The following is a 72,089-nucleotide window of genomic DNA, read 5'->3' as shown; positions in this document are numbered from 1 at the left end:
AAAATTAGTTTTTGAATGCAGGTAAAACTAAGTATATGTTGTTCTCTAGAGTGCATAAAAATAACTCTGATTTCAGCATATGTCCTTCGGATGGTGTCCATAATGATCATGTCCCTGCTAACAAATGTCTGGGCATCTGGAACGATGAGAGGCTTAGTGAAGACGCTGAGAATAAAAATGGGCTTCTTTTAACAGAAATAGGTCCAGCCTCTTGCTAAATAGTAGAACGTAGATTATTCGCCGACGTTCCTGTCGGTCCTAGACTATGGCCAATCAAAATGACATAAATACTTGTCAGTTTCAGCAGTTGTCCGGGTGGCTGGTCTCAGACGATCCCGCAGGTGAAGAAGCTGGATGTGGAGGTCCTGAGCTCATAGTGCACTGTGCTTTATTACGGGTGACAGGTTTAGTACTGCGTTCCCTGCGTTCTCTACCAGAACGTTGGTTAGACGTCTTTGTCACGTAGGTTGATACATTGCTATGTTTTAATGTATAAAGTTCTTTTTACAAAAAGTCCCACTGAGTACCTAACATCATTACTACACTTCAGACATACGAGTCATCACACTCTGGAAATGCCTCTACTGAGTTCGATAAATCAGATTTTCTTTCACCTTATTTGTAGAAATATCTTTAAAAGGTTCTGGAATGTGATGTTTTGGTGCCTCTTGGTGAATTCAGAAAGATGATCGAGGTCCTTATTACTGATGAATGTGATGTTCTGCTGCCTCTTGGTGAATTCAGAAAGATGATCGAGGTCCTTATTACTGATGAATGTGATGTTCTGCTGCCTCTTGGTGAATTCAGAAAGATGATCGAGGTCCTTATTACTGATGAATGTGATGTTCTGGCGCCTCTTGGTGAATTCAGAAAGATGATCGAGGTCCTTATTCCTGATGAATGTGATGTTCTGGCGCCTCTTGGTGAATTCAGAAAGATGATCGAGGTCCTTATTACTGATGAATGTGATGTTCTGGCGCCTCTTGGTGAATTCAGAAAGATGATCGAGGTCCTTATTACTGATGAATGTGATGTTCTGGCGCCTCTTGGTAAATTCAGAAACATGATCGAGGTCCTTATGTTCTTTATACTTGCATTTTGTATTTACATTGATGTGTGTATTCTCTGTCCCTCAGGACTCATTTGTAAAAGAGACCTTGGTCTCAGTATGAAACCCTGATAAAATCTTTTTTTTTTTTTGAATGAATGAATAAATTATATTTCTATGGCTGGGCCTATGTCATGATATTTCTATGGCTAGGCCTATGTCATGATATTTCTATGGCTGGGCCTATGTCATGATATTTCTATGGCTCGGTCTGTGTCATGATATTTCCATGACTGGGCCTATGTCATGATATTTCTATGGCTGGGCCTATGTCATGATATTTCTATGGCTGGGCCTATGTCATGATATTTCTATTGCTAAATAGTCCGATAAAACTTCATTCGCAATGCATCTTAATAAACCAATATCCCACAAGTCAAAGAAGGGGTGGAACAGTTGTTTTTTTACGGTGGTCTCCAGAGCTCATCCTCACGATTTGGGATGATAGAAAAACTCTGGAGGGAGTCTGAATATATTGACACCACGGCATCATCACCGCCAGCTCTGAGGAAACAGACAGGTGCATATTTATAGCACCGGCTGCAGACAGACGGGTGATAGAGCTTCTCTGGAGGGGAGAGCGTTCTATTCTAAAGACCAATCATGTCTGGTCTCTCGGAACATATTCTGCATGGAAAAATGGCTCAATGTAATGAGCATAAACCTGAATAGCTGAATCACAACTGGTAATGAGAGCACTTATCCAACAGTAGCCTAAAGGATGGACATTTATTTCTGGAAGATACACACACACAGTATTGAAACAAAACATCTCTGTCTGTCTGTCTGTCTGTCTGTCTGTCTGTCTGTCTGTCTGTCTGTCTGTCTGTCTGTCTGTCTGTCTGTCTGTCTGTCTGTCTGTCTGTCTGTCTGTCTGTCTGTCTGTCTGTCTGTCTGTCTGTCTGTCTGTCTGTCTGTCTGTCTGTCTGTCTGTCTGTCTGTCTGTCTGTCTGTCTGTCTGTCTGTCTGTCTGTCTGTCTGTCTGTCTGTCTGTCTGTCTGTCTCTCTCTCTCTCTCTCTCTCTCTCTCTCTCTCTCTCTCTCTCTCTCTCTCTCTCTCTCTCTCTCTCTCTATCTCTCTCTCTCTCTCTCTCTCTCTCTCTCTCAGCACATGACATCTTTATGAATTGATATATTTTAATCATGGGTCTGCACTGCAATTTAGGATTTAACAACAGTAGAAATTCCACCATTCCGTACAAGGTTCCATCCTAGAACCAAACAATGAAAAATGCATGCAAAGATGGGGTATATAGTGGAACAGATCTGCATTACAATATATATACAGGCACAGTCACAACATGTTGTTGGGTTATTGGACAGACTAAATGAGTGCTCCACCTGGTGGTTGATATAGGGAATTACACATTGGTGTCTAAACACATTATAAAAACCTATTAATATCTAACAGCATCTCTCTCTGTCAGCACTCACTAACAGACAGCATCTCTCTCTGTCAGCACTCACTAACAGACAGCATCTCTCTCTATCAGCACTCACTAACAAACAGCATCACTCTCTGTCAGCAGTCACTAAAAGACAGCATCTCTCTCTGTCAGCACTCACTAACAGACAGCATCACTCTCTGTCAGCAGTCACTAAAAGACAGCATCTCTCTCTGTCAGCAGTCACTAAAAGACAGCATCTCTCTCTGTCAGCAGTCACTAAAAGACAGCATCTCTCTCTGTCAGCAGTCACTAACAGACAGCATCTCTCTCTGTCAGCAGTCACTAAAAGACAGCATCTCTCTCTGTCAGCACTCACTAACAGACAGCATCACTCTCTGTCAGCAGTCACTAAAAGACAGCATCTCTCTCTGTCAGCACTCACTAACAGACAGCATCTCTCTGTCAGCAGTAACTAACAGACAGCATCTCTCTGTCAGCAGTCACTAACAGACTGAAATAACAACATGGCAATCCGAGTGATTTGGTGGAGAGGAGACAGTCTTCCTGAGCACAGTCGCGTGGAGAGAGGATGTGTGTGTGTGTGTGTGTGTGTGTGTGTGTGTGTGTGTGTGTGTGTGTGTGTGTGTGTGTGTGTGTGTGTGTGTGTGTGTGTGTGTGTGTGTGTGTGTGTGTGTGTGTGTGTGTGTGTGTGTGTGTGTGTGTGTATGTGTGTGTGTGTGTGTTTAAGAGCGAGAGGGAGCAAGAGAGAGCGGTGTGTTGAGTAAATGCCATGGTATGTGAGGAGGCTGGGATGAGTAGAGGTGGAAGAGGAAATTGAGGAGGGGAGGAAGAGAAGGGGGGAGAAGGAGGAGGGGAGGGGAGGGAGAGAAGGAGGAGGGGGAGGAAAAGGAGGAGGGGAGGAAGAGAAGGAGGAGGGGAGGGAGAGAAGGAGGGGGGGGAGAAGGAGGAGGGGGAGGGGGAGAGAAGGGGGAGGGGGGGGAGGGGAGGGGAGGGGAGGGGAGGGGAGGGAGAGAAGGAGGAGAGAAGGGGGAGGGGAGGAAGAGAAGGGGGGAGAAGGAGGAGGGGAGGGGAGGGAGAGAAGGAGGAGGGGGAGGAAAAGGAGGGGAGGGGAGGAAGAGAAGGAGGAGGGGAGGGAGAGAAGGAGGAGGGGGAGAAGGAGGAGGGGGAGGGGGAGAGAAGGGGGAGGGGAGGGGAGGGAGGGAGGGAGGGGAGGGGAGGGGAGGGGAGGGGAGGGGAGGGGAGGGGAGGGGAGGGAGGGAGAGAAGGAGGAGAGAAGGGGGAGGGGGAGAGAAGGAGGAGGGGGAGAAGGAGGGGAGGGAGGGAGAGAAGGAGGAGGGGAGGGGAGGGAGAGAAGGAGGAGGGGGAGAAGGAGGAGGGGAAAAAGGAGGAGGGGAGGAAGAGAAGGAGGAGGGGGTAGAGGAGGAGGAGAAGGAGGATGGGAGGAAGAGAAGGAGGAGGGGAGGGTAGAGAAGGGGGAGGGGAGGGAGAGAAGGAGGAGGGGAGGGGAGGGAGAGAAGGAGGAGGGGAGGAAGAGAAGGAGGAGGGGGTAGAGGAGGAGGAGGGGAGGGAGAGAAGGAGGGGGGAGAAGGAGGGGGAGAAGGAGGAGCGGAGGGAGGGAGAGAAGGAGGGTAACACAGGGCCTCAGTCAGTCACACAGTGGATTTAGTGGAGAACCAGAATTACCTCAGGAGACACACAGATGTACTCCAAGTGAGGAGAGGAAAATGAGGAGGAGTAGGGAGGGTGAGGGGAAGATGAGGGTGGCTGTTTAGCCCTAATGGCACCACCAATATGCCCCTGTCTTAGAGCCAGGTGTGTGTGTGTGTGTATCAGGTGAGGTGAACTGTGGCTGTGGGTCTCACACTCTGGATAAATGAGGGCCCTGCCTTTCCAGCATATGTATACATGTAACACCATTTCTTCTGTATTAAGTGATTGTGCATGCTTAAATAAATAACGGTTAAATTATTAAAAGGTTGAATGAAAAGGTTCAAGAAAGGTTTAATAAATAAAAGGTTAAATAAAGATTGAATAAATAAAGGTTGAATAAAGGTTGAATAAATAAAGGTTGAATAAATAAAGGTTGAATAAATAAAAGTTAAATAAATAAAGGTTAAATAAATAAAGGTTGAATAAATAAAGGTTAAATAAAGAAAGGTTGAATAAATAAAGGTTGAATAAAGGTTGAATAAATAAAGGTTGAATAAAGGTTAAATAAATAAAGGTTGAATAAATAAAGGTTGAATAAATAAAGGTTGAATAAATAAAGGTTAAATAAATAAAGGTTGAATAAATAAAGGTTAAATAAATAAAGGTTAAATAAATAAAGGTTGAATAAAGGTTAAATAAATAAAGGTTGAATAAAGGTTTAATAAATAAAGGTTGAATAAATAAAGGTTAATAAAGAAACGTTAAATAAAGGTTGGATAAATAAAGGTTAAATAAAGGTTAAATAAATAAAGGTTGAATAAATAAAGTTTAAATAAATAAAGGTTGAATAAATAAAGGTTAAATAAATAAAGGTTGAATAAATAAAGGTTGAATAAATAAAGGTTAAATAAAGGTTTAATAAATAAAGGTTGAATAAAGGTTGAATAAATAAAGGTTGAATAAATAAAGGTTGAATAAATAAAGGTTGAATAAATAACGGTTGAATAAATAAAGGTTGAATAAAGGTTGAATAAATAAAGGTTGAATAAAGGTTGAATAAATAAAGGTTGAATAAATAAAGGTTGAATAAATAAAGATTTAATAAAGGTTGAATAAATAAAGGTTGAATAAAGGTTGAATAAATAAAGGTTTAATAAAGGTTGAATAAATAAAGGTTGAATAAATAAAGGTTGAATAAATAAAGGTTGCATAAATAAAGGTTGAATAAATAAAGGTTGAATAAATAAAGGTTGAATAAATAAAGGTTTAATAAATAAAGGTTGAATAAATAAAGGTTGAATAAATAAAGGTTAAATAAAGGTTTAATAAATAAAGGTTGAATAAATAAAGGTTAATAAAGAAAGGTTAAATAAAGGTTTAATAAATAAAGGTTGGATAAATAAAGGTTAAATAAAGGTTGAATAAATAAAGGTTGAATAAATAAAGGTTGAATAAATAAAGTTTAAATAAATAAAGGTTGAATAAATAAAGGTTAAATAAATAAAGGTTGAATAAATAAAGGTTGAATAAAGGTTGAATAAATAAAGGTTGAATAAATAAAGGTTGAATAAATAAAGGTTGAATAAATAAAGGTTGAATAAATAAAGGTTGAATAAAGGTTGAATAAATAAAGGTTGAATAAATAAAGGTTGAATAAATAAAGGTTGAATAAAGGTTGAATAAATAAAGGTTGAATAAATAAAGATTGAATAAATAAAGGTTGATTAAAGGTTAAATAAATAAAGGTTGAATAAATAAAGGTTGAATAAATAAAGGTTGAATAAATAAAGTTTAAATAAATAAAGGTTGAATAAATAAAGGTTGAATAAATAAAGTTTGAATAAATAAAGGTTGAATAAATAAAGGTTAAATAAATAAAGGTTGAATAAATAAAGGTTGAATAAATAAAGGTTAAATAAATAAAGGTTAAATAAATAAAGTTTGAATAAATAAAGGTTGAATAAATAAAGGTTGAATAAATAAAGGTTAAATAAATAAAGGTTAAATAAATAAAGGTTGAATAAATAAAGGTTGAATAAATAAAGGTTGAATAAATAAAGGTTAAATAAATGCTTCTGTGAGATAACAGGGAAGACTGATCCGGGGATGTACCTGCTGAATTTCTTATTGATCCACACTGAATCATTCTATAGCTAGAGGGCTCCTGATATCTCCAGAAGTGATGTCTTTATCTGTTGTGGTCCAGTACTGTCTTTTTGATAGCTAGGTCCATCTACTTTAATAAGTGCTGCCTGTCTTCCCAGTGGTCAACTTGGTGTGTGAACAGCTGACTGATCATAACTTGCAGACTGTTGTTGACACATCAACCAGGATCAAGGGGCGGGGCAATTTGTGACATGTGTTGGTAATTAGTGAGTGTATCGGAGGGGGAGTGGTTTCACCTCTCCTAGGCAATCAGCAATTAGTGCAGGGAGGTGTGGTCTTCACCTCTGTTAGGTCATTCGTTCTTCAGTGTCCCCTGGTTTCTCAGCAGCAGCTGTAAGCGGTGGAGGAAGTCTAGGTCTCTGGCAGAGTTTAACTGCCGATCTGCGGTCGAGAACACAGAGTTCATCTCAGCCTTTTGGCCCTGACGGAGACATGGATCCCCCTCAGAGAACACTGATACTCCAGCTGCTCTCTCTTCATCTGACTACGTTTTCTCTCCTAGTCCGAGAACATCTGGTTGTCGAGATGGTAGCACAGGGCTACTAATTTCTCCTCTGTGGTAACTTCAAGTGGGCTTTTTACTGAGGAGTGGCTTCTGTCTGGCCACTATCATAAAGGCCTGATTGGTTGAGTGCTGCAGAGAAGGTTGGCCTTCTGGAAGGTTCTCCCATCTCCACAGAGGAGCTCTGTCAGAGTGACCATTGGGTTCTTGGGTCACCTCCCTGACCAAGGCCCTTCTCCCCTGATTGCTCAGTTTGACCAGGCAGCCAGCTCTAGGGAGAGTCTTTGTGGTTCCAAACTTCTTCCATTTAGGAATGATTGAGGCCACTGTGTTCTTGGGGACCTTCAATGCTACAGACATGTTTTGGTACCCTTCCCCAGATCTGTGCCTTGACACAATCCTGTCTCTGATCTCTACAGACAATTCCTTCAACCTCATGGCTTGGTTTTTACTCTGACATTCACTGTCAACTGTGGGACCTTTATATAGACAGGTGTGTTATATAGACAGGTGTGTTATATAGACAGGTGTGTTATATAGACAGGTGTGTTATATAGACAGGTGTGTTATATAGACAGGTGTGTTGCCTTTCCAAATCATGTCCAATCAATTTAATTTACCACAGAAAGACTACAATCAAGTTGTAGAAACATCTCAAGGATGATCAATGGAAACAGGAACAACCCAACCAAGCTGCACTGCTTCTTAACACAGCGCACATCCAACCAGGAAGCCAGCCGCATCCATGTGTCGGAGGAAACACCGTGCCCCTAGTGACCTGGTCAGTGTGCACTACGCCCGGCCCGCCACAGGAGTCGCTGGTGCGCGATGAGACAAGGACATCCCTACCGACCAAACCCTCCCTAACCCTCCCGGTCGCGGCCGGCTGAGACAGAGCCTGGGCTCAAACCCAGAGTCTCTGGTGGCACAGCTGGCGCTGCGATGGTCTGAATACTTTCTGAATGCACTATAACCATGTAAATGTAAGAAAATGATAAACAACACAATCTATAGCAGGGGTTCACAAACGTTGTCACTCAGGCCCCACCTTCCAGTACTGGGGAACATTCTGCGTGCACCAAGTCCAGCTCTATGGAGGGAGGAGAGGTCCAATGACCTGTGGACCACGTCCATCTCTATGGACCTGGGGAGGGTCCAATGACCTGTGGACCACGTCCATCTCTATGGAGGGATGGGAGAGGTCCAATGACCTGTGGACCACGTCCATCTCTATGGAGGGAGGAGATCTAATGACCTGTGCACCACGTCCATCTCTATGGAGGGAGAGGTCCAATGACCTGTGGACCACGTCCATCTCTATGGAGGGAGGGGAGAGGTCCAATGACCTGTGGACCACGTCCATCTCTATGGAGGGAGGGGAGAGGTCTAATGACCTGTGCACCACGTCCATCTCTATGGAGGGAGAGGTCCAATGACCTGTGGACCACGTCCATCTCTATGGAGGGAGGGGAGGGGTCCAATGACCTGTGGACCACGTCCATCTCTATGGAGGGAGGGGAGAGGTCTAATAACCTGTGCACCACATCCATCTCTATGGAGGGAGAGGTCCAATGACCTGTGGACCACGTCCATCTCTATGGAGGGAGAGGTCCAATGACCTGTGGACCACGTCCATCTCTATGTAGGGAGGGGAGAGGTCTAATGACCTGTGCACCACGTCCATCTCTATGGAGGGAGGGGAGGGGTCTAATGACCTGTGGACCACGTCCATCTCTATGGAGGGAGAGGTCTAATGACCTGTGGACCACGTCCATCTCTATGGAGGGAGGGGTCCAATGACCTGTGGACCACGTCCATCTCTATGGAGGGAGGGGAGAGGTCTAATGACCTGTGCACCACGTCCATCTCTATGGAGGGAGAGGTCCAATGACCTGTGGACCACGTCCATCTCTATGGAGGAGAGGTCCAATGACCTGTGCACCACGTCCATCTCTATGGAGGGATGGGAGGGTCTAATGACCTGTGCACCACGTCCATCTCTATGGAGGGAGGGGAGAGGTCCAATGACCTGTGCACCACGTCCATCTCTATGGAGGGAGAGGTCTAATGACCTGTGCACCACGTCCATCTCTACAGAGGGAGGGGAGAGGTCTAATGACCTGTGGACCACGTCCATCTCTATGAAGGGAGGGGAGAGGTCCAATGACCTGTGCACCACGTCCATCTCTATGGAGGGAGAGGTCTAATGACCTGTGCACCACGTCCATCTCTACAGAGGGAGGGGAGAGGTCTAATGACCTGTGGACCACGTCCATCTCTATGGAGGGAGGGGAGAGGTCTAATGACCTGTGGAACACGTCCATCTCTATGGAGGGAGGGGAGGGGTCTAATGACCTGTGGACCACGTCCATCTCTATGGAGGGAGAGGTCCAATGACCTGTGGACCACGTCCATCTCTATGGAGGGAGAGGTCCAATGACCTGTGGACCACGTCCATCTCTATGTAGGGAGGGGAGAGGTCTAATGACCTGTGCACCACGTCCATCTCTATGGAGGGAGGGGAGGGGTCTAATGACCTGTGGACCACGTCCATCTCTATGGAGGGAGAGGTCTAATGACCTGTGCACCACGTCCATCTCTATGGAGGGAGGGGTCCAATGACCTGTGGACCACGTCCATCTCTATGGAGGGAGGGGAGAGGTCTAATGACCTGTGCACCACGTCCATCTCTATGGAGGGAGAGGTCCAATGACCTGTGGACCACGTCCATCTCTATGGAGGGAGAGGTCCAATGACCTGTGCACCACGTCCATCTCTATGGAGGGATGGGAGGGGTCTAATGACCTGTGCACCACGTCCATCTCTATGGAGGGAGGGGAGAGGTCCAATGACCTGTGCACCACGTCCATCTCTATGGAGGGAGAGGTCTAATGACCTGTGCACCACGTCCATCTCTACAGAGGGAGGGGAGAGGTCTAATGACCTGTGGACCACGTCCATCTCTATGAAGGGAGGGGAGAGGTCCAATGACCTGTGCACCACGTCCATCTCTATGGAGGGAGAGGTCTAATGACCTGTGCACCACGTCCATCTCTACAGAGGGAGGGAGAGGTCTAATGACCTGTGGACCACGTCCATCTCTATGGAGGGAGGGGAGAGGTCTAATGACCTGTGGAACACGTCCATCTCTATGGAGGGAGGGAGGGGTCCAATGACCTGTGGACCACGTCCATCTCTATGGAGGGAGAGGTCCAATGACCTGTGGACCACGTCCATCTCTATGGAGGGAGGGAGGGGTCTAATGACCTGTGGACCACGTCCATCTCTATGGAGGGAGGGGTCCAATGACCTGTGCACCACGTCCATCTCTATGGAGGGAGGGGAGGGGTCCAATGACCTGTGGACCACGTCCATCTCTATGGGAGGGAGAGGTCTAATGACCTGTGCACCACGTCCATCTCTATGGAGGGAGAGGTCTAATGACCTGTGCACCACGTCCATCTCTATGGAGGGAGGGGTCCAATGACCTGTGGACCACGTCCATCTCTATGGAGGGAGGGGAGAGGTCCAATGACCTGTGGACCACGTCCATCTCTATGGAGGGAGGGGAGGGGTCTAATGACCTGTGGACCACGTCCATCTCTATGGAGGGAGGGGAGAGGTCTAATGACCTGTGCACCACGTCCATCTCTATGGAGGGAGGGGAGAGGTCCAATGACCTGTGCACCACGTCCATCTCTATGGAGGGAGGGGAGGGGTCTAATGACCTGTGGACAACGTCCATCTCTATGGAGGGAGGGGTCCAATGACCTGTGCACCACGTCCATCTCTATGGAGGGAGGGGAGAGGTCCAATGACCTGTGGACCACGTCCATCTCTATGGAGGGAGGGAGAGGTCTAATGACCTGTGGACCACGTCCATCTCTATGGAGGGAGGGGAGGGGTCCAATGACCTGTGGACCATGTCCATCTCTATGGAGGGAGGGGAGGGGTCCAATGACCTGTGGAAGGGCTGCCAGTCTAATTATGTCATCGTTGACTTGAATGGGGAGGCCACCTCTATGTATTTGCTCTGACTGCTGTGTTCTCTAAGGTTCCAGTTCTTTGCTCTGACTGCTGTGTTCTAAGGTTCCAGTTCTTTGCTCTGAGTGCTGTGTTCTCTAAGGTTCTAGTTCTTTGCTCTGACTGCTGTGTTCTAAGGTTCCAGTTATTTGCTCTGAGTGCTGTGTTCTAAGGTTCTAGTTCTTTGCTCTGACTGCTGTGTTCTAAGGTTCCAGTTCTTTGCTCTGAGTGCTGTGTTCTCTAAGGTTCCAGTTCTTTGCTCTGACTGCTGTGTTCTAAGGTTCCAGTTCTTTGCTCTGAGTGCTGTGTTCTCTAAGGTTCTAGTTCTTTGCTCTGAGTGCTGTGTTCTCTAAGGTTCCAGTTCTTTGCTCTGACTGCTGTGTTCTAAGGTTCCAGTTCTTTGCTCTGAGTGCTGTGTTCTCTAAGGTTCCAGTTCTTTGCTCTGAGTGCTGTGTTCTAAGGTTCCAGTTCTTTGCTCTGACTGCTGTGTTCTAAGGTTCCAGTTCTTTGCTCTGAGTGCTGTGTTCTCTAAGGTTCTAGTTCTTTGCTCTGAGTGCTGTGTTCTCTAAGGTTCCAGTTCTTTGCTCTGACTGCTGTGTTCTAAGGTTCCAGTTCTTTGCTCTGAGTGCTGTGTTCTCTAAGGTTCCAGTTCTTTGCTCTGACTGCTGTGTTCTTTAAGGTTCCAGTTCTTTGCTCTGAGTGCTGTGTTCTCTAAGGTTCCAGTTCTTTGCTCTGACTGCTGTGTTCTCTAAGGTTCCAGTTCTTTGCTCTGACTGCTGTGTTCTCTAAGGTTCCAGTTCTTTGCTCTGACTGCTGTGTTCTCTAAGGTTCCAGTTCTTTGCTCTGAGTGCTGTGTTCTCTAAGGTTCTAGTTCTTTGCTCTGAGTGCTGTGTTCTCTAAGGTTCCAGTTCTTTGCTCTGACTGCTGTGTTCTAAGGTTCCAGTTCTTTGCTCTGAGTGCTGTGTTCTCTAAGGTTCCAGTTCTTTGCTCTGAGTGCTGTGTTCTAAGGTTCCAGTTCTTTGCTCTGACTGCTGTGTTCTAAGGTTCCAGTTCTTTGCTCTGAGTGCTGTGTTCTCTAAGGTTCTAGTTCTTTGCTCTGAGTGCTGTGTTCTCTAAGGTTCCAGTTCTTTGCTCTGACTGCTGTGTTCTAAGGTTCCAGTTCTTTGCTCTGAGTGCTGTGTTCTCTAAGGTTCCAGTTCTTTGCTCTGACTGCTGTGTTCTTTAAGGTTCCAGTTCTTTGCTCTGAGTGCTGTGTTCTCTAAGGTTCCAGTTCTTTGCTCTGACTGCTGTGTTCTCTAAGGTTCCAGTTCTTTGCTCTGACTGCTGTGTTCTCTAAGGTTCCAGTTCTTTGCTCTGACTGCTGTGTTCTCTAAGGTTCTAGTTCTTTGCTCTGACTGCTGTGTTCTAAGGTTCCAGTTCTTTGCTCTGACTGCTGTGTTCTAAGGTTCCAGTTCTTTGCTCTGAGTGCTGTGTTCTTTAAGGTTCAGAAGACAAATAAGGAAACCAGTCAGGTAGCATCATGGATGACTTTATTATATTTGCAGCTGGTGGCAGAATGCAGTTTGATCAATCAGGTTCATTAGGACACCTGTGCTATGTTCAGAAAAATCAATGGATGGATAATATAATGTATTTCAGAGAGGGGGAGAGAAGAGGGAAGAGGATAGAGAAGAGGATAGAGAGGGGAAGAGGAGGGTAGAGAGGGGGAGAGAAGAGGGAAGAGGATAGAGAAGAGGATAGAGAGGGGAAGAGGAGGGTAGAGAGGGGAAGAGGAGGGTAGAGAGGGGGAGAGAAGAGGGTAGAGAAGAGAAGAGGATAGAGAGGGGAAGAGGAGGGTAGAGGAGGGTAGAGAGGGGAAGAGGAGGGTAGAGGAGGGTAGAGAGGGGGAGAGGAGGGTAGAGAGGGGAAGAGAAGAGGGTAGAGAGGGGAAGAGAAGAGGGTAGAGAGGGGAAGAGAAGGGTAGAGAGGGGAAGAGGAGGGTAGAGAGGGGAAGAGGAGGGTAGAGAGGGGAAGAGGAGGGTAGAGAGGGGAAGAGGAGGGTAGAGAGGGGAAGAGGAGGGTAGAGAGAGGAAGAGGAGGGTAGAGAGGGGAAGAGGAGGGTAGAGAGGGGAAGAGGAGGGTGAGGAGGGTAGAGAGGGGAAGAGGAGGGTAGAGAGGGGAAGAGGAGGGTAGAGAGGGGAAGAGGAGGGTAGAGAGGGGAAGAGGAGGGTAGAGAGGGGAAGAGGAGGGTAGAGAGGGGAAGAGGAGGGTAGAGAGAGGAAGAGGAGGGTAGAGAGAGGAAGAGGAGGGGTAGAGAGAAAGAGGAGGGTAGAGAGGGGAAAAAGATGGTAGAGAGGGGAAGAGGAGGGTAGAGAGGGGAAGAAGAGGGTAGAGAGGAAGAAGAGGGTAGAGAGGAAGAAGAGGGTAGAGAGGAAGAAGAGGGTAGAGAGAGGAAGAAGAAGGTAGAGAGAGGAAGAAAGAGTGCAGTAGTCCATAGCTCATTCCCATCACAGTAACAGTACTACAGGAATCTAGCATTCACCCCTCAGGACAGAAGAAAGGTCTCCACTGTCTTTAAGCTCCTGTAAAAACACAGAACACATGTCAATAAAGGTCTGATCTTCATACCAGCTGATACATGAGAAAATAACAGCCTACTGGACCTGTCATGTAACCTACCAACAGCATCAGAAATAAATACTCTATTGATGCACAATAACTATGAATAGAGACACAGAGAACTCCTGTCTCATGAAACTAACTATGTATAGAGACACAGAGAACTCCTGTCTAATGAAACTAACTATGTATAGATACACAGAGAACTCCTGTCTAATGAAACTAACTATGTATAGATACACAGAAAACTCCTGTCTCATTAAACTAACTATGTATAGATACACAGAAAACTCCTGTCTCATTAAACTAACTATGTATAGAGACACAGAGAACTCCTGTCTCATTAAACTAACTATGTAGAGACACAGAGAACTCCTGTCTCATTAAACTAACTATGTAGAGACACAGAGAACTCCTGTCTCATTAAACTAACTATGTAGAGACACAGAGAACTCCTGTCTAATGAAACCCAGTGACATGTTATCACAATGCAGTCCTCATAAAGAACCGTGATTGACAGGTGATCTATTAAAACTGAACTTCAGCTGACATCGACCACTAGCCACTGCTGGGCAATACACTGCTTTAAACCCACCCGGACTACAGGCCTAGTTTATGCAAAGCAAGGCCCTCGGTGAAATAAGTAGGCATATCTAAACAGAGGATTACTGTTAGACGCACACTGGGGACTTTACTATCTCAATGTTGTGTAACCTTCCCTTAGCCTGGTTTAATGTAGTTCACTAAGAAACCTGGGTATTTACATTACACCAATCTTTTCCTCTGTGCTTTTTTACTACCGAGGATGACCCCCCCCCCCCCTCCCCCTCCATGCTGTCTGACTGCACATGGCATGACGACATTAAGCAGGCTAAGAAAACAGAACACTGTGCTTTAGTGACACCTGGTGGAGAGTCTGTGGTACTGCTGTTGCCTCTGTCTATAACACTGTGACATGCCTGGCTGATCCTATAAGGGTTGGTTTCCCCCAGACACAGATTCAGCCTAGTTTAGGACTAAAAAACTATTTTAAATGGACGATCTCCATTGTAAATGGTTTATAGACATATCAAGACTAGTCCAGAACTAAGTGGAGGTAATAAGCGCAATTATGGTCTGAGGTGTAAAACAAAAAATCTCTTCTCACCTTCACAATGTCCAGCCCACCAATGAGTTCCCCATTGACATATAGCTGAGGGTACGTTGGCCAGTTTGAGTATGTCTTCAGACCCTGTCGAACCTGGACATCGGTGATTGGAAGATGCATAAAGAAAACCACGTCAACATGTAGAAAAACATCTTTAGGTTTCACCAACATGGTTTTGCAAATGTCATAGACAGATACAGTCTCTTTTACCTCGTCATCTTCCAGGATATCAAAGGTGCTGTATTCCACCCTGCAAACAGGAAACACAGGCAAGATATTAACCATCATATTAGAAACACAGACAAGATATTAACCATCATATTAGAAACACAGGCAAGATATTAACCATCATATTAGAAACACAGACAAGATATTAACCATCATATTAGAAACACAGACAAGATATTAACCATTATATTAGAAACACAGGCAAGATATTAACCACTATATTATAAACACAGACAAGATATTAACCACTATATTATAAACACAGACAAGATATAATGAACTGTTCATGATATATAGTGGTGTTAAACCCTGTTCATTATCTCCAGTATCGTGATATAGTGGTGTTACCTCACCCTGTTCATTATCTCCAGTATCGTGATATAGTGGTGTTCTCACCCAGTTCATTATCTCCAGTATGATATAGTGGTGTTACTCACCCTAGCTGTTCATTATCTCCACGTGATATAGTGGTGTTACCTCACCCTGTTCATTATCTCCAGTATCGTGATATAGTGGTGTTACTTCACCCTGTTCATTATCTCCAGTATCGTGATATAGTGGTGTTACCTCACCCTGTTCATTATCTCCAGTATCGTGATATAGTGGTGTTACCTCACCCTGTTCATTATCTCCAGTATCGTGATATAGTGGTGTTACCTCACCCTGTTCATTATCTCCAGAATCGTGATATAGTGGTGTTACCTCACCCTGTTCATTATCTCCAGTATCGTGATATAGTGGTGTTTCACCTGTTCATTATCTCCAGTATCGTGATATAGTGGTGTTCTCACCCTGTTCATTATCTCCAGTATCGTGATATAGTGGTGTTCTCACCCTGTTCATTATCTCCAGTATCGTGATATAGTGGTGTTCTCACCCTGTTCATTATCTCCAGTATCGTGATATAGTGGTGTTACCTCACCCTGTTCATTATCTCCAGTATCGTGATATAGTGGTGTTACCTCACCCTGTTCATTATCTCCAGTATCGTGATATAGTGGTGTTACCTCACCCTGTTCATTATCTCCAGTATCGTGATATAGTGGTGTTCTCACCCTGTTCATTATCTCCAGTATCGTGATATAGTGGTGTTACCTCACCCTGTTCATTATCTCCAGTATCGTGATATAGTGGTGTTACCTCACCCTGTTCATTATCTCCAGTATCGTGATATAGTGGTGTTCTCACCCTGTTCATTATCTCCAGTATCGTGATATAGTGGTGTTCTCACCCTGTTCATTATCTCCAGTATCGTGATATAGTGGTGTTCTCACCCTGTTCATTATCTCCAGTATCGTGATATAGTGGTGTTCTCACCCTGTTCATTATCTCCAGTATCGTGATATAGTGGTGTTACCTCACCCTGTTCATTATCTCCAGTATCGTGATATAGTGGTGTTCTCACCCTGTTCATTATCTCCAGTATCGTGATATAGTGGTGTTACCTCACCCTGTTCATTATCTCCAGTATCGTGATATAGTGGTGTTACCTCACCCTGTTCATTATCTCCAGTATCGTGATATAGTGGTGTTACCTCACCCTGTTCATTATCTCCAGTATCGTGATATAGTGGTGTTCTCACCCTGTTCATTATCTCCAGTATCGTGATATAGTTGCTTTACCTCACCCTGAGCTGTTCATTATCTCCAGTATGTGATATAGTTCTTTACCTCACCCTGAGCTGTTCATTATCTCCAGTATCGTGATATAGTTGCTTTACCTCACCCGGAGCTGTTCATTATCTCCAGTATCGTGATATAGTGGTGTTACCTCACCCTGAGCTGTTCATTATCTCCAGTATCGTGATATAGTGGTGTTCTCACCCTGAGCTGTTCATTATCTCCAGTATCTGAAGACTGAATCCACACTTGGCTTGCTACAGATACAGGAAGAAAAACAGACTTTAGAAACCGAACAGATAACTTAATCATACCCATGTCAGTATCTTAACAAAGAACATACACTTTATAATCAACATATTAACTCAATTCAGATCCTTCAATGGGTGAGTCCACACAAAACCATTTTATTGCAGAACAAAATCACAGGAAGCAATGTTTCTTTTTAAGACAAAGATCTTTTCAAATAGCTAATATAAAAATGGTGCTTTCCGAGTGAGTAGGAGAAATGCTTTCAAGATAACACATGGTTTTAAGTGGCGGCCTAGTGGTTAGAGCGTTGGGCCAGTAACCCGAAAGGTTGCCGGATCGAATCCCCGAGCTAACGAGGTAAAAAAATCTGTCATTCTGAACAAGGCATTGTTCCTAAACCAGTTAACACACTGTTCCTAGACCAGTTAACACACTGTTCCTAGACCAGTTAACCCACTGTTCCTAGACCAGTTAACCCACTGTTCTGTTAACACACTGTTCCTAGACCAGTTAACACACTGTTCCTAGACCAGTTAACCCACTGTTCCTAGACCAGTTAACCCACTGTTCCTAGACCAGTTAACCCCACTGTTCATAGACCAGTTAACCCACTGTTCCTAGACCAGTTAACACACTGTTCCTAGACCAGTTAACACACTGTTCCTAGACCAGTTAACCCATTGTTCCTAGACCAGTTAACCCACTGTTCCTAGACCAGTTAACACACTGTTCCTAGACCAGTTAACCCATTGTTCCTAGACCAGTTAACACACTGTTCCTAGACCAGTTAACACACTGTTCCTAGACCAGTTAACCCCACTGTTCCTAGACCAGTTAACACACTGTTCCTAGACCGTCAACGTAAATAAGAATTTGTTCTTAACCGACTTGCCTAGTTAAGCAGGAGGAGTCAGGACCTCTTCCCTCCAGGAATGAAACCAAACTCAAGCTTTCATTGAGCAAGTTTCAACTTGCTGTTGGTTTCACAGGACCCCACTTAGAAATGGGAAACTAAATAAAGATCTGTATCTACAGATAGAACCAAAGGGAGAGACGGGATTCACAGGGGACTTGGTTTAAACTACTCTGAAGATCTCTCTTCATCTGTGAGCAGCAGCAATCAATATGAAGAGGTAGGAGGGGGGTACTCCTGAACCATTAGTGTCTGTGTGTGTGTGTGTGTCTGGGGGGGTACTCCTGAACCATTAGTGTCTGTGTGTGTGTCTGGGGGGGGGTACTCCTGAACCATTAGTGTCTGTGTGTGTGTGTGTCTGGGGGGATACTCCTGAACCATTAGTGTGTGTGTGTGTGTGTGTGTGTGTGTGTGTGTGTGTGTGTGTGTGTGTGTGTGTGTGTGTGTGTGTGTGTGTGTGTGTGTGTGTGTGTGTGTGTGTGTGTGTGTGTGAGTGTGTGTGTGTGGGGGTCCCACTGCTCTGCTCTGTGCAGAATATTATTGATTTCAGATTAGCCTCAATTCTGTTGAAATGTATGCCATACCAATTGTCCTTATCTACTAGATGGGGCAGAGTATACAGGCCAACTGTACTATATTATATACTATATATTATATTAGAATAGTATTATATAGTAGTATACAGGCCAACTGTACTATATTATATACTATATATTATATTACAATAGTATTATATAGTAGTATATAGGCCAACTGTACTATATTATATACTATATATTATATTACAATAGTAGTATACAGGCCAACTGTACTATATTATATACTATATATTATATTAGAATAGTATTATATAGTAGTATACAGGCCAACTGTACTATATTATATACTATATATTATATTACAATAGTATTATATAGTAGTATATAGGCCAACTGTACTATATTATATACTATATATTATATTAGAATAGTATTATATAGTAGTATATAGGCCAACTGTACTATATTATATACTATATATTATATTAGAATAGTATTATATAGTAGTATACAGGCCAACTGTACTATATTATATACTATATATTATATTACAATAGTATTATATAGTAGTATATAGGCCAACTGTACTATATTATATACTATATATTATATTACAATAGTAGTATACAGGCCAACTGTACTATATTATATACTATATATTATATTAGAATAGTATTATATAGTAGTATACAGGCCAACTGTACTATATTATATACTATATATTATATTACAATAGTATTATATAGTAGTATATAGGCCAACTGTACTATATTATATACTATATATTATATTACAATAGTATTATATAGTAGTATATAGGCCAACTGTACTATATTATATACTATATATTATATTAGAATAGTATTATATAGTAGTATACAGGCCAACTGTACTATATTATATACTATATATTATATTAGAATAGTATTATATAGTATTATATAGGCCAACTGTACTATATTATATACTATATATTATATTAGAGTAGTATTATATAGTATTATATAGGCCAACTGGTACCTCTTGAAGTAATGTACTGGAGTTATATTAGAATAGTATTATATAGGCCAACGGGTACCTCTTGAAGTTATGTACTGGAGTTATATTATATAGTATTATATAGTATTATATAGGCCAACTGGTACCTCTTGAAGTAATGTACTGGAGTTATATTATAATAGTATTATATAGTATTATATAGGCCAACTGGTACCTCTTGAAGTAATGTACTGGAGTTATATTAGAATAGTAGTATATAGGCCAACTGTACTATATTATATACTATATATTATATTACAATAGTAGTATACAGGCCAACTGTACTATATTATATACTATATATTATATTAGAATAGTATTATATAGTAGTATACAGGCCAACTGTACTATATTATATACTATATATTATATTACAATAGTATTATATAGTATTATATAGGCCAACTGTACTATATTATATACTATATATTATATTAGAGTAGTATTATATAGTATTATATAGGCCAACTGGTACCTCTTGAAGTAATGTACTGGAGTTATATTAGAATAGTATTATATAGGCCAACGGGTACCTCTTGAAGTTATGTACTGGAGTTATATTATATAGTATTATATAGTATTATATAGGCCAACTGGTACCTCTTGAAGTAATGTACTGGAGTTATATTATAATAGTATTATATAGTATTATATAGGCCAACTGGTACCTCTTGAAGTAATGTACTGGAGTTATATTAGAATAGTTATATTACTATATTATATACTATATATTATATTACAATAGTAGTATACAGGCCAACTGTACTATATTATATACTATATATTATATTAGAATAGTATTATATAGTAGTATACAGGCCAACTGTACTATATTATATACTATATATTATATTACAATAGTATTATATAGTATTATATAGGCCAACTGTACTATATTATATACTATATATTATATTAGAATAGTATTATATAGTATTATATAGGCCAACTGGTACTTGAAGTAATGTACTGGAGTTATATTAGAATAGTATATATAGGCCAACTGTACTATATATTATATATAGTATATAGTATTATATTAGAATAGTATTATATCGGCCAATCTTGAAGTAATGTACTGGAGTTATATTAGAATAGTAGTATATAGGCCAACTGTACTATATTATATACTATATAGAGTATATACTGGAGTTATATTAGAATAGTATTATATCGGCCAACTGGTACCTCTTGAAGTAATGTACTGGAGTTATATTATATAGTATTATATAGTATTATATAGGCCAGCTGGTGCCTCTTGAAGTAATGTACTGGAGTTATATTATATAGTATTATATAGTATTATATAGGCCAACTGGTACCTCTTGAAGTAATGTACTGGAGTTATATTAGAATAGTATTATATAGGCCAACGGGTACCTCTTGAAGTTATGTACTGGAGTTATATTATATAGTATTATATAGTATTATATAGGCCAACTGGTACCTCTTGAAGTAATGTACTGGAGTTATATTATAATAGTATTATATAGTATTATATAGGCCAACTGGTACCTCTTGAAGTAATGTACTGGAGTTATATTAGAATAGTAGTATATAGGCCAACTGTACTATATTATATACTATATAGAGTATATACTGGAGTTATATTAGAATAGTATTATATCGGCCAACTGGTACCTCTTGAAGTAATGTACTGGAGTTATATTATATAGTATTATATAGTATTATATAGGCCAGCTGGTGACTCTTGAAGTAATGTACTGGAGTTATATTATATAGTATTATATAGTATTATATAGGCCAACTGGTACCTCTTGAAGTATTACACCTTCCGTCTTCAAGAGAGCGAGAGTTGCACCCCTTCTGAAAAAACCTACACTCGATCCCTCCGATGTCAACAATTACAGACCAGTATCCCTTCTTTCTTTTCTCTCCAAAACTCTTGAACGTGCCGTCCTTGGCCAGCTCTCCCGCTATCTCTCTCTGAATGACCTTCTTGATCCAAATCAGTCAGGTTTCAAGACTAGTCATTCAACTGAGACTGCTCTCCTCTGTATCACGGAGGCGCTCCGCACTGCTAAAGCTAACTCTCTCTCCTCTGCTCTCATCCTTCTAGATCTATCGGCTGCCTTCGATACTGTGAACCATCAGATCCTCCTCTCCACCCTCTCCGAGTTGGGCATCTCCGGCGCGGCCCACGCTTGGATTGCGTCCTACCTGACAGGTCGCTCCTACCAGGTGGCGTGGCGAGAATCTGTCTCCTCACCACGCGCTCTCACCACTGGTGTCCCCCAGGGCTCTGTTCTTGGCCCTCTCCTATTCTCGCTATACACCAAGTAACTTGGCTCTGTCATAACCTCACATGGTCTCTCCTATCATTGCTATGCAGACGACACACAATTAATCTTCTCCTTTCCCCCTTCTGATGACCAGGTGGCGAATCGCATCTCTGCATGTCTGGCAGACATATCAGTGTGGATGACGGATCACCACCTCAAGCTGAACCTCGGCAAGACGGAGCTGCTCTTCCTCCCGGGGAAGGACTGCCCGTTCCATGATCTCGCCATCACGGTTGACAACTCCATTGTGTCCTCCTCCCAGAGCGCCAAGAACCTTGGCGTGATCCTGGACAACACCCTGTCGTTCTCAACCAACATCAAGGCGGTGGCCCGTTCCTGTAGGTTCATGCTCTACAACATCCGCAGAGTACGACCCTGCCTCACACAGGAAGCGGCACAGGTCCTAATCCAGGCACTTGTCATCTCCCATCTGGATTACTGCAACTCGCTGTTGGCTGGGCTCCCTGCCTGTGCCATTAAACCCCTTCAACTCATCCAGAACGCCGCAGCCCGTCTGGTGTTCAACCTTCCCAAGTTCTCTCACGTCACCCCGCACCTCCGTTCTCTCCACTGGCTTCCAGTTGAAGCTCGCATCCGCTACAAGACCATGGTGCTTGCCTACGGAGCTGTGAGGGGAACGGCACCTCAGTACCTCCAGGCTCTGATCAGGCCCTACACCCAAACAAGGGCACTGCGTTCATCCACCTCTGGCCTGCTCGCCTCCCTACCACTGAGGAAGTACAGCTCCCGCTCAGCCCAGTCAAAACTGTTCGCTGCTCTGGCCCCCCAATGGTGGAACAAACTCCCTCACGACGCCAGGACAGCGGAGTCAATCACCACCTTCCGGAGACACCTGAAACCCCACCTCTTTAAGGAATACCTAGGATAGGATAAGTAATCCCTCTCACCCCCCTTAAGATTTAGATGCACTATTGTAAAGTGACTGTTCCACTGGATGTCATAGGGTGAATGCACCAATTTGTAAGTCGCTCTGGATAAGAGCGTCTGCTAAATGACTTAAATGTAATGTAAATGTATTATATAGTATTATATAGTATTATATAGTATTATATAGGCCAACTGGTACCTCTTGAAGTAATGTACTGGAGTTATATTAGAATAGTATTATATAGTATTATATAGGCCAACTGGTACCTCTTGAAGTAATGTACTGGAGTTATATTAGAATAGTATTATATAGGCCAAACACAAGCCTCAGTTTATTCAGTTTATTCTAGTCTGTTTCTGCATAGCATTTATTTATATATATATATATTTTTTTAAAATCTTTAGTCAATAAATTCTTACTAACAATGACGGCCTGGGAACAGCTGCCTTGTTCAGGGGCAGAATGACAGATTTTTACCTTGTCAGCTCGGGGGTTCGATCCAGCAACCTTTTGGTTACAGGTCCAACGCTCTAAACACTAGGCTACCTGCTGCCCCCATTCTATTCCATTCCTATTCTACGTACCTCTTTATTGTCCTGTTATATAGTGACACCTTCGTACCTCTTTATTGTCCTGTTATATAGTGACACCTACGTACCTCTTTATTGTCCTGTTATACAGTGACACCTCTTTATTGTCCTGTTATATAGTGACACCTACGTACCTCTTTATTGTCCTGTTATACAGTGACACCTACGTACCTCTTTATTGCCCTGTTATACAGTGACACCTCTTTATTGTCCTGTTATATAGTGACACCTACGTACCTCTTTATTGTCCTGTTATATAATGACACCTACGTACCTCTTTATTTCCCTTCATGAACAGCATGACTGGACTCCTGTTGATGGTCGACTTCAACCTGGAGGTTATAGGGACAGTCCATAAGTCACACAATACAACGTGCCATCTTCCACGTGTGTGTGTGTGTGTGTGTGTGTGTGTGTGTGTGTGTGTATAAAGGTGTGTTTTACCTGTGCTCCAGTGTGACAGCCTTGGGACAGGTATTCTCCAGCTCTCCAGATTCAGCTAGTTCCTACAACAGGTATCAACACTGAGATGGGTCACTGGGTCACACCTACAGTCTGAATCACACTAAAACACACACCTACAGTCTGAATCACACTAAAACACACACCTACAGTCTGAATCACACTAAAACACACACCTACAGTCTGAATGTAAAACACACACCTACAGTCTGAATCACACTAAAACACACACCTACAGTCTGAATCACACTAAAACACACACCTACAGTCTGAATCACACTAAAACACACACCTACAGTCTGAATCACACTGTACAGTCTGAATCACACTAAAACACACACCAGTCTGAATCACACTAAAACACACACCTACAGTCTGAATCACACTAAAACACACACCTACAGTCTGTACAGTCTGAATCACACTAAAACACACACCTACAGTCTGAATCACACTAAAACACACACCTACAGTCTGTGTACAGTCTGAATCACACTAAAACACACACCTACAGTCTGAATCACATAAAACACACACCTACAGTCTGTACAGTCTGAATCACACTAAAACACACACCTACAGTCTGAATCACACTAAAACACACACACCTACAGTCTGAATCACACTAAAACACACACCTACAGTCTGAATCACACTAAAACACACACCTACAGTCTGAATCACACTAAAACACACACCTACAGTCTGAATCACACTAAAACACACACCTACAGTCTGAATCACACTAAAACACACACCTACAGTCTGAATCACACTAAAACACACACCTACAGTCTGAATCACACTAAAACACACACCTACAGTCTGAATCACACTAAAACACACACCTACAGTCTGAATCACACTCACCACAGTCTGAATCACACTAAAACACACACCTACAGTCTGAATCACACTAAAACACACAACAGTCTGAATCACACTAAAACACACAACAGTCTGAATCACACTAAAACACACACCTACAGTCTGAATCACACTAAAACACACACCTACAGTCTGAATCACACTAAAACACACACCTACAGTCTGAATAAAACACACACCTACAGTCTGAATCACACTAAAACACACACCTACAGTCTGAATCACACTAAAACACACACCTACAGTCTGAATCACACTAAAACACACACCTACAGTCTGAATCACACTAAAACACACACCTACAGTCTGAATCACACTAAAACACACACCTACAGTCTGAATCACACTAAAACACACACACCTACAGTCTGAATCACACTAAAACACACACACCTACAGTCTGAATCACACTAAAACACACACCTACAGTCTGAATCACACTAAAACACACACCTACAGTCTGAATCACACTAAAACACACACCTACAGTCTGAATCACACTAAAAACACACCTACAGTCTGAATCACACTAAAACACACACCTACAGTCTGAATCACACTAAAACACACACCTACAGTCTGAATCACACTAAAACACACACCTACAGTCTGAATCACACTAAACACACACCTACAGTCTGAATCACACTAAAAACACACACCTACAGTCTGAATCACACTAAAACACACACCTACAGTCTGAATCACACTAAAACACACAACAGTCTGAATCACACTAAAACACACACCTACAGTCTGAATCACACTAAAACACACACCTACAGTCTGAATCACATAAAACACACACTACAGTCTGAATCACACTAAAACACACACCTACAGTCTGAATCACACTAAAACACACACCTACAGTCTGAATCACACTAACACACACACCTACAGTCTGAATCACACTAAAACACACACCTACAGTCTGAATCACACTAAAACACACACCTACAGTCTGAATCACACTAAAACACACACCTACAGTCTGAATCACACTAACACACACACACCTACAGTCTGAATCACACTAACACACACACACCTACAGTCTGAATCACACTAACACACACACCTACAGTCTGAATCACACTAACACACACACCTACAGTCTGAATGACACTAAAACACACACACCTACAGTCTGAATCACACTAAAGTCTGAATTACACTAACACACACACACCTACAGTCTGAATCACACTAAAACACACACCTACAGTCTGAATTACACTAACACACACACACACACCTACAGTCTGAATCACACACCTACAGTCTGAATCACACTAACACACACACACACACCTACAGTCTGAATCACACTAACACACACACACACACCTACAGTCTGAATCACACACCTACAGTCTGAATCACACTAAAACACACACCTAGTCTGAATCAGACTAACACACACACCTAGTCTGAATCACACTAAAGCACACACCTACAGTCTGAATCACACACCTACAGTCTGAATTACACACCTACAGTCCGAATCACACTAAAACACACCTACAGACTGAATCACACTAACACACACACCTACAGTCTGAATCACACTAAAGCACACACACACCTACAGTCTGAATCACACTAAGACACACACCTATAGTCTGAATCACACACACACACACACACACACACACACACACACACACACACACACACACACACACACACACACACACACACACACACACACACACACACACACACACACACACACACCTACAGTCTGAATCACACTAACACACACACCTACAGTCTGAATCAGACTAACACACACACCTAGTCTGAATCACACACCTACATTTTTGCCCATTAAAATAACATCAAATTGATCAGAAATACAGTTGTAGACATTGTTAATGTTGTGAATTGAAATTATATTTTGTGAGTCGAACAGTAACAGGAAAACTATTTTAGTAGCCTCCCTTTTCGGATCCATGTTGCTGTAAAACCTCAGGTTGATCTGTATTTAAATGAGACTCTGCAACTTAATAGCTGCTAGTCAAGCCTGCAGTGAACACATCTAAAGAAAAATGTAAGAAAAATATGACTCGAGAAGTACATTTTCCTGAAGACAATTATGATGTGATGTGTGCTCGCGTCAGCTGTCTAAATAGATTGTGCATGCTAGATTGTGTTAAATGTAGAATTCAAACGGAATAGAAGCTGAAGCAGATCAACACAGTAAACACAGTCTCTGATGACTTTAATAGAATGCTATACATAGAACATCCATTATGAGGAATGACAGAACGATGCCCTCCAACTTGGCTGGGACATTTTTAACTGGTCTGGGAACAGTGGGTTAACTGGTCTGGGAACAGTGGGTTAACTGGTCTGGGAACAGTGGGTTAACTGGTCTGGGAACAGTGGGTTAACTGGTCTGGGAACAGAGGGTTAACTGGTCTGGGAACAGAGGGTTAACTGGTCTGGGAACAGTGGGTTAACTGGTCTGGGAACAGTGGGTTAACTGGTCTGGGAACAGTGGGTTAACTGGGGAACAGTGGGTTAACTGGTCTAGGAACAGTGGGTTAACTGGTCTAGGAACAGTGGGTTAACTGGTCTAGGAACAGTGGGTTAACTGGTCTAGGAACAGTGGGTTAACTGGTCTAGGAACAGTGGGTTAACTGGTCTAGGAACAGTGGGTTAACTGGTCTAGGAACAGTGAGTTAACTGGTCTAGGAACAGTGGGTTAACTGGTCTAGGAACAGTGAGTTAACTGGTCTAGGAACAGTGGGTTAACTGGTCTAGGAACAGTGGGTTAACTGGTCTAGGAACAGTGGGTTCCTAGACCAGAACGACAAATCGCAGAACGACAGATTTGTACCTTGTCAGCTCGGGGTTTGAACTCACAACCTTCCGGTTACTAGTCCAACGCTCTAACCACTAGGCTACCCTGCCGCCCCATGCTGTCAATAGTGCTATCCAACTGCTGAAACCAATGTAGTTCATTAGAAGGGTATCCTGACCAGGACTCAAACTCTGGTCTCGGTCATTCTAAAACCACGACACCAAAAGGCTCAAATCTCTTGGTGAGGTCTCTAGGAGTTATACCACAGTTATTTAGTGTTTTTGTTTTACAAGGGTTTTACATTTATCATTTTTGTTATTGTTGTCCATGTTTGTTTTGTTTTTCGCTCACCTCAGTTCTCTGGAAAAGGAAAATGTGCGTTTAACACGACTCACCTTGACAATGTCCAGTCCCCCTACGAGTTCTCCGTTAACATAAACCTGAGGGTAGGTGGGCCAGTTGGAGAAGGTCTTCAGCCCCCCTCTCACTTCCTCGTCTGACAGGATGTCAAAACTGCTGAACTGGATGGCATGGGCCTTGAAAAGCGCCACTATCTGACGGCTGAAGCCTGGGTGATGGGGAGAAACACACTGTGTTTGTAAACCTAGTATAAGACACGGCTGTTATACTGGATAGCATGGTCCTTCAATAGAACTACAATCTGATGGCTGAAACCTGGGTGATGGGGAGAAACACACTGTGTTTGTAAACCTAGTATAAGACACGGCTGTTATACTGGATAGCATGGTCCTTCAATAGAACTACAATCTGATGGCTGAAGCCTGGGTGATGGGGAGAAACACACTGTGTTTGTAAACCTAGTATAAGACACGGCTGTTATACTGGATAGCATGGTCCTTCAATAGAACTACAATCTGACGGCTGAGGAGAAATCAACGGGTTGTTAGTTAAATGTTATTGCATCACAATACCTCATAATGACATCACAATACCTCATAATGACATCACAATACCTCATAATGACATCACAATACCTCATAATGACATCACAATACCTCATAATGACATCACAATACCCCATATGAACAACAGAGTCAGGATATTAAATCAGGATGTTAGTTAAATGTTATTGTATGTTAACAGGAACAGAGTCAGGATATTAAATCAGGATGTTAGTTAAATGTTATTGTATGTTAACAGGAACAGAGTCAGGATATTAAATCAGGTTGTTAATTAAATGTTATTGTATGTTAACAGGAACAACAGTCAGGATATTAAATCAGGTTGTTAATTAAATGTTATTGTATGTTAACAGGAACAGAGTCAGGATATTAAATCAGGATGTTAGTTAAATGTTATTGTATGTTAACAGGAACAGAGTCAGGATATTAAATCAGGTTGTTAATTAAATGTTATTGTATGTTAACAGGAACAGAGTCAGGATGTTAATTAAATGTTATTGTATGTTAACAGGAACAGAGTCAGGATATTAAATCAGGTTGTTAGTTAAATGTTATTGTATGTTCATATGAACAACAGAGTCAGGATATTAAATCAGGTTGTTAATTAAATGTTATTGTATGTTAACAGGAACAGAGTCAGGATATTAAATCAGGTTGTTAATTAAATGTTATTGTATGTTAACAGGAACAACAGTCAGGATATTAAATCAGGATGTTAATTAAATGTTATTGTATGTTAACAGGAACAGAGTCAGGATATTAAATCAGGTTGTTAATTAAATGTTATTGTATGTTAACAGGAACAACAGTCAGGATATTAAATCAGGATGTTAATTAAATGTTATTGTATGTTAACAGGAACAGAGTCAGGATATTAAATCAGGTTGTTAATTAAATGTTATTGTATGTTAACAGGAACAACAGTCAGGATATTAAATCAGGATGTTAATTAAATGTTATTGTATGTTAACAGGAACAGAGTCAGGATATTAAATCAGGTTGTTAATTAAATGTTATTGTATGTTAACAGGAACAACAGTCAGGATATTAAATCAGGTTGTTAATTAAATGTTATTGTATGTTAACAGGAACAGAGTCAGGATATTAAATCAGGTTGTTAATTAAATGTTATTGTATGTTAACAGGAACAGAGTCAGGATATTAAATCAGGATGTTAATTAAATGTTCTTGTATGTTAACAGGAACAGAGTCAGGATATTAAATCAGGATGTTAATTAAATGTTATTGTATGTTAACAGGAACAACAGTCAGGATATTAAATCAGGATGTTAATTAAATGTTATTGTATGTTAACAGGAACAACAGTCAGGATATTAAATCAGGTTGTTAATTAAATGTTATTGTATGTTAACAGGAACAGAGTCAGGATATTAAATCAGGTTGTTAATTAAATGTTATTGTATGTTAACAGGAACAACAGTCAGGATATTAAATCAGGATGTTAATTAAATGTTATTGTATGTTAACAGGAACAGAGTCAGGATATTAAATCAGGATGTTAATTAAATGTTCTTGTATGTTAACAGGAACAGAGTCAGGATGTTAATTAAATGTTCTTGTATGTTCATAGGAACAACAGTCTGGATATTAAATCAGGACATAATTGCAGATGAGTTTGGTCAGCAGCATGTTTGAGTTTGGTCAGCAGCATGTTTGAGTTTGGTCAGCAGCATGTTTGAGTTTGGTCAGCAGCATGTTTGAGTTTGGTCAGCAGCATGTTTGAGTTTGGTCAGCAGCATGTTTGAGTTTGGTCAGCAGCATGTTTGAGTTTGGTCAGCAGCATGTTTGAGTTTGGTCAGCAGCATGTTTCTTACCCTCATATGAAAAGGGCCATTTGGAAACACATGAACAAGACATGAAGTTAAAAGCTAAAATAAAGATGGTCCCAAACTCTAGTATCATCACATTCATTTTAAGTAATACAAAGTGTGTATATAGAACAAGTATTTGTCTCAGCCTCCTCCTGTCTCAGCCTCCTCCTGTCTCAGCCTCCCTCCTGTCTCAGCCTCCAGTATTTATGCTGCAGTAGTTTATGTGTCAGGGGCTAGGGTCAGTTTGTTATATCTGGAGTACTTCTCCTGTCCTATTCGGTGTCCTGTGTGAATCTAAGTGTGCTCTCTCTAATTCTCTCTTTCTCTCTTTCTTTCTTTCTCTCTCTCGGAGGACCTGAGCCCTAGGACCATGCCTCACTACTACCTGACATGATGACTCCTTGCTGTCCCCAGTCCACCTGGCCGTGCTGCTGCTCCAGTTTCAACTGTTCTGCCTTATTATTATTGGACCATGCTGGTAATTTATGAACATTTGAACATCTTGGCCATGTTCTGTTATAATCTCCACCCGGCACAGCCAGAAGAGGACTGGCCACCCCACATAGCCTGGTTCCTCTCTAGGTTTCTTCCTAGGTTTTGGCCTTTCATGGGAGTTTTTCTTAGCCACCGTGCTTCTACACCTGCATTGCTTGCTGTTTGGGGTTTTAGGCTGGGTTTCTGTACAGCACTTTGAGATATCAGCTGATGTACGAAGGGCTATATAAATACATTTGATTTTATTTGATTATTTTATACACTGCCGATTGTGCAGGTTTTCCTACTTACAAAGCATGTAGAGGTCTGTCATTTTTATCATAGGTACACTTCAACTGTGAGAGACGGAATCTAAAACAAAAATCCAGAAAATCACATTGTATGATTTTTAAGTAATTTTCCCAAGAACACAGTGGCCTCCATCATTCTTAAATGGAAGAAGTTAGGAACCACAAAGACTCTTCCTAGAGCTGGCCGCTCAGCCAAACTGAGCAATCAGGGGAGAAGAGCCTTGGTCAGGGAGGTGACCAAGAACCCAATGGTCACTCTGACAGAGCTCCTCTGTGGAGATGGGAGAACCTTCCAGAAGGACAGCCATCTCTGCAGCAGTCCACCTATCAGGCCTTTATGGTAGAGTGTCCAGGTGGAAGCCACTCCTCAGTAAAAGGCACATCACAGACCGTTTGAAGTTTGCCAAAAGGCACCTAAAGACTCTCAGACCATGAGGAACAAGAATCTCTGGTCTGATGAAACCAAGATTGAACTCTTTGGCCTGAATGCCAAGCGTCACGTCTGGAGGAAACCTGCCACCATCCCTACAGTGAAGCACGGTGATGGCAGCATCATGCTGTGGGGATGTTTTTCAGCGGCAGGAACTGTGAGACTAGTCAGGATCGAGGGAAAGATGACAGGAGCAAAGTACAGAGAGATCCTTCATAAAAACCTGCTCCAGAGCGCTCAGGACCTCAGACTGGGGCGAAGGTTCACCTTCCATCAGGACTATGACCCTAGGCACACGGACAAGACAACACAGAAGTAGCTTCGGGACAAGTCTCTGAATGTCCTTGAGTGGCCCAGCCAGAGCCCGGACTTGAACCCGATTGAACATCTCTGGAGAGACCTGAGAATAGCTGTGCAGCGACACTCCCCATCCAACCTGACAGAGCTTGAGAGGATCTGCAGAGAAGAATGGGAGAATCTCCCCAAATACAGGTGTGCCAAGCTTGTAGGGTCCTACCCAAGAAGACTAGAGGTTGTAAATGCTGCCAAAAGTGCTTCAACAAAGTACAGAGTAAAGGGTCTGAATACTTATAAAGTACTGAGTAAAGGGTCTGAAAACTTATGTAAATATGATCAGTTTTTTTATGTTTAATAAATTAGCAAAAATGTCTAAACCTGTTTTTGCTTTGTCATTATGGGGTATTGTGTGTAGATTGATAGGAAATGAGACATTCTTTTTGTTGTCAATTTTAGAATAAGGCTGTAACGTACAAAATGTGGAAAAAGTCAAGGGGTCTGAATACTTTCCAAATGCAGTGTCTCTTACTACTGACATGGGTCCACATTGGCATGGACAGGATCACTGTTTAAATATGAGGCAGATGTGTTGTCCTTGACACATGAGTGTGAGTCAGTGTTTGAGAAGAGACTGTGACAGAGGGAAATAGACAAGATGGAAACGAGGGTGGAGGGAGAGAACGAGAGAGAAAGAATGAGAGGAGAAAGGAGAAAGACAGCAGGAGAAAGAGAGGGAGAGAGGAGAAAGAGGGGGAGAGGAGAAAGAGGGAGAGGAGAAAGAGAGGGAGAGGAGAAAGAGAGGGAGAGAGAGAGGGAGAGAGGAGAAAGAGGGAGAGAGGAGAAAGAGTGAGAGAGGAGAAAGAGTGAGAGAGGAGAAAGAGGGAGAGAGGAGAAAGAGGGAGAAAGAGAGGGAGAGAGGAGAAAGAGGGAGAGAGGAGAAAGAGAGGGAGAGAGGAGAAAGAGAGGAGAAAGAGAGGGAGAGAGGAGAAAGAGGGAGAGAGGAGAAAGAGAGGGAGAAAGAGGGAGAGAGGAGAAAGAGAGGGAGAGAGGAGAAAGAGAGGAGAAAGAGAGGGAGAGGAGAAAGAGGGAGAGAGGAGAAAGAGGGAGAGAGGAGAAAGAGGGAGAAAGAGAGGGAGAGAGGAGAAAGAGGGAGAGAGGAGAAAGAGAGGAGAAAGAGAGGGAGAGAGGAGAAAGAGAGGAGAAAGAGAGGGAGAGAGGAGAAAGAGAGGGAGAGAGGAGAAAGAGAGGAGAAAGAGAGGGAGAGAGGAGAAAGAGAGGGAGAGAGGAGAAAGAGGGAGAGAGGAGAAAGAGGGAGAGAGGAGAAAGAGAGGGAGAAAGAGGGAGAGAGGAGAAAGAGAGGGAGAGAGGAGAAAGAGGGAGAGGAGAAAGAGAGGGAGAGGAGAAAGAGAGGGAGAGAGGAGAAAGAGAGGGAGAGGAGAAAGAGGGAGAGAGGAGAAAGAGGGAGAGAGGAGAAAGAGGGAGAGAGGAGAAAGAGGGAGAGAGGAGAAAGAGGGAGAGAGGAGAAAGAGGGAGAGAGGAGAAAGAGGGAGAGAGGAGAAAGAGGGGGAGAGGAGAAAGAGGGGGAGAGGAGAAAGAGAGGAGAAAGGAGAGCGAGCGATCAAGAAAGAAAGCGAGAGAGGCAGAGAAAAAGAGAAGAAAACAGAAAGAGAGAACAGGAGTAGAGGAGGGGTGATATGTTGCCTGCATGTAGAGCCTGCAGTGAAACTCATTCTGATACTTCATTCATTCATGGGGGAATTCATTATAAAACAGCTAGAGGCCCCTAACTAATGGTTATTCAGCTACATGCCACTATATTAACTTGTTACTACTACACCAGGCCCAGCTGCTTTCTCTGGCTAGAGGCCCTCTATCCTAGACCCAGACACGCACGATTGATTGGCGAGGGGTTGTTGCCCCTCTCTCCTTCTCCTAAAGGGTCAGGGGGGGGGGGGGGGTTGCGCACCGCAGACAGACCATACAGCTCCAGGAAAAAGGAACATAAAAAAGCTGATTTCTTATTTCAAGGAAAGTTAGGTTATTATGCACACACACACACAGAGACACACACACACAGACACACACACACAGAGACACACACACACACACACTCACAGACGCACACACACACACACACACAGAGAGAGCGTGTAATGTGTTAGGAGCATGTGTTTAACATGGTATGAGTGTGTAACCTTTAAATTCAGGTTTCGAGGGCTTCTTTAAAGAACTAGCGAGGTCGTAGTCACAGCCTCACGTGGCTTGGAGGGGATTAGATTAAACTAGAGTTCACAAACACTACAACTTGGCTTCTTTATAAAGATGAAAAATATTTAGAGATACATTTCAGGATGAGGTGAAAAATAAGTCTTGTGGGTTTAGATTTTAAACAAAAATGTTTCAGATGTTTGCAAACTGCCTTGAACCTGATACTGAACCTGATACTGAACCTGATACTGAACCTGATACTGAACCTGATACTGAACCTGATACTGATACTGAACCTGATACTGAACCTGATACTGAACCTGATACTGAACCTGATACTGAACCTGATACTGAACCTGATACTGAACCTGATACTGAACCTGATACTGAACCTGATACTGAACCTGATACTAATACTGAACCTGATACTGAACCTGATACTGAACCTGAACCTGATACTGAACCTGATACTGAACCTGATACTGAACCTGAACCTGATACTGAACCTGATACTGAACCTGATACTGAATCTGATACTGATACTGAACCTGATACTGAACCTGATACTGAACCTGATACTGAACCTGATACTGAACATGATACTGAACCTGATACTGAACCTGATACTGAACCTGATACTGAACCTGATACTGAACCTGATACTGAACCTGATACTGAACCTGATACTGAACCTGATACTGAACCTGATACTGAACCTGATACTGATACTGAACCTGATACTGAACCTGATACTGAACCTGATACTGAACCTGATACTGAATCTGATACTGAACCTGATACTGAATCTGATACTGAACCTGATACTGAACCTGATACTGAACCTGATACTGAACCTGATACTGAACCTGATACTGAATCTGATACTGAACCTGATACTGAATCTGATACTGAACCTGATACTGAACCTGATACTGAATCTGATACTGAACCTGATACTGAACCTGATACTGAATCTGATACTGAACCTGATACTGAACCTGATACTGAACCTGATACTGAACCTGATACTGAACCTGATACTGAACCTGATACTGAACCTGATACTGAACCTGATACTGAACCTGATACTGAATCTGATACTGAACCTGATACTGAATCTGATACTGAACCTGATACTGAACCTGATACTGAACCTGATACTGAACCTGATACTGAACCTGATACTGAACCTGATACTGAACCTGATACTGAACCTGATACTGAACCTGATACTAATACTGAACCTGATACTGAACCTGATACTGAACCTGATACTGAACCTGATACTGAACCTGATACTAATACTGAACCTGATACTGAACCTGATACTGAACCTGATACTGAACCTGATACTGAACCTGAACCTGATACTGAACCTGATACTGAACCTGATACTGAACCTGATACTGAACCTGATACTGAACCTGAACCTGATACTGAACCTGATACTGAACCTGATACTGAACCTGATACTAATACTGAACCTGATACTGAACCTGATACTGAACCTGATACTGAACCTGATACTAATACTGAACCTGATACTGAACCTGATACTGAACCTGATACTGAACCTGATACTGAACCTGATACTAATACTGAACCTGATACTGAACCTGATACTGAACCTGATACTGAACCTGATACTGAACCTGAACCTGATACTGAACCTGATACTGAACCTGATACTGAACCTGATACTGAACCTGATACTGAACCTGATACTGAACCTGATACTGAACCTGATACTAATACTGAACCTGATACTGAACCTGATACTGAACCTGATACTGAACCTGATACTGAACCTGATACTAATACTGAACCTGATACTGAACCTGATACTGAACCTGATACTGAACCTGATACTGAACCTGAACCTGATACTGAACCTGATACTGAACCTGATACTGAACCTAATACTGATACTGAACCTGATACTGAACCTAATACTGAACCTGATACTGAACCTGATACTGAACCTGATACTGAACCTGATACTGAACCTGATACTGAACCTGATACTGAACCTGATACTAATACTGAACCTGATACTGAACCTGATACTGAACCTGATACTGAACCTGATACTGAACCTGATACTGAACCTGATACTGAACCTGATACTGAACCTAATACTGATACTGAACCTGATACTGAACCTAATACTGAACCTGATACTAATACTGAACCTGATACTGAACCTGATACTGAACCTGATACTGAACCTGATACTGAACCTGATACTGAACCTAATACTGAACCTGATACTAATACTGAACCTGATACTGAACCTGATACTGAACCTGATACTGATACTGAACCTGATACTGAACCTGATACTGATACTGAACCTGATACTGAACCTGATACTGAACCTGATACTGAACCTGATACTGATACTGAACCTGATACTGAACCTGATACTGAACCTGACACAACCTAATACTGATACTGAACCTAATACTGATACTGAACCTGATACTGAACCTGATACTGAACATGATACTGAACATGATACTGATACTGAACCTGATACTGAACCTGATACTGAACCTGATACTGAACCTGATACTGAACCTGATACTGAACCTGATACTAATACTGAACCTGATACTGAACCTGATACTGATACTGAACCTGATACTGAACCTGATACTGAACCTGATACTGAACCTGAACCTGATACTGAACCTGATACTGAACCTGATACTGAACCTGATACTGAACCTAATACTGAACCTAATACTGAACCTGATACTGAACCTGATACTGAACCTAATACTGATACTGAACCTAATACTGAACCTGATACTGAACCTGATACTGAACCTGATACTGAACCTGATACTGATACTGAACCTGATACTGAACCTGATACTGAACCTGATACTGATACTGATACTGAACCTGATACTGAACCTGATACTGAACCTGATACTGAACCTGATACTAATACTGAACCTGATACTGAACCTGATACTAATACTGAACCTGATACTGAACCTGATACTGAACCTGATACTGAACCTGACACTGAACCTAATACTGATACTGAACCTAATACTGATACTGAACCTGATACTGAACATGATACTGAACATGATACTGATACTGAACCTGATACTGAACCTGATACTGAACCTGATACTGAACCTGATACTGAACCTGATACTGAACCTGATACTGAACCTGATACTGAACCTGATACTGAACCTGATACTAATACTGAACCTGATACTGAACCTGATACTGATACTGAACCTGATACTGAACCTGATACTGAACCTGATACTGAACCTGATACTGAACCTGATACTGAACCTGATACTGAACCTAATACTGAACCTAATACTGAACCTGATACTGAACCTGATACTGAACCTAATACTGATACTGAACCTAATACTGAACCTGATACTGAACCTGATACTGAACCTGATACTGAACCTGATACTGAACCTGATACTGAACCTGATACTGAACCTAATACTGAACCTAATACTGATACTGATACTGAACCTGATACTGAACCTGATACTGAACCTGATACTGATACTGAACCTAATACTGATACTGAACCTGATACTGAACCTAATACTGAACCTGATACTGATACTGAACCTAATACTGATACTGAACCTGATACTGAACCTGATACTGAACCTAATACTGATACTGAACCTGATACTGAACCTGATACTGATACTGATACTGAACCTAATACTGATACAGAAACTGATACTGAACCTGATACTGATACTGAACCTGATACTGAACCTGATACTGAACCTAATACTGATACTGATACTGAACCTGATACTGATACTGAACCTGATACTGAACCTGATACTGAACCTGATACTGAACCTGATACTGAACCTGATACTGAACCTGATACTGATAATCAGCGGCGTGGTTGGGAACCTCCTCCTCCACCACCACCAGGCCTGCCTCTCCTCCTCCACCACCACCAGGCTTGCCTCTCCTCCACCACCACCAATCCCCCTGTCTCTCCCTAATTACCAGGCCTGACCCGTGTGTTTTCCACAGCGGGAGCCTGTTCATGAAGACCACGCCCCCGTCCTCTCTCTCTCTCTTTACCACAGCGGGGTTCCTGGGGGGAGACTGTTCATGAAGACCACACCCCCACACTCTCTCTCTCTTTACCGCAGCGGGGTTCCTGGGGGGATCCCTTCATGAAGAGCATGCAGGGTGCTGCGTTGATCAGTCTCTTCAGACGCTCATTAAGGTCCTCTTTAGGGGGCTCCGCCCCTGGCCCGCCCAGCCCCCCCGAGCTGACCGACAGCCTCTGGACCTTACTGGTCAGCTCTGGGGCATGAGCTCCGTCCAGCCTGTCAATCTTCTGGCCACCCTGAGACCCACCAGAGGATGGGGGAGAAAGAAAAATAACATCAATATTTTAACGTAATGGTTTTTCTTTTTGTTTGCATGTTTGTATTATTCTAGAGGAGGGTTGAGAGAGAGATCCAAGAAAGAGATTCAAGGACAGGCGTCCTCTCCCAGTTTAATGTTTGGCATGTTAAATCATCAGTGAAGGCCTGATGGTACTGACTGTGGAGAAGCTATAAACTGGGTTATTATGGTACTGACTGTGGAGAAGCTATAAACTAGGTTATTATGGTACTGACTGTGGAGAAGCTGTAAACTAGGTTATTATGGTCCTGACTGTGGAGAAGCTATAAACTAGGTTATTATGGTACTGACTGTGGAGAAGCTGTAAACTAGATTATTATGGTACTGTGGAGAAGCTATAAACTAGATTATTATGGTACTGTGGAGAAGCTATAAACTAGATTATTATGGTACTGTGGAGAAGCTATAAACTAGGTTATTATGGTACTGTGGAGAAGCTATAAACTAGGTTATTATGGTACTGACTGTGGAGAAGCTATAAACTAGGTTATTATGGTACTGACTGTGGAGAAGCTATAAACTAGGTTATTATGGTACTGACTGTGGAGAAGCTATAAACTAGGTTATTATGGTACCGACTGTGGAGAAGCTATAAACTAGGTTATTATGGTACTGACTGGAGAAGCTGTAAACTAGGTTATTATGGTACTGACTGTGGAGAAGCTATAAACTAGGTTATTAGGGTACTGTGGAGAAGCTGTAAACTAGGTTATTATGGTACTGTGGAGAAGCTGTAAACTAGGTTATTATGGTACTGACTGTGGAGAAGCTATAAACTAGGTTATTATGGTACTAACTGTGGAGAAGCTATAAACTAGGTTATTATGGTACTGACTGTGGAGAAGCTATAAACTAGGTTATTAGGTTACTAACTGTGGAGAAGCTATAAACTAGGTTATTATGGTACTGACTGTGGAGAAGCTATAAACTAGGTTATTATGGTACTGACTGTGGAGAAGCTATAAACTAGGTTATTAGGGTACTGACTGTGGAGAAGCTGTAAACTGGGTTATTATGGTACTGTGGAGAAGCTGTAAACTAGGTTATTATGGTACTGACTGTGGAGAAGCTATAAACTAGGTTATTATGGTACTAACTGTGGAGAAGCTATAAACTAGGTTATTATGGTACTGACTGTGGAGAAGCTATAAACTAGGTTATTAGGTTACTAACTGTGGAGAAGCTATAAACTAGGTTATTATGGTACTGACTGTGGAGAAGCTATAAACTAGGTTATTATGGTACTGACTGTGGAGAAGCTATAAACTAGGTTATTATGGTACTGACTGTGGAGAAGCTATAAACTAGGTTATTATGGTACTGACTGTGGAGAAGCTATAAACTAGGTTATTAGGGTACTGTGGAGAAGCTATAAACTAGGTTATTAGGGTACTAACTGTGGAGAAGCTATAAACTAGGTTATTATGGTACTGACTGTGGAGAAGCTGTAAACTAGGTTATTATGGTACTGACTGTGAAGAAGCTATAAACTAGGTTATTATGGTACTGACTGTGGAGAAGCTATAAACTGGGTTATTATGGTACTAACTGTGGAGAAGCTATAAACTAGGTTATTATGGTCCTGACTGTGGAGAAGCTATAAACTAGGTTATTATGGTACTGACTGTGGAGAAGCTATAAACTAGGTTATTATGGTACTGACTATGGAGAAGCTATAAACTAGGTTATTATGGTACTGACTGTGGAGAAGCTATAAACTGGGTTATTATGGTACTGACTGTGGAGAAGCTATAAACTAGGTTATTATGGTACTGTGGAGAAGCTATAAACTAGGTTATTATGGTACTGACTGTGGAGAAGCTATAAACTAGGTTATTATGGTACTGACTGTGGAGAAGCTGTAAACTAGGTTATTATGGTACTAACTGTGGAGAAGCTATAAACTAGGTTATTATGGTACTAACTGTGGAGAAGCTATAAACTAGGTTATTATGGTACTAACTGTGGAGAAGCTATAAACTAAGTTATTATGGTACTGACTGTGGAGAAGCTATAAACTAGGTTATTATGGTACTGACTGTGGAGAAGCTATAAACTAGGTTATTATGGTACTGACTGTGGAGAAGCTATAAACTAGGTTATTATGGTACTGTGGAGAAGCTGTAAACTAGGTTATTATGGTACTAACTGTAGAGAAGCTGTAAACTAGGTTATTATGGTACTGACTGTGAAGAAGCTATAAACTAGGTTATTATGGTACTGACTGTGGAGAAGCTATAAACTAGGTTATTATGGTACTGACTGTGGAGAAGCTATAAACTGGGTTATTATGGTACTGACTGTGGAGAAGCTATAAACTGGGTTATTATGGTACTGACTGTGGAGAAGCTGTAAACTAGGTTATTATGGTACTGTGGAGAAGCTATAAACTAGGTTATTATGGTACTGACTGTGGAGAAGCTGTAAACTAGGTTATTATGGTACTGTGGAGAAGCTATAAACTAGGGTATTAGGGTACTAACTGTGGATAAGCTATAAACTAGGTTATTATGGTACCGACTGTGGAGAAGCTATAAACTAGGTTATTATGGTCCTGACTGTGGAGAAGCTGTAAACTAGGTTATTATGGAACTTTCTGTGGAGAAGCTATAAACTAGGTTATTATGGTACTGACTGTGGAGAAGCTATAAACTAGGTTATTATGGTACTAACTGGAGAAGCTATAAACTAGGTTATTATGGTACTAACTGTGGAGAAGCTATAAACTAGGTTATTATGGTACTGACTGTGGAGAAGCTATAAACTGGGTTATTATGGTACTAACTGTAGAGAAGCTATAAACTAGGTTATTATGGTACTGACTGTGGAGAAGCTATAAACTGGGTTATTATGGTACTAACTGTAGAGAAGCTATAAACTAGGTTATTATGGTACTGTGGAGAAGCTGTAAACTAGGTTATTATGGTACTGACTGGAGAAGCTAACTAGGTTATTATGGTACTGACTGTGGAGAAGCTATAAACTAGGTTATTATGGTACTAACTGTGGAGAAGCTATAAACTAGGTTATTAGGGTACTGACTGTGGAGAAGCTATAAACTAGGTTATTATGGTACTAACTGTGGAGAAGCTGTAAACTAGGTTATTATGGTACTAACTGTGGAGAAGCTATAAACTAGGTTATTATGGAACTGACTGTGGAGAAGCTGTAAACTAGGTCATGGTAGTAACTGTGGAGAAGCTATAAACTAGGTTATTATGGTACTGACTGTGGAGAAGCTATAAACTAGGTTATTATGGTACTGACTGTGGAGAAGCTATAAACTAGGTTATTATGGTACTGACTGTGGAGAAGCTATAAACTAGGTTATTAGGGTACTAACTGTGGAGAAGCTATAAACTAGGTTATTATGGTACTAACTGTGGAGAAGCTATAAACTAGGTTATTATGGTACTGACTGTGGAGAAGCTATAAACTAGGTTATTATGGTACTAACTGTGGAGAAGCTGTAAACTAGGTTATTATGGAACTGACTGTGGAGAAGCTATAAACTGGGTTATTATGGTACTAACTGTGGAGAAGCTATAAACTAGGTTATTATGGTACTGACTGTGGAGAAGCTGTAAACTAGGTTATTAGGGTACTGACTGTGGAGAAGCTGTAAACTAGGTTATTAGGGTACTGACTGTGGATAAGCTGTAAACTAGGTTATTATGGTACTGTGGAGAAGCTATAAACTAGGTTATTAGGGTACTGACTGTGGAGAAGCTGTAAACTAGGTTATTAGGGTACTGACTGTGGAGAAGCTGTAAACTAGGTTATTAGGGTACTGACTGTGGAGAAGCTATAAACTAGGGTTTTATTCTCCTACTGATCCTGATACCCCGTGTGTGTTACCTCTCCTAACAGACAGGCACTTACCAGCAGCCTCGAAGGCTGATAGAGGCATCCCAAGGGCAGCATGTTACTTACCAGCAGCCTCCGAGGCTGATAGAGGCATCCCAAGGGCAGCATGTTACTTACCAGCAGCCTCGGAGGCTGATAGAGGCATCCCAAGGGCAGCATGTTACTTACCAGCAGTCTCGGAGGCTGATAGAGGCATCCCAAGGGCAGCATGTTACTTACCAGCAGTCTCGGAGGCTGATAGAGGCATCCCAAGGGCAGCATGTTACTTACCAGCAGCCTCGGAGGCTGATAGAGGCATCCCAAGGGCAGCATGTTACTTACCAGCAGTCTCGGAGGCTGATAGAGGCATCCCAAGGGCAGCATGTTACTTACCAGCAGCCTCGGAGGCTGATAGAGGCATCCCAAGGGCAGCATGTTACTTACCAGCAGTCTCGGAGGCTGATAGAGGCATCCCAAGGGCAGCATGCTTACCAGCAGCCTCGGAGGCTGATAGAGGCATCCCAAGGGCAGCATGTTACTTACCAGCAGTCTCGGAGGCTGATAGAGGCATCCCAAGGGCAGCATGTTACTTACCAGCAGCCTCCGAGGCTGATAGAGGCATCCCAAGGGCAGCATGTTACTTACCAGCAGTCTCGGAGGCTGATAGAGGCATCCCAAGGGCAGCATGTTACTTACCAGCAGTCTCGGAGGCTGATAGAGGCATCCCAAGGGCAGCATGTTACTTACCAGCAGCCTCGGAGGCTGATAGAGGCATCCCAAGGGCAGCATGTTACTAACCAGCAGTCTCGGAGGCTGATAGAGGCATCCCAAGGGCAGCATGTTACTTACCAGCAGCCTCGGAGGCTGATAGAGGCATCCCAAGGGCAGCATGTTACTAACCAGCAGTCTCGGAGGCTGATAGAGGCATCCCAAGGGCAGCATGTTACTAACCAGCAGTCTCGGAGGCTGATAGAGGCATCCCAAGGGCAGCATGTTACTTACCAGCAGTCTCGGAGGCTGATAGAGGCATCCCAAGGGCAGCATGTTACTTACCAGCAGTCTCGGAGGCTGATAGAGGCATCCCAAGGGCAGCATGTTACTAACCATACTGTACCAAAAAATGAATAAAAGAACTAATGAACTTGACACGGTAAATGTTTATTTCAAACACTTTTTTCTTCCAGTTTTCCGGTTTCCAGTTTTAAGGTTTTTTTTTAAGTTTCCAGTTTTAATTTAAAAAACTACACAACAAATGCAGCTGTGCTGCTGGCAGCGGTTTGGGTCTCGCTGAGTCCTTTCAGACCCGGGTCTGCGCTGAGTCCCTTTCAGACCCGGGTCTCGCGCTGAGTCCTTTCAGACCCGGGTCTCCCGCTGAGTCCCTTTCAGACCCGGGTCTCGCGCTGAGTCCCTTTCAGACCCGGGTCCGCGCTGAGTCCCTTTCAGACCCGGGTCTCGCGCTGAGTCCCTTTCAGACCCGGGTAACCCGCTGAGTCCCTTTCAGACCCGGGTCTCGCGCTGAGTCCCTTTCAGACCCGGGTCTCCGCTGAGTCCTTTCAGACCCGGGTCTCGCGCTGAGTCCCTTTCAGACCCGGGTCTCGCGCTGAGTCCCTTTCAGACCCAGGTCTCGCGCTGAGTCCCTTTCAGACCCGGGTCTCACTGTGAGTCCCGTTCAGACGGTGAAGCATTCTACCTTCTCTACCTGCTCTACTATTACTAAACCTCAATTCCAATCCAAGTTCAAATCCCCGAGCTGACAAGGTACAAATCTGTGGTTCTGTCCCTGAACAGGCAGTTTAACCCACTGTTCCTAGACCAGTTAACCCACTGTTCCTAGACCAGTTAACCCACTGTTCCTAGACCAGTTTAACCCACTGTTCCTAGACCAGTTAACCCACTGTTCCTAGACCAGTTAACCCACTGTTCCTAGACCAGTTAACCCACTGTTCCTAGACCAGTTTACCCACTGTTCCTAGACCAGTTTAACCCACTGTTCCTAGACCAGTTAACCCACTGTTCCTAGACCAGTTTAACCCACTGTTCCTAGACCAGTTAACCCACTGTTCCTAGACCAGTTAACCCACTGTTCCTAGACCAGTTAACCCACTGTTCCTAGACCAGTTAACCCACTGTTCCTAGACCAGTTAACCCACTGTTCCTAGACCAGTTTAACCCACTGTTCCTAGACCAGTTAACCCACTGTTCCTAGACCAGTTAACCCACTGTTCCTAGACCAGTTAACCCACTGTTCCTAGACCAGTTAACCCACTGTTCCTAGACCAGTTAACCCACTGTTCCTAGACCAGTCCACTGTTCCTAGACCAGTCCACTGTTCCTAGACCAGTTTAACCCACTGTTCCTAGACCAGTTAACCCACTGTTCCCAGACCAGTTAACCCACTGTTCCTAGACCAGTTAACCCACTGTTCCTAGACCAGTTAACCCACTGTTCCTAGACCAGTTAACACACTGTTCCTAGACCAGTCCACTGTTCCTAGACCAGTCCACTGTTCCTAGACCAGTTTAACCCACTGTTCCTAGACCAGTCCACTGTTCCTAGACCAGTTTAACCCACTGTTCCTAGACCAGTCCACTGTTCCTAGACCAGTTTAACCCACTGTTCCTAGACCAGTCCACTGTTCCTAGACCAGTCCACTGTTCCTAGACCAGTTTAACCCACTGTTCCCAGACCAGTTAACCCACTGTTCCTAGACCAGTTAACCCACTGTTCCTAGACCAGTTTAACCCACTGCTCCTAGACCAGTCCACTGTTCCTAGACCAGTTAACCCACTGTTCCTAGACCAGTTAACCCACTGTTCCTAGACCAGTTTAACCCCACTGTTCCTAGACCAGTTTAACCCCACTGTTCCTAGACCAGTTTAACCCCACTGCTCCTAGACCAGTTTAACCCCACTGTTCCTAGACCAGTCCACTGTTCCTAGACCAGTTAACCCACTGTTCCTAGACCAGTTTAACCCCACTGTTCCTAGACCAGTTTAACCCCACTGTTCCTAGACCAGTTTAACCCCACTGCTCCTAGACCAGTTTAACCCACTGTTCCTAGACCAGTCCACTGCTCCTAGACCAGTCCACTGTTCCTAGACCAGTTTAACCCACTGTTCCTAGACCAGTTTAACCCCACTGTTCCTAGACCAGTTAACCCACTGTTCCTAGACCAGTTTAACCCCACTGTTCCTAGACCAGTTTAACCCCACTGTTCCTAGACCAGTTTAACCCCACTGTTCCTAGACCAGTCCACTGTTCCCAGACCAGTTTAACCCCACTGTTCCTAGACCAGTCCACTGTTCCCAGACCAGTTTAACCCCACTGTTCCTAGACCAGTCCACTGTTCCCAGACCAGTTTAACCCACTGTTCCTAGACCAGTCCACTGTTCCCAGACCAGTTTAACCCACTGTTCCTAGACCAGTCCACTGTTCCTAGACCAGTCCACTGTTCCTAGACCAGTTTAACCCCACTGTTCCTAGACCAGTCCACTGTTCCCAGACCAGTTTAACCCACTGCTCCTAGACCAGTTAACCCCACTGTTCCTAGACCAGTCCACTGTTCCCAGACCAGTTTAACCCCACTGTTCCTAGACCAGTCCACTGTTCCTAGGCCAGTTAACCCACTGTTCCTAGACCAGTCCACTGTTCCCAGACCAGTTTAACCCACTGCTCCTAGACCAGTCCACTGTTCCCAGACCAGTTTAACCCACTGCTCCTAGACCAGTCCACTGTTCCCAGACCAGTTATCCCACTGCTCCTAGACCAGTCCACTGTTCCTAGGCCAGTTAACCCACTGTTCCTAGACCAGTCCACTGTTCCCAGACCAGTTTAACCCACTGCTCCTAGACCAGTCCACTGTTCCCAGACCAGTTTAACCCACTGCTCCTAGACCAGTCCACTGTTCCCAGACCAGTTATCCCACTGCTCCTAGACCAGTCGACTGTTCCAAGACCAGTTAACCCACTGTTCCCAGACCAGTTTAACCCCACTGTTCCTAGACCAGTCCACTGTTCCCAGACCAGTTATCCCACTGCTCCTAGACCAGTCCACTGTTCCCAGACCAGTTAACCCACTGTTCCCAGACCAGTTTAACCCCACTGTTCCTAGACCAGTCCACTGTTCCCAGACCAGTTAACCCACTGTTCCCAGACCAGTTTAACCCCACTGTTCCTAGACCAGTCCACTGTTCCCAGACCAGTTATCCCACTGCTCCTAGACCAGTCCACTGTTCCCAGACCAGTTAACCCACTGTTCCCAGACCAGTTTAACCCCACTGTTCCTAGACCAGTCCACTGTTCCCAGACCAGTTATCCCACTGCTCCTAGACCAGTTTAACCCACTGCTCCTAGACCAGTCCACTGTTCCTAGACCAGTCCACTGTTCCCAGACCAGTTTAACCCACTGCTCCTAGACCAGTCCACTGTTCCTAGACCAGTCCACTGTTCCCAGACCAGTTTAACCCACTGCTCCTAGACCAGTCCACTGTTCCCAGACCAGTTAACCCACTGTTCCTAGACCAGTTAACCCACTGTTCCTAGACCAGTCCACTGTTCCTAGACCAGTTTAACCCACTGTTCCCAGACCAGTTTAACCCACTGTTCCCAGACCAGTTTAACCCACTGCTCCTAGACCAGTCCACTGTTCCCAGACCAGTTAACCCACTGTTCCTAGACCAGTTAACCCACTGTTCCTAGACCAGTCCACTGTTCCTAGACCAGTTTAACCCACTGTTCCCAGACCAGTTTAACCCACTGTTCCCAGACCAGTTTAACCCACTGCTCCTAGACCAGTCCACTGTTCCCAGACCAGTTAACCCACTGTTCCCAGACCAGTTTAACCCCACTGTTCCTAGACCAGTCCACTGTTCCCAGACCAGTTAACCAACTGTTCCCAGACCAGTTTAACCCCACTGTTCCTAGACCAGTCCACTGTTCCCAGACCAGTTATCCCACTGCTCCTAGACCAGTCCACTGTTCCCAGACCAGTTAACCCACTGTTCCCAGACCAGTTTAACCCCACTGTTCCTAGACCAGTCCACTGTTCCCAGACCAGTTATCCCACTGCTCCTAGACCAGTTTAACCCACTGCTCCTAGACCAGTCCACTGTTCCTAGACCAGTCCACTGTTCCCAGACCAGTTTAACCCACTGCTCCTAGACCAGTCCACTGTTCCTAGACCAGTCCACTGTTCCCAGACCAGTTTAACCCACTGCTCCTAGACCAGTCCACTGTTCCCAGACCAGTTAACCCACTGTTCCTAGACCAGTTAACCCACTGTTCCTAGACCAGTCCACTGTTCCTAGACCAGTTTAACCCACTGTTCCCAGACCAGTTTAACCCACTGTTCCCAGACCAGTTTAACCCACTGCTCCTAGACCAGTCCACTGTTCCCAGACCAGTTAACCCACTGTTCCTAGACCAGTTAACCCACTGTTCCTAGACCAGTCCACTGTTCCTAGACCAGTTTAACCCACTGTTCCCAGACCAGTTTAACCCACTGTTCCCAGACCAGTTTAACCCACTGCTCCTAGACCAGTCCACTGTTCCCAGACCAGTTTAACCCACTGTTCCCAGACCAGTTTAACCCACTGCTCCTAGACCAGTCCACTGTTCCCAGACCAGTTAACCCACTGTTCCTAGACCAGTTAACCCACTGTTCCTAGACCAGTCCACTGTTCCTAGACCAGTTTAACCCACTGTTCCCAGACCAGTTTAACCCACTGTTCCCAGACCAGTTTAACCCACTGCTCCTAGACCAGTCCACTGTTCCCAGACCAGTTAACCCACTGCTCCAAGGCCGTCATTGAAAATAAGAGTTTGTATGCACCTGAGCTCAATTTTGAGTCTCATAACAAAGGGTCTGAATACTTAAGTTCATTAATTCTTTGCATTTTTTTATATAAATGTGTAAAAATGTTTGAACGTGTTTTTGCTTTATTATACAGTGTAGATTGATGTGTAGATTGACGTGTAGATTGATGAGGAAAACAAATAATGCTGGTCTTTCTCTGCTATTAGTCCAACTGTTAACGACGATGACGTAGCGGTGAAGAGTCGACCACAAAATAAGTTGATTCCTTGACTCCTTGCATGTCGACTCCTATTTCAGGGGGAGTCAAGATTCAATTCCGCCAGGAATCGACTCCTATTTCAGGGGGAGTCAAGCTTCAATTCCGTCAGGAATCGACTCCTATTTCAGGGGGAGTCAAGCTTCAATTCCGCCAGGAATCGACTCCTATTTCAGGGGGAGTCAAGCTTCAATTCCGCCAGGAATCGACTCCTATTTCAGGGGGTGTCAAGATTCAATTCCGCCAGGAATCGACTCCTAAGATCCAGCATTTTTTGGAATGGAGGAGATGTGATTAGTTGTCGTACTTCTGAGAACACAAAACACTGGAATCTTTCATAGCGAGCTAGTGAGGGACGGAGCGAGAGGGCAGACAGGCCTACTGCACGGTTCTGACTCTGTCAGCAATCAGAATAATGTTGCTTGCAATGTCTCGCAACTTCAGTAAAGCAAGTGATCAGAATATGTGGGAACTCCTTCAAGACTGTTGGAAAAGCATTCCACGTGAAGCTGGTTGAGAGAATACCAAGAGTGCGCAAAGCTGTCATCAAGGCAAAGGGTGGCTACTTTGAATAATCTCAAATATTTTTAGATTTGTTTACCATTTTTTTTTTGGTTGCTACATGATTCCATGTGTTATTTCATTGTTTTGATGTCTTCACTATTATTCTACAATGTGAAAAATAAAGAAAAACCCACAAAGTTGGAAGCACAGAATCATCTAGAATGTTACTGTATGCTGTATGGCTAAGATTTCCCTTCACTTGGACTAAGGGGCCCAAACTATGAAAAACAGACCATTATTCCTCCTCCACCAGACTTTACAGTTGGCACTATGCATTGGGGCAGGTAGCGTTCTCCTGGCATTCGCCAAACCCAGATTTGTCTGTCGATTCATCCCTCCAGAGAACACATTTCCACTGCTCCAGAGTCCAATTGCGGTGAGCTTTACACCACTCCAGTCGACGCTTGGCGTTGCGCATGGTGATTTTAGGCTTGTGTGCGGCTGCTCAACCACGGAAACCCATTTCATGAAGCTCCCGACGAACAGATATTGTGCTGACGTTGCCTCCAGAGGCAGTTTTAAACTCGGTAGTGAGTGTTTCAACTGAGGACAGACGGACAGATTTTTACGCGTTACAGCACTCGACGGTCCCATTCTGTGAGCTTGTGTGGCCTACCACTTCACGGCTGAGCCGCTGTTGCTCCTAGACGTTTCCATATCTCAATGACAGCACTTACAGTTGCCCGGGGCAGCTCTAGCAGGGCAGAAATGTGACCAACTGACTTGTTGGAAAGGTGACATTGTATGATGGTGCCACATTGAAAGTCACTGAGCTCTTCAGTAAGGCCATTCTACTGCCATGTTTGTCTATGGAGATTGCATGGCTGTGTGCTTGATTTTATACACCTGTCAGCAACGGGTGTGGCTGAAATAGCCGAATCCAAGAATAGTTTTGGCCAAGTAGTGGAACTTCGTTTTTTTACACTACTTGACTCCCCTTAAAGAAGAGGAAGGTCGGGACTGAGGTAATAAGACTCACCTTATTAAAAAAGAGGAAGGTCGGGACTGAGGTAATAAGACTCACCTTATTAAAGAAGAGGAAGGTCGGGACTGAGATAATAAGACTCACCTTAAAGAAGAGGAAGGTCGGGACTGAGGTAATAAGACTCACCTTATTAAAGAAGAGGAAGGTCGGGACTGAGGTAATAAGACTCACCTTATTAAAGAAGAGGAAGGTCGGGACTGAGGTAATAAGACTCACCTTATTAAAGAAGAGGAAGGTCGGGACTGAGGTAATAAGACTCACCTTATTAAAGAAGAGGAAGGTCGGGACTGAGGTAATAAGACTCACCTTATTAAAGAAGAGGAAGGTCGGGACTGAGGTAAGTCGCTCTGGATAAGAGCGTCTGCTAAATGACTTAAATGTAAATGTAATAAGACTCACCTTAAAGAAGAGGAAGGTCAGGACTGAGGTAATAAGACTCACCTTAAAGAAGAGGAAGGTCGGGACTGAGGTAATAAGACTCACCTTATTAAAGAAGAGGAAGGTCGGGACTGAGGTAATAAGACTCACCTTAAAGAAGAGGAAGGTCAGGACTGAGGTAATAAGACTCACCTTAAAGAAGAGGAAGGTCGGGACTGAGGTAATCTCATATTTCTCTGATACCTCTGGCACTGCTTCTGCCTCCAGCTGTAAGACAGAGAGGAGGGTAGGAGGGAGGAAGGGGTGGAGGGAGAGAGAGGAGGGAAGGAGGGAGGAAGGGTGAGGGAGAGGAGGGAGGAAGGGATGGAGGGAGAGAGAGAGAGGAGGGAAGGAGAGAGAGAAGTGAAGGAGAGAGGAAGGGATGGAGGGAGAGAGAGATGAAGGGATTGAGAGAGAAAGGGAGGAGGGGAGGAGGGAGGAAGGGGTGGAGGGAGAGAGAGAGGAAGGGATTGAGAGAGAAAGGGAGGAGGGGAGGGAGGAAGGGGTGGAGGGAGAGAGAGAGGAAGGGATTGAGAGAGAAAGGGAGGAAGGGTTGGAGGGAGAGAGAGAGGAAGGGATTGAGAGAGAAAGGGAGGAGGGAAGGAGGGAGGAAGGGGTGGAGGGAAGGGATGGATGGAGAGAGAGGACAAAGCAAGGGAAGAGGAAGGGAGAAAGAGATGGAGTGAAGGAGGGAGGAAGGGAGAGAGAGGAAGGGAAGGAGAGAGGAAGGGATGGAGGGAGAGAGAGGAGGGAAGGAGGGAGGAAGGGAAGGAGAGAGGAAGGGAAGGAGGGAGAGAGAGGAAGGAGAGAGGAAGGGATGGAGGGAGAGAGAGGAAGGGAAGAGGAAGGGAGAGAGATGGAGTGAATGAGGGAGGAAGGGAAGAGGAAGGGAGAGAGAGATGGAGTGAATGAGGGAGGAAGGGAAGAGGAAGGGAGAGAGAGATGGAGTGAATGAGGGAGGAAGGGAAGAGGAAGGGAGAGAGAGATGGAGTGAATGAGGGAGGAAGGGAAGAGGAAGGGAGAGAGAGATGGAGTGAATGAGGGAGGAAGGGATGGAGAGAGAGAGAGGAAGGGAAGAGGAAGGGAGAGAGAGATGGAGTGAATGAGGGAGAAAGGGATGGAGAGAGAGAGGAAGGGAAGAGGAAGGGAGAGAGATGGAGTGAATGAGGGAGGAAGGGAAGAGGAAGGGAGAGAGAGATGGAGTGAATGAGGGAGGAAGGGAGAGAGAGAGATGGAGTGAATGAGGGATCATCCACATAAATGTTGATACCCCTCTTTGTTCCCTTTCCAAGCCATCAAACAATGTCTGCATCCACACATGAAGAACCCCACTGCACCCTGCTGAGTTTCCCCTCAACACTCGGTTTATTTAGCCAGGAGGCATCACCCTTCAGGGAGAAAATAAAGCACACATTCACCACTTTGATATGTCTAACAAGCAAGACAAATGAGAGAGCAGAACAGCACCACCTCCTGCTCTGCTCCGGGTGCTGTGATCTGATGGATATTGACAGTGGTAATCCACCAGGATCAAATTAATATAATAATAATAATATAGCCATTTGCTTTGTTACAGTTGACAGTGGTAATCCACCATGCTCTACCAACTGAGCTCAAATTAAAGGAACTAGTGTGGACCACACACACTCAAAAAATCCAAAACTAACAGAGGAACAAAAAATAGTTCCAAGTTTTCATTTACTTTAAAATCATTAAATATATATATTTCTCACATGGTCAAGTCAATTCAATGTGTAAAAAAAAAACAATAGGCTCCATGTGAGGAAACGCACTGATGTTTCTGATATCAACAGGGGGTTAAGTTAGCTAGTTTGATTTAAATTTGATTTGATTTTGAGCTACCGTCCTGCACTGGGGCACAACACAAACACAAACAGGGGGTTAAGCATCTTTACTAGATAACTATACTAACTCTCTCTCCTCTGCTCTCATCCTTCTAGATCTATGTGAACCATCAGATCCTCCTCTCCACACTCTCCGAGTTGGGCATCTCCGGCGCGGCCCACGCTTGGAGTGCGTCCTACCTGACAGGTCGCTCCTACCAGGTGGCGTGGCGAGAATCTGTCTCCTCACCACACGCTCTCACCACTGGTGTCCCCCAGGACTCTGTTCTTGGCCCTCTCCTATTCTCGCTATACACCAAGTCACTTGGCTCTGTCATAACCTCACATGGTCTCTCCTATCATTGCTATGCAGACGACACACAATTAATCTTCTCCTTTCCCCCTTCTGATGACCAGGTGGCGAATCGCATCTCTGCATGTCTGGCAGACATATCAGTGTGGATGACGGATCACCACCTCAAGCTGAACCTCGGCAAGAAGGAGCTGCTCTTCCTCCCGGGGAAGGACTGCCCGTTCCACGATCTCGCCATCACGGTTGACAACTCCATTGTGTCCTCCTCCCAGAGCGCCAAGAACCTTGGTGTGATCCTGGACAACACCCTGTCGTTCTCAACTAACATCAAGGCGGTGGCCCGTTTCTGTAGGTTCATGCTCTACAACATCCGCAGAGTACGACCCTGCCTCACACAGGAAGCGGCGCAGGTCCTAATCCAGGCACTTGTCATCTCCCGTCTGGATTACTGCAACTCGCTGTTGGCTGGGCTCCCTGCCTGTGCCATTAAACCCCTTCAACTCATCCAGAACGCCGCAGCCCGTCTGGTGTTCAACCTTCCCAAGTTCTCTCACGTCACCCCGCTCCTCCGATCTCTCCACTGGCTTCCAGTTGAAGCTCGCATCCGCTACAAGACCATGGTGCTTGCCTACGGAGCTGTGAGGGGAACGGCACCTCAGTACCTCCAGGCTCTGATCAGGCCCTACACCCAAACAAGGGCACTGCGTTCATCCACCTCTGGCCTGCTCGCCTCCCTACCACTGAGGAAGTACAGCTCCCGCTCAGCCCAGTCAAAACTGTTCGCTGCTCTGGCCCCCCAATGGTGGAACAAACTCCCTCACGACGCCAGGACAGCGGAGTCAATCACCACCTTCCGGAGACACCTGAAACCCCACCTCTTTAAGGAATACCTAGGATAGGATAAGTAATCCCTCTCACCCCCCCCCCTTAAGATTTAGATGCACTATTGTAAAGTGACTGTTCCACTGGATGTCATAAGGTGAATGCACCAATTTGTAAGTCGCTCTGGATAAGAGCGTCTGCTAAATGACTTAAATGTAAATGTAAGTTAGCTACCGTCCTGCACTGGAGCACCACACAAACAGGGGGTTAAGTTAGCTACCGTCCTACACTGGAGCACCACAAATAGGGGGTTAAGTTAGCTACCGTCCTACACTGGAGCATCACACAAACAGGGGGTTAAGTTAGCTACCGTCCTACACTGGAGCACCACACAAACAGGGGGTTAAGTTAGCTACCGTCCTACACTGGAGCATCACAAACAGGGGGTTAAGTTAGCTACCGTCCTACACTGGAGCACCACACAAACAGGGGGTTAAGTTAGCTACCGTCCTGCACTGGAGCACCACAAACAGGGGGTTAAGTTAGCTACCGTCCTACACTGGAGCACCACAAACAGGGGGTTAAGTTAGCTACCGTCCTACACTGGAGCACCACACAAACAGGGGGTTAAGTTAGCTACCGTCCTGCACTGGAGCATCACAAACAGGGGGTTAAGTTAGCTACCGTCCTACACTGGAGCACCACAAACAGGGGGTTAAGTTAGCTACCGTCCTACACTGGAGCACCACAAACAGGGGGTTAAGTTAGCTACCGTCCTACACTGGAGCACCAAACAAACAGGGGGTTAAGTTAGCTACCGTCCTGCACTGGAGCATCACAAACAGGGGGTTAAGTTAGCTACCGTCCTACACTGGAGCACCACACAAACAGGGGGTTAAGTTAGCTACCATCCTGCACTGGAGCATCACAAACAGGGGGTTAAGTTAGCTACCGTCCTACACTGGAGCACCACACAAACAGGGGGTTAAGTTAGCTACCGTCCTGCACTGGAGCATCACAAACAGGGGGTTAAGTTAGCTACCGTCCTACACTGGAGCACCACAAACAGAGGGTTAAGTTAGCTACCGTCCTACACTGGAGCATCACAAACAGGGGGTTAAGTTAGCTACCGTCCTACACTGGAGCACCACACAAACAGGGAGTTAAGTTAGCTACCGTCCTACACTGGAGCACCACAAACAGGGGGTTAAGTTAGCTACCGTCCTACACTGGAGCACCACACAAACAGGGGGTTAAGTTAGCTACCGTCCTACACTGGAGCACCACAAACAGGGGGTTAAGTTAGCTACCGTCCTACACTGGAGCACCACACAAACAGGGGGTTAAGTTAGCTACCGTCCTACACTGGAGCATCACACAAACAGGGGGTTAAGTTAGCTACCGTCCTACACTGGAGCACCACAAACAGGGGGTTAAGTTAGCTACCGTCCTACACTGGAGCACCACACAAACAGGGGGTTAAGTTAGCTACCGTCCTACACTGGAGCACCACAAACAGGGGGTTAAGTTAGCTACCGTCCTACACTGGAGCACCACACAAACAGGGGGTTAAGTTAGCTACCGTCCTGCACTGGAGCACCACACAAACAGGGGGTTAAGTTAGCTAACGTCCGAAACTGGAGCATCACAAACAGGGGGTTAAGTTAGCTACCATCCTACACTGGAGCACCACACAAACAGGGGGTTAAGTTAGCTACCGTCCTACACTGGAGCATCACAAACAGGGGGTTAAGTTAGCTACCGTCCTACACTGGAGCACCACACAAACAGGGGGTTAAGTTAGCTACCGTCCTACACTGGAGCACCACACAAACAGGGGGTTAAGTTAGCTACCGTCCTACACTGGAGCACCACACAAACAGGGGGTTAAGTTAGCTACCGTCCTGCACTGGAGCATCACAAACAGGGGGTTAAGTTAGCTACCGTCCTACACTGGAGCACCACAAACAGGGGGTTAAGTTAGCTACCGTCCTACACTGGAGCACCACACAAACAAGGCTTTTGAAGTTTTGTAATTTCACCATGAATTTCCAGAAATACCCCCACCCACCCCAGGCAGAGGAAAGAAAACAAACATTGATGCACAAATTGACCCAGAGATATTGTTCAGTCATATTTAGCGAGCACATATTGTAATCCATAAATCAGTGACCCGGGTTGTCGCAGCCAGCCATTACAGACGTCCCTTATTTCCTGCCTGGAGCAGCTGAACTCTGCTGCTGGTGCTCTGATCCCATGAGGCATTATGGCTGACAGACACTTATAGGCCACGTGAACACAACCTACATCAACGCAGTGAAATACTGCTATGAGAATGGAAACACATAGACACTAAATATTTATAGTGAAATGCTTGTTTCCATGTGACCCGGGTAAGAACAGTGCTATTGATTGGTTAGAGACAAGCTAGGCTGGTACAGCAACTGCAGACTCCTATTGGAATATGTAGGAATATTGTTCATCGTTTGGAAGAGAAAAAAATAACTTGAAACACAAATTAAGAAAAAGCTGTTTTACAGTGTAAAATATGTAGGATCAAATATCAATCTACTGCTCGTCTAAATATTTATATATTCTTAATTCCATTCCTTTACTTCTGTGTGTTGTGTGAAATTGTTCAGATATTACTGCACTGTTGGGAGCTAGAAACACAAGCATTTCGCTACACCTGCAATAACATCTGCTAAACATGTGTATTGTGACAAATAACATTTGACAAATAGCATGTGATTTAAAATGACACCATATTCCCTTATATAGTTTTAGTGTACAACATTGCACCTGTGGGCTCTGGTCAAAAGCAGTGAACTATGAATGTAATTCTACATCTCTTCAGAATACTCTAAAATCTCAGGATATAAAATAACTCTGCACATGCTTTGGTTGTACCCAACTACCATCAGAACCTAATGGCCTGGTACTCAGGGCTCTACTGTCCCTCCATCAGGTCCTAATGGCCTGGTACTCAGGGCTCTATTGTCCCTCCATCAGGTCCTAATGGCCTGGTACTCAGGGCTCAACTGTCCCTCCATCAGGTCCTAATGGCCTGGTACTCAGGGCTCTACTGTCCCCCCATCAGGTCCTAATGGCCTGGTACTCAGGGCTCTACTGTCCCCCCATCAGGTCCTAATGGCCTGGTACTCAGGGCTCTACTGTCCCCCCATCAGGTCCTAATGGCCTGGTACTCAGGGCTCTATTGTCCCCCATCAGGTCCTAATTTCCTGGTACTCAGGGCTCAACTGTCCCTCCATCAGGTCCTAATGGCCTGGTACTCAGGGCTCTACTGTCCCCCATCAGGTCCTAATGGCCTGGTACTCAGGGCTCTATTGTCCCTCCATCAGGTCCTAATGGCCTGGTACTCAGGGCTCTATTGTCCCCCCATCAGGTCCTAATTTCCTGGTACTCAGGGCTCTATTGTTCCTCTAACCACTCAGATATCAATGCAAATGAAATCTAACATTACAACCAACACTTATCATTAAAACAGAAGGCCTATCTTACTGTTAAAACTCACCTCACGGTGATGATCAATTTGAAGAAAGAAGTTCAACAGAAGGGTTGAAACACTGTAAAAACCTGATTGTTGTGGATGTTGTTTCAAAGCCTAACACCAACGAAACGGACAGAGCTTTCTAAGGTGATAAATCATTCAAAAACACTCACATGTATATTAAATGTTATGCCTATAGGCTTATGAGCCCAGCCCCCCCCCCCAAAAAAATAATAATAATTAAAATAATGATTGTGCCATCACCTACTGCATATTACCAGAAAAACAGTATTTTTTTAACCTGATTTAAGATACCTTGGGTACATAATTGGTCTCGTCTAAACTCCAACAGAATGGTCCTTCTGTAGCTCAGTTGGTAGAGCATGGCGCTTGTAACGCCAGGGTAGTGGGTTCGATTCCCGGGACCACCCATACGTAGAATGTATGCACACATGACTGTAAGTCGCTTTGGATAAAAGCGTCTGCTAAATGGCATATATTATTATATTATTATTATTAGAATTGAAGTAATGTCCTGTGAGTGTACGTTGTGTTATGATGCATACTGGTGGTCCGGTTACCTGATGCTACACTCCAAAATGTTCTGTCCATGACTCTGGGAGAAAACGTATCGCCCTCAGCTACCCTGGGGCGGCAGGGTAGCCTAGTGGTTAGAGCATGTGACTAGTAACCGGAAGGTTGCGAGTTCAAACCCCCCGAGCTGACAAAGTACAAATCTGTCGTTCTGAGCTGACAAGGTACAAATCAGGCAGTTAACCCACTGTTCCCAGGCCGTCATTGAAAATAAGAATGTGTTCTTAACTGACTTGCCTGGTTAAATAAAAGGTAAAATACATTTTTTAAAAGTGATCAAACGATGCTTTGGATATTGATGACGCACTTACGACACACTGTGCTTCAAAAAAAGAGATACGACACACTGTGCTTCAAAGTTAGCTGCTTAGCGATGTATCAGGCATCATGTAAGCATCCGGTATCAACATCACTACATGTGACACACATACTATACCTTGTGATGTGTATCAGGCATCATGTAACCTCCATCACAAGGTATAGTATGTGTATCAGGCATCATGTAACCTCCATCACAAGGTATAGTATGTGTATCAGGCATCATGTAACCTCCATCACAAGGTATAGTATGTGTATCAGGCATCATGTAACCTCCATCACAAGGTATAGTATGTGTATCAGGCATCATGTAACCTCCATCACAAGGTGTGTGTATCAGGCATCATGTAACCTCCATCACAAGGTATAGTATGTATCAGGCATTGATAAACATGGTGTGTTTGTTCTCCTTTGCCAGCTCTGCCATCACATCGTTCATCTGACTGCACTGAGGGGCCCATGCTGCCTGGAAGTGGACCACCGTCAAGAACCTGGTGGAACAGAGAAGTCCCATTAGATTGGAACGGTGATGTTGAGATGGTCAGTGATCTCGTGTATGATCATCGTTGTATGGCAAGTAAGAATGAATGGATGTCAGTTAGCTCGGCCTATTGATGGTAGACAGTAGCTGGCACGTGTGCATGCATGTCCTACATCTTTAGTGCACCGGTGAGGCTCAAGGAAGAGACAGGGGTCAGATCTCAGCATAGCAATAGGTCTAAAATAGCACAACTTTATAGTGACCCACTGCTATGCTTTATCTTGGCCAGGTCGCAGTTGCAAATGAGAACTTGTTCTCAACTAGCCTACCTGGTTAAATAAAGGTGAAATAAAAAAAATACAAAAATACAAAAGATTCACATGCTAAAGATGTAGGACATGCATGCACACGTGCCAGCTACTGTCTACCATCAATAGGCCGAGCTAACTGACACCCGTTCATTCTTTACTTCCCATACAACGATGATCATGCCCGAGATCACTGACCAACTGAACATCACATGACTAGGACACTGGATCACAACAGGTCGTCTGGAATTAAACATTATTTTTATAGCCTACTTGGAAATGATGGATTTCAAAAGCACAATAACTGAATGGACCTAGTTAGCAACCTAATTCTGAAATGGGCAGGCACCTGATGTGATGTAGGATAACAGTAGTCATGTCTGATAAAGGGAGGTTAATCTCTCCCTTTCATATAAGGGCTAAACCTAACGTTACATTATCAGGCATAGAATATAATGTCTGCCTAATAGAAAAGGTCGCCTTGCCCTGCCATATCGTGACAAGAAACCCACATGAGTTCAAGACACAAGAGCCTGACTGTTTATATCAGGTGACACACATCAGCATGTATTACAATGATCAATTGCATTCACACCATGTACAATAAACATGTGTGTTATTAGCTAGCATGCAAAAGCAAATATCCGCTTAAAAATAGCAAGCTAGTTAGTTAGTTGCACTTTCATTTGGAGCAGCTAGACAACATTAGCTAGTTATCATTCCCTCTAACATGGGGATGCTACATCACGCTAGCTAACGCTAGATTTAGATATAACAGGAAAAGTAGCTATCACAGTAAGCTAAATATCACACGGGGCCTAATTTGAATGACACTCATTCAATGGCTAATGGCTTCAATGTCATGTTATGAAATGAAACACATACTTGCCAGCCTTTGATAGCAAGTCCTCAAACTGCTGCGAGGATGTTGCCTCCACTAAGGTCGCCATGTTTTCAGACGTGTGTAATCGATCACCGAGTGATTGTTGTTCTATGTGGATTTCCAAGAAGACACACACCTTACTGTTCTAACAGACGTGTGTAATCGATCACCGAGTGATTGTTGTTCTATGTGGATTTCCAAGAAGACACAAACCTTACTGTTCTCTCAGACGTGTGTAATCGATCACCGAGTGATTGTTGTTCTATGTGGATTTCCAAGAAGACACAAACCTTATTGTTCTCTCAGACGTGTGTAATCGATCACCGAGTGATTGTTGTTCTATGTGGATTTCCAAGAAGACACAAACCTTACTGTTCTCTCAGACGTGTGTAATCGATCACCGAGTGATTATTGTTCTATGTGGATTTCCAAGAAGACACAAACCTTACTGTTCTTTCAGGCGTGTGTAATCGATCACCGAGTGATTCTGTATGTGTAATGTTTACTGTTAATTTTTGTTGTTTTTCACTTTATATATTCACTTTGTATGTTGTCTACCTCACTTGCTTTGGCAATGTTAACACATGTTTCCCATGCCAATAAAGCCCTTGAATTGAATTGAATTGAATTGTGTTCTATGTGGATTTCCAGCTGACACAAACCTTACTGTTCTTTCAGACGTGTGTAATCGCTCACCGAGTGATTGTTGTTCTATGTGGATTTCCAGCTGATACAAACCTTACTGTTTATGCTTGTTAACGCTGAGCTGAACCGGGGGGTCGGAACGCAATATCACGGTTAATATGAAAAACACAGTGAAACCCTGCAGCTAGATATGAGTCTGAAAACGTACCTCCATGCAGGGGGATGGGATATGTCCCTGTACTCCAACATGCGGACTACAGTGGCATATCACATCCCATGCATGGAGGTACATTTTCCCGAACTATATCTCACCTGGCTCCAAAGTGAATGTAACGATGACTTTGTTCCGACCCCGGTGCAGCTCAGTGAAAAACAAGCTAATGGTCCAGTCGGTATATTCTAGCAACTATATGGATGGAACGAGACATAACCACCGACACAGAGTCGGTTTATGACTGATCTATGAACTAAAATGAATAACCAACATGTAAAATACAAAAAATGTTATTGTTTAATTGCACAATATTGTTATAATTATAATGGAGAAAATGTGTTGAGCATGCATTTGGTGGGGGGGGGTAATTTGTCCTCATATTCCACAAATAAATCAAATCAATCGTATTTAATAAAGCGCTTTTTACATCAGTCACTGTCCAGAAAGGCCTCCGCTACTTGGAAACCGGGACGACACTTTGACGAGTCAGAAGCAGAGAAATCAAGAGGACGGTTTTCGTGTCCTTGCGGTAGAAAAGCGAACTGAAAGTGAAATAGTAAACCAGCTAACAAGGTAGCCAGAGATTGAACCATTTTGTAGCCACTTCTTCTCTAGTTGCAATTTAATTGATTTTTGATATCGCCGCCGGACGTTTCTGAAAAGACCTCGTTAGTGTTTAACTAGTTTGCGACACTGGACGTGTTGTAGATGTTTCCTTGCCAGATATCAAACGTTACTGTTACCTTTTGACATTTGGGTTATTAAATTCAGTCGATAGATACTAAAACTAGGTGTAATAATCGTCCACAACCATGGAATATATGACACCCGTCCAGAAGAAGAGACGCCACGAAGGAGACCTTCAAACCGGGAAAGATTGCCAAGCGGTAGGACCGGAACCGTCCTTATATAAAACTACTTTATAGCCTTTGAAACCCGACGTTGAATTGCATTGAACGATTAACGATGAAATTACAATTCTTATTCAACAACATTGTTGGATTGTAAGAGAGGCGGTGAGAGGAAACTTCCCTGATTCAAGCGCTCATTTCTGTCCGGGGAAGAATTCAATGCAATTCAACGTCGGGTTTCCAATGTTAAACAGTAACCTTTTGCTTTAGTGGAAACATTGTTGCTATTGGTGTATTTTTTAAATAGTTTTTCCTAACACTAGTCTAGCTATCTGGCTATTGCTATAGCTGTTCCAGTTGGCTTGTTGCTATTTTTAGGCTAAATCCGTTAATAGTGATTTATTGGTTATCACGTGTGTATGTGTGATTGCTACTCCTTTAGCTACTAACCTTTGCATGGATATTTGGTTGTATGGGAACTAAGCTAAATCATAGGGAACTAACGTGTTTACAAAAATGTAGAAGCACGTGTCACTATGAATACGTGCTACACGGTCTCTCGTGAAGAAACCTTCTCTTAGTACATTACATTAGCTAAGTGCACGCATGTCTATAAGCACTGAGCTAACTAGGATCGATCATTACCTGTCACGTTACACAACTAAGCTGCATTGTGTGAATCCACAGAAACGACTGTGCAACGGAGCGGGAGTCTGCGTCCAGGTTGAACATGGCGGGATGGTGACTGACGGTGCCATGGACGCCAGCATGCAACTGCAGGGTGTCGGCATCAACCACCCAGCTTCTAACATGGTAGATATGCGTATTCAATTATTTTGGAATATATATATATATTTGAGGGGCTTATTCAACTATTTTTGGATACTTTTGTTGCTACAGTCTAGGCCTATATTTGAAAGGAGTTGGCCTCCCACATGCATTTGCAGGAGTGTTTTTACGGGCCATGTTTTCCTTCTTGAATGATGATGACGCTGGAGTCGTAATAAAGGTTCATAGGTCAAGCAGTAAGGGACACTAGGCGTATCCATGACAACATGCTTCCTTAATATCTGTATCTCTATAAGGTGTAGTAAGTAGTCTTGGCTATCTTTACGACAGTTTTTTTTCTTCCCCTCAATGCTGGTGATATCAAGGAAGCAATAAAACTGTTTGGGAAATTGCATCTCGTCCTTACCCAAGGAATGTGGCTTAGTGCCACACTGTTGACATTATATTTGTATATATTTTCACTCCACTGTGGATTTGTCCTTCTGTCATAATTCGTTTTTACATTGAATAGTCTTGTCTTCTATGCAGTGTTTATCCTCAAAAATGTTTTATTGCAGAACAACAATATGACAATCCATTAAATTAATCGAGTGTAATTATTGCCGTAGTAACCCTCCAGGCTCGTGTTGTCTCTTGTACAGGTCTATGCAGTCCAAGGCAGCCAATGTTGTAATCGGTGCCTGGCAGGGGAGCCCGTAAGTAGTGTCCTGATTTTTGCCTGAACATATCCCAGTAGTGACTGATATCACATGTCAGTGTCTAGGCCTATAACCCAGCATTTTGTACAAGCCATCCAGAAACACCAAAACAAATGTCTCATCAGTGGAAATTGTGGATTTAACAGATATAGCACATATAGTCAAACATTCCTTATGCTAATATGGGATATTATGTCTCTTACTTTGGGGACAATTGTTGCACCTGCAAAATCAAACATTATAAAAGATGCCTATTTTAGAAGGGTTGGCCCTCGGGCTAAAGAACCTACTATATTGACCATGGAGCCCTTTACTCTTCATGCTCACCTTGGGTTGAGTCGATGTTCTGGACTTTCTCATGTTAAACGGGTTAATCAGTCCCTCCGGGTTTCTGCAATTATTTGTATTTATTTATGTATTGCTAAATCAATAATTCCCTGCGTATTATGCGGGGGCTTGTAAATTTGACCAATCACTGCACTCTTTCCACGCGCAACAGGCAACTCATCGCAATGTTGTCATATAAACCAGGCCCATCGCCCGCAGTACAACAATAGGGCTTCCAATTTCAACCAGTCGGAGTACATTTACTGCATAATGTGTTTAAATGAAGCCATACATCAACTAATCTTACCCCCCCCCCTCTCGTCAGCTCAGTTTCGCGACAAATTGGACTAAATCATAGCATATTGCCATGCAAAATGTCAGGACTGTCGCAGCAAAATCAAGCCGTTTGCTCTGCAAAAATCCCATCGAAATGCTGGAGGGACTGATTAATGAACATGACATGGGTTCAGTCCCAAATGGCACCCTATTCCCTACGTAGTGCACTTCCCTATTCCCTATATAGTGCACTACCCTATTCCCTACATAGTGCACTACCCTATTCCCTACATAGTGCACTACCCTATTCCCTACATAGTGCACTACCCTATTCCCTACATAGTGCACTACCCTATTCCCTACATAGTGCACTACCCTATTCCCTATATAGTGCACTACCCTGTTCCCCACATAGTGCACTATATAGTGGAGAGGGTGCCATTTGGAATGCTACCATCATGTAAACTGTTTATTCCATAAAGATTACCTGTGTCACATAATGAGTCTCTTCTCAGGGCCACATTAACCACATCATGGGGTATTGATCGGTTATCGTCATGATCAGAGATCGTTTGAAGACCTGAAGGATCCTTGAGAATGATCGATTGATTGAGTGCTTGATCAAGCCATCGCGTACGTGGCTGTGAACCGTTTTATCAGTGTGCCTTGCCTTTTTCTAGCTGTTATTAAACCACAAACACTGTACTGCTTCATGTATGGCCTCACATGTTTACACTACCTAACACTGGTAAGGGGAAAATGGCTACTAACCAGACAGTAGACATTTACATTACATTTAAGTCATTTAGCAGACGCTCTTATCCAGAGCGACTTACAAATTGGTGCAATCACCTTATGACATCCAGTGGGACAGTCACTTAACAATAGTGCATCTAAAACTTAGGGGGGGTGGGGTGAGAGGGATTACTTAACCTATCCTAGGTATTCCTTAAAGAGGTGGGGTTTCAGGTGTCTCCGGACATGGTGACTTCATACCGTCTTACTAACATTCTGTTTGAATGGAAAGATGACCACTACAGTGTAGTCTACACACAACCATAAGGAAGGAGCCATCAAGCCACAAGTAATACTGTACCTTTACACTGTAATGTGGATACTCCTTTAAAGTCAATGGATGTATTAAATAAAATACTTATTGTCCCAGTATCGAGACTGCTTTCTAAAGCTGCCAGAAAATATACATGTAAATAGTAATATTGATAAGTAGAAACTTTTTAAAAGTTATATAATTGTTAACCTTTTTTGAAATGGATTAATCCTGTCTGCAAATATATTTTTGTGAAATAAATATTTTATATATTTTTCTAAAAATGTAATTGGCTGAATATAAAATAAGAAGTTTGTAACCAATATTTGTGCTAATCGTTTCATTTTGGATAGTGTCCTGAATTGTGTTTAATCTCATGAACATTTTCAGCCAGTTTTCAATAGTTTGATCTACACTTGAAACATAGAGCCGTTTTGACAAGGATTTGTCTGTTTCCCACTAGATTTGGTTTTGTGTCGTCCTAGAATAATTTGAAGCCAGTTTCCACCTTGCCAAGCAGTGAGTTTTTTATAGTTGATGCTGTTAAATTTCAGGTTATGACTCAATGTAATAGTTTATTTTTAGTACAAGGAAAAACAACTTTCAATAAAGTATGATTTGATGAACAATGTGTGGACATTTAGATGTGTTTTTGTTATTCAAACAAGTGTTTAACTAGATCATACATTGTCAGGAGCTTCTACTGTAGCTAACATCCCCATTCTTATCCATGGAGTTTAACTAGATCACACATTTTCAGGCCACCTCTCTATTCCAGTATTTTTCAACTCCCCTGCCTTCTAGAATGTTAGAATAGTCCGTATCCTGTCCTTTGGAACGTTAGCATGCTCTCTCTGTATCCTGTCCTTCTAGAACGTTAGCATGCTCTCTCTGTATCCTATCCTTTTAGAACGTTAGCATGCTCTCTCTGTATCCTATCCTTTTAGAACGTTAGCATGCTCTCTCTGTATCCTATCCTTTTAGAACGTTAGCATGCTCTCTCTGTATCCTGTCCTTTGGAACGTTAGCATGCTCTCTCTGTATCCTGTCCTTTGGAACGTTAGCATGCTCTCTCTGTATCCTATCCTTCTAGAATGTTAGCATGCTCTCTCTGTATCCTATCCTTCTAGAACGTTAGCATGATCTCTCTGTATCCTGTCCTTTGGAACGTTAGCATGCTCTCTCTGTATCCTGTCCTTTGGAACTTTAGCATGCTCTCTCTGTATCCTATCCTTCTAGAACGTTAGCATGCTCTCTCTGTATCCTGTCCTTTGGAACGTTAGCATGCTCTCTCTGTATCCTGTCCTTTGGAACGTTAGCATGCTCTCTCTGTATCCTGTCCTTCTATAACGTTAGCATGCTCTCTCTCTGTATCCTGTCCTTCTAGAACGTTAGCATGCTCTCTCTGTATCCTATCCTTTGGAACGTTAGTATGCTCTCTCTGTATCCTATCCTTCTAGAACATTAGCATGCTCTCTCTGTATCCTGTCCTTTGGAATGTTAGCATGCTCTCTCTGTATCCTATCCTTTGGAATGTTAGCATGCTCTCTGTATCCTGTCCTTTGGAACGTTAGCATGCTCACTCTGTATCCTATCCTTCTAGAACATTAGCATGCTCTCTCTGTATCCTATCCTTCTAGGACATTAGCATGCTCTCTCTGTATCATATCCTTTGGAATGTTAGCATGCTCTCTCTGTATCATATCCTTTGGAATGTTAGCATGCTCTCTCTGTATCCTATCCTTCTAGAATGTTAGCATGCTCTCTCTGTATCCTATCCTTCTAGAACGTTAGCATGCTCTCTCTGTATCCTATCCTTCTAGAATGTTAGCATGCTCTCTCTCTGTATCCTATCCTAGAATGTTAGCATGCTCTCTCTGTATCCTATCCTTCTAGAACGTTAGCATGCTCTCTCTGTATCCTGTCCTTCTAGAACGTTAGCATGCTCTCTCTCTGTATCCTGTCCTTCTAGAACGTTAGTATGCTCTCTCTGTATCCTATCCTTCTAGAACATTAGCATGCTCTCTCTGTATCCTGTCCTTTGGAATGTTAGCATGCTCTCTCTGTATCCTATCCTTTGGAATGTTAGCATGCTCTCTCTGTATCCTGTCCTTTGGAACGTTAGCATGCTCACTCTGTATCCTATCCTTCTAGAACATTAGCATGCTCTCTCTGTATCCTATCCTTCTAGAACATTAGCATGCTCTCTCTGTATCATATCCTTTGGAATGTTAGCATGCTCTCTCTGTATCATATCCTTTGGAATGTTAGCATGCTCTCTCTGTATCCTATCCTTCTAGAATGTTAGCATGCTCTCTCTCTCTGTATCCTGTCCTTCTAGAACGTTAGCATGTTCTCTCTGTATCCTATCCTTTGGAACGTTAGTATGCTCTCTCTGTATCCTATCCTTCTAGAACATTAGCATGCTCTCTCTGTATCCTGTCCTTTGGAATGTTAGCATGCTCTCTCTGTATTCTATCCTGTGGAACGTTAGCATGCTCACTCTGTATCCTATCCTTCTAGAACATTAGCATGCTCTCTCTCTGTATCCTGTCCTTCTAGAACGTTAGCATGCTCTCTCTCTGTATCCTATCCTAGAATGTTAGCATGCTCTCTCTGTATCCTATCCTTCTAGAACGTTAGCATGCTCTCTCTGTATCCTGTCCTTCTATATATGCCATTTAGCAGACGCTTTTATCAAAAGCGACTTACAGTCATGTGTGCATACATTCTACGTATGGGTGGTCCCGGGGATCGAACCCACTACCCTGGCGTTACAAGCGCCATGCTCTACCAACTGAGCTACAGAAGGACCATGCTCTCTCTCTGTATCCTGTCCTTCTGGAACGTTAGCATGCTCTCTCTCTGTATCCTGTCCTTTGGAACGTTAGCATGCTCTCTCTGTATCCTGTCCTTCTAGAACATTAGCATGCTCTCTCTGTATCCTATCCTTCTAGAACGTTAGCATGCTCTCTCTGTATCCTATCCTTCTAGAATGTTAGCATGCTCTCTTTCTGTATCCTATCCTAGAATGTTAGCATGCTCTCTCTGTATCCTATCCTTCTAGAACGTTAGCATGCTCTCTCGGTATTCTATCCTTCTAGAACGTTAGCATGCTCTCTCTGTATCCTATCCTTCTAGAACGTTAGCATGCTCTCTCTGTATCCTGTCATTCTAGAACGTTAGCATGCTCTCTCTGTATCCTATCCTTCTAGAACGTTCGCATACTCTCTCTGTATGCTATGCTTCTAGAACGTTAGCATGCTTCTGTATCCTACCCTTCTAGAATGTTAGCATACTCTCTCTGTATCCTATCCTTCTAGAACGTTAGCATGCTCTCTCTGTATCCTATCCTTCTAGAACGTTAGCATGCTCTCTCTGTATCCTGTCCTTCTAGAACGTTAGCATGCTCTCTCCGTATCCTATCCTTCTAGAACGTTAGCATGCTTCTGTATCCTGCCCTTCTAGAACGTTAGCATGCTCTCTCTGTATCCTATCCTTCTAGAACGTTAGCATACTCTCTCTGTATCCTATCCTTCTAGAACGTTAGCATGCTCTCTCTGTATCCTATCCTTCTAGAACGTTAGCATGCTCTCTCTGTATCCTGTCCTTCTAGAACGTTAGCATGCTTCTGTATCCTACCCTTCTAGAACGTTAGCATGCTCTCTCTGTATCCTATCCTTCTAGAACGTTAGCATACTCTCTCTGTATCCTGTCCTTCTAGGACGTTAGCATGCTCTCTCTCTGTATCCTGTCCTTCTAGAACGTTAGCATGCTCTCTCTCTGTATCCTGTCCTTTGGAACGTTAGTATGCTCTCTCTGTATCCTATCCTTCTAGAACATTAGCATGCTCTCTCTGTATCATATCCTTTGGAATGTTAGCATGCTCTCTCTGTATCCTATCCTTCTAGAACATTAGCATGCTCTCTCTCTGTATCCTATCCTTCTAGAATGTTAGCATGCTCTCTCTCTGTATCCTATCCTAGAATGTTAGCATGCTCTCTCTGTATCCTATCCTTCTAGAATGTTAGCATGCTCTCTCGGTATTCTATCCTTCTAGAACATTAGCATGCTCTCTCTGTATCCTATCCTTCTAGAATGTTAGCATGCTCTCTCTGTATCCTATCCTTCTAGAACGTTAGCATGCTCTCTCTGTATCCTGTCCTTCTAGAACGTTAGCATGCTCTCTCCGTATCCTATCCTTCTAGAATGTTAGCATGCTCTCTCTGTATCCTATCCTTCTAGAACGTTAGTATCCTAACCTTTCTGATAGTTTCCAGTCCACCTCATATGATACGAAGTCATTGTCAGTCATAATGCCATGATGTATAATATATTCATAGATGTCAGGGTATCAACATCATGGCTCAACAGATGCAATAGGGGAGGGCTAAAGTTTTGAGGAAAGTCAACCAGGATGGATTAATGAGTATTACCCTTACAATATCCCCTGTCCTCCCCCAGTACAGCCCGGTGTACTAGCAAGAGAAATCCATGTGTTCTCACACAAAGCTCGACCTGGGGGAAATGGCTCTGAGGGCCTAGATTTTCAATAATGTAAGACAATAAAGCATAAGCTTGAAACCTGCTGCAATATGCTACAAGTGTAAAGAGCTTAGCTGCTAATAAAATGGAAAAGAGAAATACCCTCCTACTCATATTGGGAGATCAAGTGTGCCCCAGAAGAGCCCTTCATGAAGACGTAATGAGCAGGGTGATGATATAGACTGCGGCAAAAATGGTACCCTACATAGTGCCCTACTTTGGTCCAGGGCCCATAGGGCTATGGTCCAAAGTAGTGTACTATGTAGGATATAGGGTGCCATTTGGGATGGATGCAGGCTTCACGCAGACCAACCATGACAAGTATCATTTTATGGATGTGGAATTATTTTGATTTCCTTGGGGATGTTTTGGACAATTTTCATGTTCCCTTTCAGTCCCCTCTACTTTCTCCTGATCATCTGACTGCTACTGACACCCTGGTCTGACTGCTACTGACACCCTGGTCTGACTGCTACTGACACCCTGGTCTGACTGCTACTGACACCCTGGTCTGACTGCTACTGACACCCTGGTCTGACTGCTACTGACACCCTGGTCTGACTGCTACTGACACCCTGGTCTGACTGCTACTGACACCCTGGTCTGACTGCTACTGACACCCTGGTCTGACTGCTACTGACACCCTGGTCTGACTGCTACTGACACCCTGGTCTGACTGCTACTGACACCCCTGGTCTGACTGCTACTGACACCCTGGTCTGACTGCTACTGACACCCTGGTCTGACTGCTACTGACACCCTGGTCTGACTGCTACTGACAACCTGGTCTGACTGGTCTGACTGCTACTGACACCCTGGTCTGACTGCTACTGACACCCTCGTCTGACTGCTACTGACACCCTCGTCTGACTGCTACTGACACCCTGGTCTGACTGCTACTGACACCCTGGTCTGACTGCTACTGACACCCTGGTCTGACTGCTACTGACTGCTACTGATACCCTGGTCTGACTGGTCTGACTGCTACTGACACCCTGGTCTGACTGCTACTGACACCCTCGTCTGACTGGTCTGACTGCTACTGACACCCTGGTCTGACTGCTACTGACACCCTCGTCTGACTGGTCTGACTGCTACTGACACCCTGGTCTGACTGGTCTGACTGCTACTGACACCCTGGTCTGACTGGTCTGACTGCTACTGACACCCTGGTCTGACTGCTACTGACACCCTGGTCTGACTGCTCTGACTGCTACTGACACCCTGGTCTGACTGCTACTGACACCCTGGTCTGACTGCTACTGACACCCTGGTCTGACTGGTCTGACTGGTCTGACTGCTACTGACACCCTGGTCTGACTGCTACTGACACCCTGGTCTGACTGCCACTGACACCCTGGTCTGACTGCTACTGACTCCCTGGTCTGACTGGTCTGACTGCTACTGGCACCCTGGTCTGACTGGTCTGACTGCTACTGACACCCTGGTCTGACTGGTCTGACTGCTACTGGCACCCTGGTCTGACTGGCCTGACTGCTACTGGCACCCTGGTCTGACTGCTACTGACACCCTGGTCTGACTGGTCTGACTGCTACTGACACCCTGGTCTGACTGGTCTGACTGCTACTGACACCCTGGTCTGACTGCTACTGACAACCTGGTCTAACTGCTACTGACACCCTGGTCTGAGTGCTACTGACACCCTCGTCTGACTGGTCTGACTGCTACTGATACCCTCGTCTGACTGCTAATGACACCCTGGTCTGACTGCTACTGATACCCTCGTCTGACTGCTAATGACACCCTCGTCTGACTGCTAATGACACCCTCGTCTGACTGCTACTGACAACCTGGTCTGACTGCTACTGATACCCTCGTCTGACTGCTAATGACACCCTCGTCTGACTGCTAATGACACCCTCGTCTGACTGCTAATGACACCCTCGTCTGACTGCTACTGACACCCTCGTCTGACTGCTACTGACACCCTCGTCTGACTGCTACTGACACCCTCGTCTGACTGCTACTGACACCCTCGTCTGACTGCTACTGACACCCTTATCTGACTGCTACTGACACCCTCGTCTGACTGCTACTGACACCCTTGTCTGGCTGGTCTCAATGCTACTGACACCCTCGTCTGACTGGTCTTACTGCTACTGACACCCTTGTCTGACTGGTCTGACTGCTAATTACACCTGGCTGATTGCCATGCTTCTCCACAGGGAACCAGACAGATGTAATGGTTTCTCTGCTGAACAGCACTAGGTCAGACTCCTGGAATCTGACCTGCTTCTCCACAGGGAACCAGACAGATGTAATGGTTTCTCTGCTGAACAGCACTAGGTCAGACTCCTGGAATCGGACCTGCTTCTCCACAGGGAACCAGACAGATGTAATGGTTTCTCTGCTGAACAGCATTAGGTCAGACTCCTGGAATCTGACCTGCTTCTCCACAGGGAACCAGACAGATGTAATGGTTTCTCTGCTGAACAGCACTAGGTCAGACTCCTGGAATCTGACCCGCTTCTCCACAGGGAACCAGACAGGTGTAATGGTTTCTCTGCTGAACAGCACTAGGTCAGACTCCTGGAATCTGACCTGCTTCTCCACAGGGAACCAGACAGATGTAATGGTTTCTCTGCTGAACAGCACTAGGTCAGACTCCTGGAATCTCGTCAGCTGATGTACAAATCATCATGGACTAACTTTGCAGTAAATTAACATGTTATTGCTTATTTTATTGCCTTGTGCTGTATATAGCATTTGAGTATTTGGTTTTCAATATTTTTTTATCTGTGTTTTAGATTCAGTGTATCATTAAAGAATAAGAGAAGCTAAGAAAGGTGACAGTTTCTCTTCCTGCTCTTTCTTAAACTCTGACCTTTTCCCCCTTTATGAATGTGTCCTTCACTGGATCCCATCTTACAGCACGTCCACCTACTTTGGTTCAGGCTTTGATCCACAATATTGCATGTAAAGTTCCACCCATGTCGTGCCAGGTGACCCCGTTCTCCATTCTTCCCTATGGGAACTCTATACTCGTGGAGACCTTTCTTGTCCTTACTCAAAAACGTAGTCCCCTTCAGTAACCAGATCAGTTCTACAGAGATGCAGAACCAAAGGTCATGCACAGAGACAGACTTTTCTACAGCCTTGGTGGGATCGGTGCTCTGTTGAACTGTTACCAAATGCTTTTTCAGTGTTTTGAAGCAAGGCAAAGAGAACCAATAACTCTTAACGGCTCTATTAATTATTCATAGTGCTGAACGATTAGTGCTTTTTATTTTTTTTTAGGCCTGTTTAAGTTCGATAATTAAAATATAATGCGTTTTCGGGAAAAATATATGTATTTTAAATGTGTTATGTTATATGCACTTTGTATTATGTGGGTTGAATGCTGTAACATAATATAGCAGTTAATAATTGCCATCATTCCATGATGGTAGGGGACTGCTCGTTACTGCTTATCACCCATTAACCATTATTTATTCACATTATTTTAATAAAATATTTCAGTTTTTGTGTATAATAAATGTTTTATTTAATTACTTTATTTCATTCTAAGTCATCTCATCCTCTGTAGCGCTGCAGCCCATGCTTTCTGACAAAATCACGATTTTAAGTAGTTCTTCAAAGTAATTAAGGCATACTTTTATGACTCCTGAATAGCAACTATCAATCACTTATATCAATGTATTTTCAGGTAGAGATTCCTCCCGAAGAAACTG

The 72,089-nt window shown here is 43.7% G+C and overlaps 1 protein-coding gene across 2 annotated transcripts; it reads right to left on the bottom strand.

Annotated features, from left to right (window-relative positions):
* Positions 1-13,192: 13,192 nt before the first annotated feature.
* On the bottom strand, positions 13,193-59,162 carry LOC124019955 (glutaredoxin 3-like). Of its 2 annotated transcripts, XM_046335398.1 has the most exons (11): positions 59,007-59,162; positions 57,717-57,823; positions 50,084-50,160; positions 37,782-37,986; positions 27,532-27,704; positions 23,419-23,480; positions 23,249-23,306; positions 16,655-16,707; positions 14,813-14,852; positions 14,603-14,695; positions 13,193-13,418 (listed from the first exon to the last, which is right to left on the bottom strand). In XM_046335398.1, exons 1-11 carry the CDS (start codon positions 59,069-59,071, stop codon positions 13,368-13,370), a joined length of 984 nt encoding a protein of 327 aa, XP_046191354.1. In that variant the 5' UTR covers positions 59,072-59,162; the 3' UTR covers positions 13,193-13,367. The 2 variants fall into 2 exon arrangements, with proteins under 2 accessions (XP_046191354.1, XP_046191355.1); XM_046335399.1 differs by lacking the exons at positions 50,084-50,160; positions 57,717-57,823; positions 59,007-59,162 and adding an exon at positions 49,466-49,499.
* Between the last annotated feature and the right edge of the window lie 12,927 nt (positions 59,163-72,089).

The sequence above is a fragment of the Oncorhynchus gorbuscha genome, unplaced genomic scaffold (assembly GCF_021184085.1).
Source record: "Oncorhynchus gorbuscha isolate QuinsamMale2020 ecotype Even-year unplaced genomic scaffold, OgorEven_v1.0 Un_scaffold_740, whole genome shotgun sequence".
Classification (NCBI taxonomy): domain Eukaryota; kingdom Metazoa; phylum Chordata; class Actinopteri; order Salmoniformes; family Salmonidae; genus Oncorhynchus; species Oncorhynchus gorbuscha.
Note: the sequence above shows the minus strand (reverse complement) of the source record. Positions and strands in the feature narration are given on the sequence as shown.

What these genes read in the sequence shown, in the direction of transcription:
- LOC124019955 (XM_046335398.1), bottom strand. Translation starts at nt 59,071, where the DNA reads ATGGCGACCTTAGTGGAGGCAACATCCTCGCAGCAGTTTGAGGACTTG. An exon ending in CCCCCAGGAACCCCGCTGCG is followed by an intron (nt 27,705 to 37,781) that starts GTAAAGAGAGAG and finishes CCCATCACCCAG; the next exon opens with GCTTCAGCCGTCAGATAGTG. An exon ending in GAGATAATGAACAGCTCAGG is followed by an intron (nt 14,853 to 16,654) that starts GTGAGAACACCA and finishes TCCTGTTTGCAG; the next exon opens with GGTGGAATACAGCACCTTTG.